Here is a 72,089-nt window from a genome sequence, read left to right as displayed (position 1 = left end):
TGAGAGGATAAACTTAAAAGCCAAAGTGCTTAGATAGAAATACCCAGAGAAATTTGGAGAGAACTTAGAGAAAATGTCACTGAAGGAAAGAGAAAAGCTCAGGAGATGCTAAGAGAGGACCCACAGAAGCTCAGACAGGAGGCGACTGGAACCAGGGACTGAAAGCATTGAGACCCAGGAGTGAAGAACCAGCAGATGCCAGCAACCTTTTGCCTTGCTCTCTGACAAGAACCCCAGATGCCAGAGCCTGTCTTCAGAGAAGCTATCATCCTGTTGATGCCTTAATTTGGACATTTTCACAGCCTTAGAACTGTAAATTTCTAAGCTAATAACCCCCCTTTCTAAAAGCCAGTCCATTTCTGGTATACTGCATTCTGGCAGCTTTAGCAAACTGAAACAAATGCATCTAGGATATTCCTAGCTAGAGGGGGAAAGGCAATGCCTGACTTCAGGTCTTTGAAGGACAGGCTCTTGGTTCTAAAATAGGTGGTGACTTGAAGTTGAAGCCAATGCTCATTTACGATTCTGAAAATCCTAGGGCCCTTAAGATTATTCTAAATCTACTTTGTCTGTGCTCTAAATGGAACGACAAAGCCTGGATTTTAGCGCATCTGTTTACAACATGGTTTATTGAATATTTGACATCCACTGTTGAGAACTACTGCCCTGAAAAAAACATTCCTATCAAAATGTTACTAGTTATTGACAATGTACCTGGTCACCTAAGAGCTCTGATGGAGATGTTTTCCTGTCTGCTAACACAACTTCCATTCTGTAGTCCATGGATCAAGTAGCCATTTTAACTTTCATGTCCTATTTAAGAAATACATTTAGTATGGCTATAGCTGCCACCGGTAGTGATTCCTCTGATAGATCTGGGCAAAATAAATGGAAAACCTCTAGAAAGCGTTCCCTGTTTTTGATGTCATTAGCAACATTTGTGATTCATGGAAGGAGGTCAAAATATCAATATTAACGGGAGTTTGGAAGAAGTTGATTCCAGCCCTCATGGGTGACTTTGAGGGTCTCAAGACTTCAGTGGAGGAAGTAACTGCAGATGCAGATGTGGTAGAAATAGGGAAGAACTAGAATTAGAAATGAAACCTGAAAATATAACTCAATTGTTGAAATTTCATGGTAAAAAGTGAATAGATGAAGAGTTGCTTCTTATGGATGAGCAAATAAAGTTGTCTCTTGAGATGGATTCTACTCCTTGTGAAGATGCTGTGATCATTGTTGAAATGAAAACAAAGGATTTAAACATAAACTTGATGTAAACTTAGTTGGTAAAGCTGTGGCAGTGTTTGAGAAGATTGACTCCACTTTTTAAAGAAGTTCTACTGTGGATAAAATGTTATGAAACAAAAGTGTAACAAATAAGGTATCACTGGCTGAAAGAGTTCAAACAGAGTTGAGAGGCTACACTGAAGGTTACTGTTATGCAAACTTCAGTTACACATTCCTATCTATCCTAACTTGCCAAACCCCAACCAAAATCATTCCTGCCAATCCTAAAGAATACCTAGGGCATTATATAAGATTCTACAAAGATTGCATGCACTGGGGTAACTCTCCAAAACCTATAACCTCCAGATGGGTCCCTGGATCAGATAACTCCTGAAATGCAGTGGAACCAGCCCTTCCAGAACATCAACTAGTTCCATCGCCCTATCCTATATTATTGACAGCCCCTTCCGACATGAAAAAATTAGAATGGCCATGCCCAAATACCCCTAAAAGCTGAGAGGAAGACCAAAGGTGGTGGTGGATTTATACCGAGAAAGTCGGGTTTAACAAATAAGAATGAATGCTGAATCAGTATATTGATATTTCTTTTAGTCTCTAGTACTTTAGAGTAGATAGAAATAAAAACCTAAAATTGTGGAATTGTAATCCATACCAAACTCTGAAATCTGTTCTACAACTAATTGTTGCAATGTATTTTGAAATTTATTGTTTTTTTACATATATGTGTTTTATTTTTTTCACAAATAAAAGAAGGAAATTTTTGTAAAGAGAAACTTGCTAAATAAAAAATTAATAGGAATTTAGGAATTGAAAAGAAAAAAAATGCCAGAAGAGAATTTAAAATGAAATATAAAATAATAGTGACTTATCACAAAAGAAGAAAGGAAAGAAGGAACAAGTGAAAAAGTTTCAAGAAGTTAACCTAAATACAACAATATGAATAATTAAAATAAAGGTCCACACATTCCAACTAAAATGGAAAAACTGTTAGACTTGACAAAAAATCACATTCTAATTGTCTTCTATATATAAAAGACACTCTTTAAATACAAAGACACATATAGGTTCAGAAAAAAAGAGGGGAAAAAAAACCCAACAGAAATGTTACCAAACAGCATTGCATGCTATAGGGAAATCTTTCATGAAAGAGTCAATGTGGCAAACTTCATTGTCTTATTTTAAGAAATTGCCATACCAATCCGAAGTTCAGCAACTACCACCCTGTAAGTCATCAGCCATCAACATGGAGGCAAGACCCTCCCCCACCGAAAAGATGACTACTTGCTGAAGGCTCAGATGGTTGTTAGCTTTTTTTTTTAACAATAGAATATTTCTAAATAAAGGAATATACATTGTTTTTATAGATATAATGCTTTTGCACAGTTAATAGTTACAATAAAGTGTAAACATAACTTATATGCACTGGGAAACCAGTTTGTCTAGTTAATTGCTCTGATCCAAAAGGATAAGAAAATTCTTTTATCTCCCTGAACATGCCAAGTGGGCTATAGCCCAGACTAGGCTCCTAGGTTAAGCTCCCAAGGTGCCAGGAAGATTCTCCTGAGGTATTGACATGGAGGATCCCAGGAGCTTTGAGAGATCCCTAGGTTGCAAAAGTCAGAGAGGCACAAGACTAACATGCACCTTGAGAGATTCTATTTGCATTCCAGAATGTTAGTGTGAGAGCCCAGAATCTTTTCATCATGGCTCCAAGAAGCAAAGACTTTCCCACTCCTTACAGAAGAGGCAGGGGAGGCAGCTACTTCTTTCTACTCTTTATAAGCAGAGAAAATCTTTCCCTGTTTTCTTGCCTATGATACAGACTTCAAAGTTTACATGTATAGGGTATTTATCACCCAGGAGAAAGAATCAGGTAATGGGGGGAACCACAGTCAGTATTTGCTTTAAAAATATATATATATATATACACACACACACACACATACACACATTTTTAAAATTGAGATATCTTCACACATGATTGTATAAAATCAGTGGCCCACAATATCATCACATAGATATGGATTAATCACCATAATAATTTTTAGAACATTTGCATCATTCAAGAAAAAAAATTAAAAGACAAAAGAAAAAGACCATACATCCCATACTCCTTATCCATCCCTCCTTTTGACTACCAATGTTGCAATCTACACAGCTTTTTTTACTGTTTATCCCTTCCCATATTCTTTATTTATTTTTCCTTATTTATTTGCCTTCTTGCAGCCCCTGAGTACTCCATTGTATGTATAGACTACAGTTTCCCCTTCCATTCCTCAGCTGATGTAACCTAACTCATCTGTCCCTACCCTGGATAAAGGGATCATCAGACACAAGGTTTTCACAATCACACGGTAACATTGTAAAAGCTATATAGTTATACAATCATCCTCAAGAATCAAGACTGCTGGAATACTCCAGATGAGTTAATCTGTTGAGTTGGCTTAGAGAGAGAGGCCACATCTGAGCAACAAAAGAGATTCTCTGGTGGTGACACAGAGGCGTAATTATAAGTACGCTTAGCTTCTTCTTTACAGGAAAAAGCTTCATAGGTGTGAGTCCCAAGATCGAGAGCTCAGTCTTTTGAAATGATTGTTCTCAATGCTTGCATGAATATCAGGAATTCCCCAGATGAGGAAGTTTAATGTTTCCTCATTTCTCCCCGGTTCCTCTAGGGTACTTTGCAAATATTTTTTTATTCTCTGCCCAGAGCACTCTGGGATGTATCAGGGCATCATATTAACTTGTAAAAATCAACAAGATTTCACTCCCTATTCAAGTTTCCATGTAATTATGGTGTACAAATAAATGGACCATACAAGTTAAATTAATAATGCACTACTAAAAATATAAATTTGGCACCAATAAACATCTCTTCCTTTGGTCTCACACAGAAGTTGAAGTTTATAATATAGACCATATCATCTTTTACCTTGTATTCTGATTTACCTTAGTCCTATCCAAATCAGCAACATGTATATCTCTAGTTGAAGTCTGTTCACTTTTTCAACTTTTTAAGGAATTTCTGTATGGGGTAATACTGACTTTCATAGATTCAGAGCCCTAATTCTGAGTCTTAGATGTCACAGACATCTTCGGTTCCATGAAACCCGAAGTTCCATGGAACAACCAGGTTCAGCATCTCAGCATCTCAGAATTTAGAAATAACAGTTACAGTTCTGGAATAGATGTGACTGCTGCAAAAGCTCATAATCTAGGAACCTTTACAAAGGCCTTAGCATGGTAATGTATGCTTTTGATTTCTGTTCTAGTTTACTAGCTGCCAGAATGCAATATACCAGAAACAGCATAATGGCTTTTAAAAGGGGGAATTTAATGAGTTGCTAGTTTACAGTTCTAAGGTCGAGAAAATGTCCCAATTACAACAAATCTATAGAAACGTCCAATCTAAGGCATCCAGGGAAAGATACCTTTGTTCAAGAAGGCCGATGAAGTTCAGGGTCTCTCTCTCAAGTGAGAAGGCACACGGCAAACACAGTCACAGTTTCTCTTTCAGCTGGAAGGGCACATGTTCTCCTGGCTTCCTGTTTCATGAAGCTCCCCGGGAGGCATTTTCCTTCTTTATCCCCAAACGTCGCTGGCTTGTGGACTCTGCCTCATGGTGCTGCAGAATTCTCTGCTCTCTCTGAATCTCTCGTTCTCCAAAATATTTCCTCTTTTATAGGACTCCAATAAACCAATCAAGACCCACCCAAATGGGTGGAAACATGTCATCCCCTAATCCAATTTAACAACCACTCTTGACTAAATCACATCATCCAGGGAGATGATCTGATTATAGTTTCAAACACACAGTATTGAGTAGGGATTATTCTATCTTTATGAAATGGGATTTATATTAAAACAGGGCTTTTCTTAGGGGGCATGCTTCCTTTCAAACCAGCACAATTTCAATTCTCTGAGTTTGTATATTATAGATAGTCAATATGAGTGAGGCATGATAATATTTCTCCTTTTTGTTTCTGATATTTCATTCTGCATTCTGTCCCCAAGGTCCACTCAGCTGTTGCATGCCTCACAACTTCATTTCTTTTTGCAGCTCCTCAGTAGTCCATTGTATGTATAGGCCACAGTTCCCTCTTCTATTCCTCAGTTGATATAACCTTAGGCCACCTCTGTCCATTGCAAATCTCAAACACTGTCGCCATAAGCATCAGTGTGCAAATGTCCATTCATATCCTCATTCTCAATTGTTCCAGTTATATACCTAGCAATGGGTTTGAAAGACCATATGACAACCCCAACCCTAGCCTCCTGTGGAATCGCCACACTGCCCTTCAGAGGGGCTGCACCTCTTGGCTTCCCTACCAACAGTAAATAGGTACATCTCTTTCTCTAGCATTTGTTTCTCTCTGTTCATTTTTAAACAATTTTATTCACACATCATACAATCCAACCTAAGTGTATCGACATGGCTTCACCACCATATTCTATATGAAGACATTTCCTTTTACTCCACAAAGAATGCATACCTCTTTCCCAGTCCCCCACCCCCCCACCTGTCAACATTTAGTTTTGGCACAATGCCTTTGCAACTCTCAGTGGAAGCATATTACAATGTTACTTTTGACTATAGACACTAGCTTGCATTGATTGTACCTTTTCCTGTATACCACCATTTTCAACCCCTTGCAATGTTGACATTCATTTGTTCTCCCTCATGCAAAAATATTTTTATATTTTATATTTGCTATTTCTTTTTCAATGATTGTACTTTGGGTGTCTAGAAAACTGCCTCCAATTACAAGTTTTATAAAATATTTCTGTAAATTTTCTTCTAAAAGTTTTATGATCTTTGTTCTAATATTTAGCTGTTTGATCCATTTTGAGTTAATTTTTGTATAGGGTGTGAAATATGGATCCTCTTTCATTCTTTTACATATGGATATCCAGTTCTCCAAGCACCATTTATTGAAGAGGCTGCTCTGTTCCAGGTCAATTGACATGATGCCTTATCAATGATCCACGTCCATAGATAAGAAGGTCTATTTCTGTACAGTCTATTTGATTTCATTGGCAGTATATCAGTCCTTATGCCAGTACCATGCTGTTTTGACCACTGTAGCTTTGTAATATGCTTTAAGTTTAGGTAGTGTGAGATCTCCCACTTCATTTTTCTTTCTCAATATATTTTTAGGTACTCAGGGCACCCTGCCCTTCCAAATGGGTTTGGTTATTGGTTTACTATTCCTGCAAAGTAAGTTGTTGGGATTTTAATTGGTATTGCATTGAATCTATAAATCAATTTGGGTAGAATTGACATCTTTACTATATCTAGTCTTCCAATCCATGAGCATGGTATGCCCTTCCACTTATTTGGGCCTTCCATGATTTCTTTAAGCAATCTCTTACAGTTTCCTGTGTACAGGTCTTTTGCATCCTTAAATGTATTCCTAAATATTTGATCCTTTTTGCTGCTATTGTAAATGGAATTTTTTTTCTTGATTTCCCCTCAGATTGTTCATCACTACTGTATAGAAACACTACTGATTTGGGGGTGTTGATCTTGTACCCTTCCACTTTGCTGTACTCATTTATTTCCACTAATATCTTTACTGTAGATTTTTTTGGGATTTATGACATATAGTATCATGTCATCTGTAAACAGTGAGAGTTTTACTTCTCCCTTTCCAATCTGGATGCCTTTTATTTCTTTTTCTTGTCTAATTGCTCTGGCTATAACTTCCAGCACAATGTTGTCTAACAATGCTGACAGTGTACATCCTTGTCTTGTTCCTTATCTTTCAGTCTTTCCCCACTGAGTCTTTCCCCATTGAGGATGATGTTAGCTGTGGGCTTTTAATATATTCCCTTTATCAAATTGAGGAAATTCCCTTCTATTCCTATCCTATGAAGTGTGTTAATCAAGAAAGGATGTTGAATTTTGTCAGATGCCTTTTGTGCATCAATTGAGATGCTCGTGTGGTTTTTCCACTTTGATTTATTGATATGGTGTATTACATTGAGTTATTTTTTTGTGTTGAACCAGACTTGCACACCTGGAATAAATCCACCTTGGTCATGGTGTATAATTCTTTTAATGTGCTGCTGGATTTGATTTGCAAGTATTTTGTTGAAGATTTTTGCATCTATATTCATTAAAGAGATTGGTCTGTAATTTTCTTTTAGTATCTTTGTCTGGTTTAGTATTAGGGTGATGCTAGCTTCATAGAATAAGTTAGGTAGCTTTCCCTCCTTTTCAATTTTTTTGAAGAATTTGAGCAGGATTGACACTAATTCTTTCTTGAATATTTGGTAGAATTCATATGTGAAGCCATGTGGTTGTGGAGTTTATTTTTTTGGAGCTTCTTGATGATTGATTCAATCTCTTTACATGTAATTGATTTGTTAAGGTCACCTATTTCTTCCCAAGTCAATGTTGGTTTTTCATGCCTTTCTAGGAAGATGTCCATTTCATCTATGTTTTCTAGTTTATTAGTATATAGTTGTTCATAGTATCTTCTCATTACCTCCTTTATTTCTGTGGGGTCCAGGATTATGTCCTCTCTTCCATTTCTGATTTTATTTATTTGCATCCCCCCCATCTCTTTCTCTCTCTTTTGTCAGACTAGCTAAGGGTCTATCAATTTTATTGATTTTCTCAAAGAACTAACTTCTGCTTTTGTTGATTTTCTCAATTGTTTTCATATTCTCAATTTCTTTTGTTTTTGCTCCATTTTTTGTTATTTCTTTCCTTTTGTTTTCTTTGGGGTTAATTTGCTGTTCTTTTCCTAGTTCTTCTAGGTGAACTATTAAATCCTTGATTTTTTCCTCTTTCTTCTTTTTTAATATAGGCATTTAGGCACTGTCTTTTCTGCATCCCATAAATTTTGATATGCTGTGTTTTCATTTGCCTCTAGATAATTACTCATTTCTCTTGTAATTTCTTCCTTGACCTTCTAGTGGTTTAAGAGTGTGTTGTTTAGTTTCCATATATATGTGAATCTTCTGGCCCTTTGCCTGTTATTGATTTCCAACATCAGTCCATTATGATCCAAGAAAGTGTTTTGTATAATTTCAATCTTAAAATTTTTTGAGACTTGCTTTGTGACCCAGCATATGGTGTATCCTTGAGAATGATCCATGGGCACTTGAGAAAAATGTGTATTCTGCTGCTGTGGGGTGTAATGTTCTGTAAATGTCTGTTAAGTCTAGTTAATTTATTTTAATATTCAAAATCATTGCTTCCTTGTTGATACTTTTTCTAGAAGTTCTCTCCATTAATGAGAGCAGTGAATTTAAGTCTCCAACTATTATGGTAGAGGTGTCTACTTCTCCCTTCAGTGTTTTCAGTGTTTGCCTCATTTTGGAGCACTTTGGCTCAGTGCATAAATATTTATTATTGCTATGTCTTCTTGATGAATTATTCTTTTTATTAATACATAAATCCTTCTTTGTCTCTTTAAATTGTTTTACATTTGAAGTCTAATTTGTCAGATGTTAGTATAGTACCCCAGCTCTTTTGTGGTTACTATTTGCATGAAATATCTTTTTCCAGTCTTTCACTTTCAATCTGTTTTTGTCCTTGTGTCTAAAGTGAGCCACTTATAAACAACATATAGGTGGCTCCTGTTTTTAATCCATCCTGCCAGTCTATGTCTTTTGATTGAGAAGTTTAATCTATTAACATTTAATGTTATTACTGTAAAGGCAGTACTTTCCTCTGTCTTTTGGATTTCATATGTCATATCTTATATTTCCCCCCTGTTTTTACCTTACTGATAATCTTCATTTCTAAACTCTTCTCCAGACCTCTCTCTCCTGTCTTTTCCTGCCTCTAGTGCCCTCTTTAGTATTTCTTGCAGAACTGATCTCTTAGTCACAAACTCTCTCAGTGACTGTTTGTCTGAAAATATTTTAAACTCCCCCTTGTTTTGGGAGGATGGTTTTGCTGGGTACAATTCTTGGTTGGCAGTTTTTCTCTTTTGGAATTTTAACTATATCATACCACTGCCTTCTCATCTCTATAGTTTCTGTTGAGAAATATGAACATAACCTTATTGAGCTTCTCTTGTGTGTGATGGATTGCTTTTCTCTTGGTGCTTTCAGAATTTTCTTTTTGTCTTTGACATTTGACAATCTGATTAGTAAATGTCTTGGAGTAGGTCTATTTGGATCTATTTTGTTTGGGGTACACTGTGCTTCATTGATCTGTAATTTTACTGCATAAGAGATGGGAAACTTTCAGTGATTATTTCCTCCATTAGTCTTTCTGCCCCCTTTCCCTTCTCTTCTCCCTCTGGGACACCCTTAACATGTATGTTTGTGCACTTCATGTTGTCAATCAATTCCTGATAGCCTGCTCATATTTCCATTTTTTTGTGTGTAAGATTTCAGGTGTCCTGTCCTGTAGTTCATTAATTCTTTCTTCTGCCTCTTCAAATCTGCTGTTGTAGGTCTCCATTATTTTTTATCATCCCTTCTATTGTGCCTTTCATTCTCATATGTCCTGCCATTTGTTTTTTCAAACTTTTAATTCTTCTTTATATTCTCCCAATGTCTTCTTTATATCCTTCATCTATTTTGCTGAATCTTTCTTCAACTCATTGATTTGATTTTTGATGTGATTTTGCATCTGTTTGAATATCCTTAATTACTTGTTTCGACTCCTCTATCTGATTTGAAATGTTGGTTTGTGCTTTTGACTGGGCCATATCTTCAATTTTCCTAGTATAACTCATTATTTTTTGCTGGCATCTAGGCTTTCGATTTCCTTAAAGAGTTTATTCTGGAGGTCATTTTCACTCTTTCATCTAATGTTGTCTTGTTGGTTGACTTTGTCCTCTATCTGTTCTTTGGCATTTGGCTCAACTTATTCTAGACCTTTGGCATAGGTCCTGTTTAACCAATCAGAATTTTTCAGCTTTTGTTTTTTTTCTGATTCTTGCCCTGCCTATATGGATCATTTTTTTTTTTGAGGAGAGTCTTCTCAGATATAATTGACCCTAGTCGGATTTGCCCAGAGCAAACAGGCCCATGTCTCAGCTGGATGGTATAACCAATATCAAATTTCCCTGAGGGTGAGACATAGCAGGTTGTCAGACTTTTCTATATAGCCTTGAGACTTTGTGCTTTCCTATCCTGTCCAGCTGTGGTGCTTGTCAGCCTGCAGCTTCCCATGAGGATCCTCACTGTTAATACCTAGTGTTCTAAAAATAGCTGTTAATGACTAGAAAATACAAAATATGGATATACCATGATTGATTTAACCAGTTCTCTTGTGGGACTTTTAGATGATTTGCAATTTTTCACTACTATAAATAACTTCCCACCTCACTGACTATCCTTGCAAGAAAATTTCTAGCCACACTTTTTCTTTGCACTAGGTTCTTGAAACAGCATTGTATGTTTTTGTTTTTACTCAGTTATATAGATGATTTTCACAAAAGCTGCAAGAATGCTATAAAAATACAAGGCCTTGGCAAGACAGTTTAAAAAGTGGGAGGAAAAAGCCACAAAAATGCATCTTTTAAAAATTAGTGGAGAGCAAGATTGGAAGCACCTCTAGCAGAAAATATAGATGTTGGGAGGACTGGCTAGATATGAATCTCGTATTTGAAGACTCATTCATTATCCAGTACCTAGAGGCAGGACCAACTACTTGATTTGTGGGGTGCAATGCAAAATGAAAATGCATATCCCCTTGATAAAAATTATTAAGAATTTCAAGATGGCAACAGCATGGTAGTAAATCAAACATGAGACCCTTCTGAACACAAGCCCTGAGCAGACTGCAAAGGTTGCAAGCCCATGAATCTGGACTTGCCCAAAGAGGATGTGACCCACAGAATATCAGCCAATTAAAATACTAGGAGACTTAGGCGGGCACCCAAATGCACTGTTAATTTATTGTACAATAGAACAGTCACCATGAATGGAGTCCCACTTTTCAGGAATTCCCTGTAAGCTCCACTACCCAGGCACTCTGTGCTCTCAGACATACCACTCAGCTCCTGCAAACTCTTCAGAAAAAGCAGGGACTAGTTGATCTTTCAAGGACCTGTACAGCTCTGATTTACCACTGAATCATCTGGGTGCAGGGACAACTCTGTTTTACTATTTTAAAATGTTTTGTTCATAGAAGATGAGCAAATTCATTCATTCCACAAATATTTATTTAAATGGTAAACCAACCAGAACATTCTACTCTTATGTGTCCCTTTCATATACATAGATTTACATTTTGAAATACTTCCACATTCGTCATGATAGTTGATCTTTATAACAGCTTTCACTTCTCTGCTACATCTCATCTGATTGTGGGGCAGCTCCTAGAAAAGGTGTTTTTGGTTTAAAAAAGTATATTGTTTGACTCCCAATATGGGATTGTAGTGCTGCAAAGGTGACTTTCAAGCTTAAATAGTGCAAATACTAACTATAATTGCCTCCTGCCTTAAAAAATTCTATGTGAAGTTGATGTTCTTTTAAAAGAATTGTAGTTGGCAATAAAGTGACTACAAAAAGGTAGTTTTGATAGATAAGAAATAAGAATAATAAGAGAAATTTTCTGGGAAGCACTGCATGTGCTTCTCAGCAGTACTGGCAGAACTGAGCTCCATTGCCTAAAGCAGCAAACTCAGTAACACACCCTAATATTGACTTTTCCTTCTTCTACATTTCGCTTTCCCTGATCCTCTTACTCCTTGTTCTAGTTTGCTAGCTGCTGGAATGCGATATAACAGAAATGGAACAGCTTTTTAAAAGGAGAATTTATTAAGTTGCAAGTTTGCAGTTCTAGGCCATGAAAATGTCCAAATTGAGGCAAGGCTGTGAAAATGTCCAATCTAATGCAACCAGGGAAAAATACCTTGGTTCAAGAAGGCCAATGATGTTCAGGGTCTCTCTCTCTCAACTGGAAAGATAAATGGAGAACAAGGCAACATCTGCTAGCCTCCTCTCTAGGCTTCTTGTTTCATAAAGCTTCCCTTGGGGGCATTCTCCTTCTTCATCTCCAAAGGTCTCTGGCTACATGGGCTCTGATGGCTCTCATGCTTTTTCTAAAATGGTTCCTTCTTAAAGGGCTCCAGTAAGCAAGCCTACCTTGGGTGGAGTGGAGACACATCTTCATGGAAACTACCTAATCAAAGTTACCACCCATGGATATCTACTCCATGGATAATCAAAAAGCTCCCACCCAGCAATATTGAATGAAGATTAAAGGACATGGCTTTTCTGGGGTACATAACAGAGTCAAATTGGCACACTCCTGCTTCCTGGGATCACCTCCCAAGGTAACACCCTGACTCCAGGCCCTTGTCTTAGACTTTGCTTTGGGAGAACCCCAACACTGACACCTAACCGGAAGAGTCTGTTTTCAGACTCTCTAGTAAAAACCAGAATCTCTTACCTTAGCTCATGTAGTGGATCTGAATTGGTAGTTCTGTTAACTTTGGTTAAGGGAGTAAATTTGTAACTTTGGGGTACAGAAAAGATATTTTCTGTGCAAGTTCTATTTATTTAGGTTTTCATATCAATGTTTGTTACAGTATTTAAATATTTAGAGAACCTGATCTACTAAATTTGTATTTGATTTAGTAGGTTACAAAATTTTTTAAAATGTATTCAGGAAAATTCTGTTAAACTTGTACGTTTGCCTTATTGGAGTGTTGCACAATCACACAAATGAGATTTGTTATTGTGTTTTGAAGGGTCTATGGGAATTTGAATAAATATGTAAGTTATATTTAACAATACCTAAAAACCAAGTAAAAAACTGGTGGACTTTCATCAAGTACGTGAAAATAAATAAAGAACAAATTCTATAGATCAAAGGTGTCATAAAAACTAAGAGCATTTAATAACAATTGTGCTGGTTTGAAATGATGTATGTACCCTAGAGAAGCCATGTTTTAATCCTAACCCCATTTGGTAACGGCAGCTGTTTCTTCTAATCCCTATTCAGTATTGTATGTTTGTAACTGTAATTAGATTATCTCCCTGGAGATTTGATTTAATCTAAGAGTGGTTGTTAAACTGGATTAGGTAGAGGTGTGTCTCTACCCATTTGGGTGGGTCTTGATTAGTTTCTGGAGCCCTATAAAAGAAGAAGCATTTTGGAGAAAGAAGGAGATGCAGAGAGTGCAGAGCAGAACAGCATAGCCACGAGAGGCAGAGTCCACCAGCCAGTGACCTTTGGAGATGAAGAAGGAACATGCCTCCCTGGTAGCTTCATAAAACAGGAAGCCAGGAGAAGAAGCTAGCAGATGACACAGTGTTCGCCATGTGCCTTTCCAGATGAGAGAGAAACTCTGACTGTGTTCACCATGTGCCTTCTCACTTGAGAGAGAAACCCTAAACTTCATCTCTTGAACCAAGGTATCTTTACCTGGATACCTTTGATTGGACATTTCTATAGATTTGTTTTAATTGAGATATTTTCTTGGCCTTAGACATGTAAACTTGCAACTTATTAAATTTCCCTTTTTAAAAGCCATTCCAGCAGCTAGCAAACTAGAACAACAATAAAAGAGAAGGTTTTTAAAAAATACTGTCAAGTATTTAAGTCTCTAAATTGCTTCTGGGCTTTCTAATTTATAAGTATGTAAAATCAAGAGCAGTGTAAAATTGGAAAGGAAAAAGTCAGAAGTACCTTCTCTTTGAAAAAAATTTAATTCTGACTTAGTGGTGGAGTAAATATGGGAACCTACATACTATGTTGTTCCAAAGCATGTAGCCTATGAGCTAGTCTATGCATCATTGATAATATTTTTTAAATGATCACTGAAGACATCTATAGTTGAAAACTAGTTACTCATTCCATGACTGCTTAATTTTAGTTTTATTTTGATTTTTATTGCATATAGATATCCAATTTTGCATATTTATCTAATGCAATAAGATGCAATTAAAAACCTGATGGGTATTTATGCTAACTTTGTTGGTAATTAAAATTCTGGTTGGAAGGATAATTAAAAGTCTTATCAACAGTGAGGTGATTCAATAGGTTGATGAGACACATCAGAATTTTAAAAAAAAGAAATATTTTTTCTTTTGTGTAATTGCACAATTACAAAACTGATAAGGCCCGAACACATAATTTGTTACAACAAGACTGGGAAATTCAGATTATCATGTAGATGAAGTGAAGCACAAGGTCCAAACTAAAAGACAATTTTTAGCCTATATGATATGGTGAGTTGCAGAAAATAAATGCATTTCATTGATTAAGCACCAAAGGAAGGGTTTGGGCTAAAAAAGTCTTACTGATGTGACAGACAAGAGTTTACTCTAAGCAAGTTTAAGAAAATCTTAGTATTAATGCATTTAATCTTCATTATTATGTAACAGAGCATATTCTTTTCTTCACATAACAACCTCCAGTTCTTCATACAGCCACACACCACCCCTTCCCCCATTAGTAAAAATTTACTAATGATATTCTTAAAAGATTTTGAAAAGGTAACAGACAATACTTTTTCAGGTTCGAAACATCATTACATTTTTCTGTTTTTTCAAAATCAAAATACCTAAACTATTTTAAATTTGAATGTTCAATTATGTCATAAGGAAACATCTGAGTGGTTTCTTTGCTAAGCCCCAGAATTACAAAGATAATTTAAGATATAGCATCTGTTTCTTATAAGCTTAGAGTCAAGTGAGAAAAATTTATGTATGTTGTTAAAAATGCATCCTAAGTATTGTGAACCATTGATTGTATACTTTGGATGATTACATGGTATGTGAATATATATATATATATATATATATATATATCAAAAAATAAATAATTAAAAATGCATCATAAATGCCATAGTCAATGTACAAAGTGCTATAGGAGTTAAGAAAAATGTTTAAACTTAGTTACATGATGGAGGGAGATAATAAAACTGCTATTTAAGCTGGATCTTAATAAATATGGAAGTTTGCCACATAGAGAGAAGAACTAGGAAAGTCCAGGGTTGAGAACAGAAGGAACAGCACAAAGAGTACAGTAACAAAAAGTTAAAAAAAAAATGTGCAGGTATGCTCAAACTTCTCACTGATCTCTGGAGGAATGTAGGAATTCTAGGCTTATTTTATTGAAATAAAATTCTAGGCTTGTTTTATTGAAAGAATAATTATGCAATATTAAGGTTATAAAAATTACTTTATTTCAAATATGAAAATATAAAAACTACTTATATATAAAATTTGAGGGTACATCCAAGCTTTAAGTTCCAACTTTAGCTAGTTGATGTACTTAAATTTAATTGAGACAATATTCACAATTAAGAGAGGATCATACATCTAGAAATTATGATACAGGGAAAAATAATACATTTTGTCACAAGTAGTGGTCAGTGCCCTAGACTCAGCAACACCCACTCCACTCCAAGGGATTACTCTAAGACAATTATAGCAATCTCATTGGCCATCCCAACGGTTGGGTGAATTTGGCCATGAGACCCATTCCTGACCAATAAGATATGAGAGAGGTTTGCTGGGAAAACCTCTGGGAAAGGGTTCTTCAAAACACACAAAAAATTGCCCATCTTCTTTGGCTGCCGCTACATCTTGGAAGAGTTAACAGCCATTATGTTACCAGCTTGGGAATGAAGTGAGCACTAAAGATGACAGAGCAGAGAGATAGAAAAATGGGTTCTTGGTGACAGACTGAGCTTCTGCAGCCCACCTACTTGAATCTCTTCTTATGGGGAGTTATAAATTTTCTTACAGCTCACAACTTTCCAACTAAAACAAGATCTAATGATAGATTGAAAGTGAACCTTAACAGATGGTTATAGTTTCTTGGTATTGAATATTTTCTAAATTTTCAGCTCTTGGTAAATCTATATAATTTAGTCATTTAAAAATTTCATTTGGAGTTTATATAATCTCTTCCCTCTGAATTTTCAGGAATAGTAGGCATCTAAGTAGATATCTGAGCACTCGAATATTAATGCTGACAAAGACAAACAGAACAGAGGGGAGAGGAGCAGCAGCTGATAATTTCAGTTTCTGTTAAAGTATGAAGAGATAGCCTCTCTTAATATAACCAGTTTGAAGGCTGTGGCAATAAAAATTTTCCAGTAGAGACCACAGAGATATGTATGAAGGAAAGAATGCAACCACCTTCTAATAACTGTTTTTAAAAATAAAAACAACTGAGCACTTTCTTAAAACTAATATTTCCTTCATTTACTTGCCTCCTGGCCATAACTCAAGTAATTGATACTGATGTTCTGTGATTGGGAGTCTTCATACATATTATTAATAACCTTAAATAAAAATAGTGCATGCCAATTACTAAGCATAGTGCTTGGCACAAGGGATTATAAGCTATTATTGTTAGGAGCAGTCTACTTAGAGAGATCAAAATACTGTACCAAATCTAGAGTGTGTCCTAGCATCTTGATTTGCAATGTGTGTGCTTGGCTTTCTATAGCTAGAGTTTTGCTTCACTCTTATCAATACATTTGACAAATTCAATCTCAGGGTAGTGTACACCTTTCACTTTCAAATACACGCAGCAACTTTGGCATTTCTTATCACGAAAAAACCATATGAAAAGGCTGGCAAGCCCAGCGAACTTCCAGGGCGGAGAGGTTTTTCTGTCAAAGCTGGAAGAGTTTGATCATCCACCATCTTCAGAGTTTGGCCATTGAGTTGAACAGATCTGCAAAGGAGAAAGATACACCTGAGTTAGCCAACTTGGGTATGTTCCACTTACCCTACAAGGGTCATGAGATAGTTTGGGAATCCCCCAAAAGTTTTTTTCCATGTCACAGCTTATATTACATAACATCTTGTCTTTCAACATTACATCAGTTAGATATTCAACCTAGATGATCCTTAAGCTATAATGGTGGAGTTGAGTAGTTGTGACAAGCCTACAGACATTTAAAGTCTGAAATATTTTCTCTCTGGCCTTTACAGAAAATGGCATACATAATCTGTATGAGGCAATCTGAGGGAGCTATGAAAAGGATAAGCACGGCATAACTTCCAGAGCTGTAGCAATTTTACTTGATGGTGGATAATTGAAAATGTTTTTGTATAAAGCAAACCAAGGGTATACATGTCATGAAATGTAAGGTTCACAATTTAACACAAAACATGATGTCAATGAAAGTTCTCATTTGTAACTATTCCCATAAAAGCTCTAACCTCCCAGGATGTATGCATTCACTTTCTTATACTACGATATTTTGGTTGAAATTTTTGTTGCTGTAGGAATCAAAAACAATTTTATATGGCTAAACCACAGATTTAAAAAAAAATACTATGTTCCCTTTGCATTCCACTGCAGAAATTCAAAATCAAACTTGAGTCAAAAAATGAAAATAAATTTTTAAAGCGCAAATATTATTTATTATGCATACCCATTATTGTTTAAATCAAATTAATACATGATCATGGCAACCAACCAATATAAATAAGAGTTTATGTAGAAAAGCAATAGTTTGCTTATTGTTCTGTGATAATTTACTTCCATAATCTTAACCAATGCTTATATTTTTATTGACTTTTTGTCAAATGCTTTTTATATTATTAAAAAAATCTGAGCACTTTTATTGATGAAAATTTAATAGAGCTAATGGACTGAAATGCATGTCATATATGTCAAATATTTAAGATAGGTAGAACACTTACTAATAGTGTCTTGCATATAGTTAGCACTAAAAGGTATCATCTATCATTATTATTTTTATGTAAATGAAAATGAATATACTGTTCAAAGTCTTGTAAAATGTGATTTTCTTCCCCCTCGACACATCCAGACATTTTCCTACATCACTAAACATTCATCCTTGACATTCCTTTAATGACTGTGAATTTATTGTGTAAGTGAATTTATTTACTCAATCGTCTTCTAGACTTGGTTATTTCCTACACAGCACTATTATAAAGTTTTCATTTTTAAAGTTGTCTCATCCTCTGTCCTCACTAAGTATCAGTCAGCTGAAAAAATGGTTTCCATTTATCCTTGCTTGCATGTTTGGCTCTTGGTATAACTTATGGCATAGCAACAACATACCTGTGATTGTGCCTGCAATGCAGCTGAATTCTGTCTTATGCACTGTTGTGTTTTTTAGCACTTATATCACATCAGTTTTTAACTGGGTGGGGGAGGAAATGCAATGATCATCTTCAGGAAACCAGAAACAAGAATCGGTCTTGTAAACTTCTCTAAATGACACTAGTAAGAGTCTGTTCTGTGTGAAATTGAGTGTCATTTCTAAGGGTACACACTAAAGTTTCAGAAATATTTTGAAGAAGCATTGTGTTGCAGAGTTTAAAGGTAAACTTCATCATTGTGAGTTAAAATTGCTGTGGGTAAGATGATAAAACATAGCAAGATATTAATACCATCAGATTATATCATTTAATCAGCTATACATTAAGCTAACGGATGCTATAAATATGTTGAACGCCAGCTTAAAGTATGCTGATTATTTCTGCATCAGGCTGAGTGATGAGGGTGGGTAGATGGTAGTTTTATGGGTTGAATTGTATCCCCCCAAAAAGATATGTTGAAGTCCTAGCCCCTAGTACCTTTAATAAGACCTTATTTGGAAATGGGATCATTGAAGATGTGATTAGTAAAGATCAGGCCAAACTGGATTAGAGGGGGTCCTAATCCAATATGACTGGTGTCCTTATAAAGATGAGGGAAATTAGGACATAAAGATGGACACTAGGAGGGTCATGTGAAAACAGAGGAGGCAGAGATTGCAGTGGTAATTCTGCAAGCCAAAGAATGCCAAGAATTGCAGGCAATCACCAGAAGATGGAAGAGGCAAAGAAGGATTCTTCCCCACAGACTTCAAAGAAAGCAAGGCCCTGCTGAAACCTTGAATTTGGACTTTCAGCCTCCAAAACTGTGAGACAATAAATTTCTGTTGTTAAAGCAACCTAGTTTACGATATTTTGTTACTGCAGCCCCAGGAAACTAAGACAGTATCATGTTTCATATCTTGATGCCATTAACATGATGACAAAGAATGATGTCATGATTAAGTTTCAGATGACACTTTTTTTCATCATCATGATCATTTCTTAGAAATGATCTTTTACTGAATTGTCAGTAAAAGAAATAAAAAGAAAACAGAAAAAAATTTATACATACCATACCCCTTACCCCTCTCTTTCATTGATTACTAGCATTTCAATCTACTAAATTTACTTTAACATGTTTCCCCTATTAGTTATTTATTTTTAATTCATATATTTTACACGTCTGTAGATAGGGTAGATAAAAGGAGCATCAGACACAAGGTTTTCACAATCATACAGTCACACTGCGAAAGCTATATCATCTTAGAATCATCTTCAAGAAACATGGCTACTGGAACATAGCTCTACATTTTCAGGCAGTTCCCTCCAGCCTCTCCATTACACCTTAACTAAAAAGGTGATATCTATTTAATGCGTAAGAATAACCTCCGGGATAACCTCTCGACTCTGTTTAGAATCTCTCAGCTATTGACACTTTATTTTGTCTCATTTCACTCTTCCTCTTTTTGGTTGAGAAGGTTTTCTCAATCCTCTGATGCTGAGTCCCAGCTCATTCTAGGATTTCTGTCCCATGTTGCCAGAAAGGTTTTACACCCCTGGGAGTCATGTCCCATCTAGAAGCGGGGAGGGCAGTGAGTTTGCTTGTCGTGCTGGCTGAGAGAGAGAGGCCACATCTGAGCAACAGAAGAGGTTCTCTTGGGAGTGATTCTTAGGCCAATTTTAAGCAGGCTTAGTCTATCCTTTGTGGGGTTAAGTTTCATATGAATAAACCCCAAGATTGGGGCCCAGCTTATTGCTCTGGTTGTCCCCACTGCTTGTGAGAATATCAAGAATTCTTCACTTGGGGAAGTTGAATTCCCCCCCTTTCTTACCATTTCCCCATGGGGACTTTGCGAATACTAAAAAAGAATTTTTTAAGGTTACTTCTGTTTAACCCTCAGAACTCTTTAGTGTAAGCAAGTATACAGCCCATGCACTCATCAAACTTATTTGGGATTCTCTTTGCACTATTTTAAAGAAAGAAAATTATAAATAGTATATACTCATCAAACAGAGTATGAATTTAAAGGAATGAAACATTATCCATGGGTTCATCAATTTCCCAATTATAAACTATGAACTGTATAACCCCAGAATGCAGGGCCATATAACTTGGGCAAAGAGAATATCATTGAAGAACTTGAGCAGTTTTAGTCAGGAGAGAAGACAATCCAAATGTCCTTCAAATACTTGAGAATTGTCCTGGAGAAAATGAGGTATTTAGCACTGCTTCAGATCAGGGGTAGCAAATTCAAATACTCACAAGGGTCCCAGAAGTTGCACATGCAAGTACAGCATCTAGATATAAGATAACAAGACTGAGCTATTGAGAACTAGTAAGCATGCACCCTGTCTAATGTGAATGATTCAAATTCAACTCCAGGTAATTGAGAAAGTGAATTCAGAGTTTTCAGAGCACATTTTTAAAGAAAAGCTAGAAATACAAAGATATTTTAATAATTGTTCATTTTTAAGTGCTGGCAACTAATTTAAATAAAAATTAACAGAGCGCATGCTTCCTCCCATCTCCCACCAAAAAAGGGGAAACCTCCCTCAAAATCAAACCCACTACTGGCATGATGTGTAGTTTGTACCCTCTGCTCTGAAAGTAGAACTAAGTGAGGCTCACTTTAGCCTCACTGTGAGCTAATACAGACAAGGTATCAAATAGAACATGATGGCCTTAGATGGGTGGTTGGGCTAAAAACATCTACTACACATTTCCATCTCTGCTACTCTCATTCAATTACTTCCGAAAAGGTTTATTCCTCGCTGCATCAGGCAAAGATATGCTAAAAATACCCATTTCAAATGGCCAGAATCCAAACAGATAAAAGTATCTGTTACTTAAAAGATTCATTATTTGGAACAGAAAAAAGAGGTACAAACAGTTAGAAAATAGGAAACTAAACCATGATATATCCATTTTATAAGGCATGCAGCCTATTTAAAATGTCTACAAAGACAATGTGTGAAAATTAACTTGGGGAAACGTTTTTTTTTTTCTATTAAGGCTCATATTATTGCGGTTATTGTAAAATAAAGCATAAGATAAAAAAAAAAGGAATCACATTCAGTGTTAATGTAACCAAGAAGTTAGGATTTAATAAATGACTATGATTACTGAATCACTATATAGATATTTCTTTTTACTTTCTGGTAAATTAGAATAGACAGAGAGTGATACCTGAAATTTCTGAACTATAATCCAGCTGCCTTGATCTCTGATAATGTAAAAGTAGCCATGTAAAAGTAGAATGTGGTTTTCTCTCTGTTTAGTCTGCTCTTAGGAAGAGTCTTAAAGTAAACAAAAAAAAGTAGCAAATATTCTGCTATTTTAAGAAAAGAATCTCCTTTATATTGATCTTATTATTATTACTGCTTAAGAGAACAGGTTCTCACTTTGGTAAGAACTAAATTTTTTTTTTATAGTCATGTTAACTCATATTTACCTTTTTTTTTTTTTGCATGGGTTTGCATGGGCAGGCACCGAGAACCAAACCTGGGTCTCCGGCATGGCAGGTGAGAATTCTGCCTGCTGAGCCACCATGGCCCACCCTCATGTTTACTTTTAAAACCTTTTATTTACAGTCACTCATGAACTGTTTTATACAATGTTCAAATCTGGCAACTTTTTGACATTTGCCTTCCCAAAATCTAGCCCCAAATGACGTCTTATGGTTCTCAAACTGTCTTTGGAATTTTCCAGAGGGTCCCTGGAAAATCACAAAGAACTTGTTCTTTCACTTTTATTTATTAAATTAGGGTATTTTGATATGCTATGAGTTGCATGAGAATTATTGTCAAATTAAAAAGGATTTTATAATCTTTTGATTAAATTTTTATGGGTATAATTTTATCAATATAAACATTTCAGAGATCTGTCTATATCCTCACTGTCCATGAGATGTCCTAGTACTGATTTGCTTGATATTAGATAATAGTATAGAGTTATTGGTCATAATTTCAGTTATTCTTTTAAAAAATTTTACATGTCACTGAAATATCTAAATCCCTTCTCAGTTGCATTTTTTTTTGTGATGAAGTTTCATCAGAACTTTCACTTTCGAAAAACAGTAATAAGTTAACTTTGGCCACTTTAAGTCTTTTGTTCTCTGTAGACAATTTTTATTCTGATGCTTCCCTGAAAACTGCAATCAGTAACAGGCCAGGTGCTTCATCTTCAACAAAAAGAGAACTGTTTCAGAAATTCATTGAAAGGACTGTGCCAGCTACTCTGTGGTACAGGCTTTTAATGACAACTTTGACACCATACCACTGCAATGAGTAAAGACTCCAGAATTTTAGTGAAGAAGCTGATGGGTTCATGAGAACTCCATCCCACAACATGGAATGGGACAGGGACTAATTACCTAGGACTGAATGAACTGGCAAAGAATGATTACAGTTTTTGTTTGAATTATTGCTGATGTTTTAATGTTTTATTTTCTAAGTACTCTCTTACTCTTTCCCCTTTAGCTAAAATTCATAAAATATTCATCTTTTTCTCCCTGCCTAGACTCTTCAGAATTTGGAAACTCTTGTTGAATATTCTTATTTTTATGGCAAAATCATTATTTGCATAGGTTCGGTCAGGATCTATCCTCCTAATTAATGGGACATAATTGGAGACATTGGTTATATAACCAACGCTTTGACTGGAATGTCATGTTTCAGCATAATGCTCACTTAAGTGGACATGACCAGAGCCTGTTAAGGAACAAATGTTGACTTTATGAAATCAGAGCTTACAAAATCCTCTTGGAAAAACTGGTCTGGCATCTGGTCCCAGGGATGCCAACTTTACAGGCTAGTGAGTAAAGTGCCTGTAAAGCACTGGCAAGCACAGGAACCATGTGATACTTTGGGGACCTTGAGAAAGAGGAATTCAACCAGTTCTATATGTATTGCAGGTGAAATCTGTTAAGTTCTTGGCTTGGCATCTTAGCCTTGAGAGGCTTTTAAAAGTCCCATCAGAAGTTCCTTATGAAAATTACCAGCAAAGCAAAGTCAAAAGGGCTTATATGGTAAAACATCATTTTTCCTGCACCTATGTAAAATATCAGGCCAACTCTAATGAAATCAGCCTTATTTTAGGATTAAGAATCATCTTTTTGGGTATCTTTGAGCAAAACTAGGGTGACTGCTGAGAAATTTTGAGTTTCAATAGAAAACTATAGTACACTTCTGTGGGTTATCAGATTCTGCTCCTTTTCACCAAGCTATTTTGCATCCCCTCTGTAAACTGCAGTTAACTGCATGATTTTTTTTACCTACCTGTAAATTGGTCTGGATCCTGTGATAGCGCATATATGGTTTCCTTAAATGCCAGCCAGAAAGCTAACTTAGTATCTTTTATACGACCAGCCTCAAACCAACAAAAGGCAGCTAATATCTCCAATCTTTGACATACTGTAATACAGAGTACTCATCTTTCATGCACAACATCTAGATCATACAATCCTAGGGAAAGTATGCATACTTTCCCTAGGATTGTATGATCTAGAGTGAGCAGTTACAAATATATTAAGGTTATGAAACCTTAATACCATACGAAATGCTCTTCGGGACCTCTAGGTTGAAGCTGACAGCTCAGCACCAGTGTTCCTGTAAAACAGACAGGTTCTAGATACCTTGACTCCCCTTGAACAATTTTGCATTTATGTTAATAAGTCTGGCACAGTGATAAATACTCTGAATTTTTTAAAGAACCAAGTTAAGGTGATTCATGACATTAGTTAGGCTCAAATATTTCAATGGACAGACATTTCCTGACCTAGAATCTTGGTTTAATGGAACATAGAGATAAGCTAGTATATTTTAGATCTATGCTTTTAATTGTGATTATCAGTCTGTATGTTTTTATTTCTTGTTGTACAAACTGTTTTCCATGATTCTGTTCAAATTCCTTGTCACCCTAAAGACAGATGGCTGCCCTTAAGATAGTTAATCAAAAGAAAAATGAAATAGAAGTGAGACTGTCTCTAGTGGACTGAGACTAAAAAAAAATTTAAGAATAATAGACACCCTGACTTGTAGAGAGGGGCCATACCTGTAATCCACTCAAAGGAAAAATGGAACAAAGTGATTGTCTGAGCCTACTCAACTGCCTGACAAGAGTGTTTCAGTCAAGTTTCCAATGAGATCATTAGAAAAATGACCAAAAGGGGAGACATTGTTAAGTAAAAGAAAATAGCCACTAGCACTGGGCATTGCTGGGAGACTATCCCTTTCCCAGAAGGCTTTTATAGATGAGAAATACAATTGACTTGCAGGGGTTTTCCAAAAAAGCAGAAGATACCCTACAGGGTCCCTGATAATCAATACCTGCTGATAAAGCTAATTTTGGTACAGTAGAGACAACTTATCAGAATGGACAAGCATATCATAGTAATCAACATAAACCTGCTCTCCGTTTTGTAAGGACTCCCCACCTTACTTAATGACAGCCAGTCAGAACATTTCTTCACTTGCTTCCATGTTCACATATATAAACTTCTTTCAGTCCTCCCTTCTACTTTCTGAATGGGATGCTGGCCAATTCATGAATCACTCAGTAAAGCTGTGAATGAGATCCTAAATTGTATGAAAAGCTTTTCTTTTAGCACTTCAACATTCAAAATTATTCTCTGGGACTCTGTTGAATATGGTTTATTTGTTTTTTTTTTTTTTTTTAGCTTTTTTATTGTATGTATATATACACAAAGCAAAGAAATAAAAAAGCAATAGTTTTCAAAGCATTCTTCACAAGTAGTTACAGGACAGATCCCAGAGTTTGTCATACCATATGATCCTCTCAGATTTTTCCTTCTAGCTGCTCTATAATATAGGAGGCTAGAAGGTTTAAATATTTTTTATCATCACAACTGACTTTTTTCCCTCCTTTTTTTGTGAAAAATAACATATATATGAAATAGCAATAAATTTCAAGGCACAGCATAGCAATTAACTGTAGAACATAATCAGAGTTTGACATGGGTTACATTTCCATAATTGTGGGTTTTTACTTCTAGCTGCTCTAAAATACTAGAGACTAAAAGATTTATCAGTTTAATGATTCAGCATTCATATTCATTTGCTAAATCCTATCTTCACTGTGTAACTCCACCATCACCTTTGATCTTTCCATCCCAATCTTTCGGGGTGTTTGGGCTATGGACATTCTATGTTTTCATGTTGGAAGGGTCTGTCACTAATATGAGGTAGGATGGAACTAGCTGATGTTCTAGAGGCTGTGAATATGTTTTTTTTTTTTTGGCATGGGCAGGCACCGGGAATCAAACCCGAGTCTCTGGCATGGCAGGTGAGAACTCTGCACTGAGCCACCCTTGCATTGCCCTGAATATGGGTTTTTATAAGATATATTCAATGATTGGTTTCTAAAACTAAAATGTATTAGAACCAATTTCAAATAATCCATTTAGAAGGCACATATTTGGCCTTTTTTTTTTTTTTACTCTAAGCAATAAAATAAAATAAAAATTACCTTAATGCTGTAAGAGAATCACACTCAACTCATGTTGTATGGTATTTTACACCAACTCCTACATTCTTAACAGCAACTATATACGGGTATGCTTTGCTTTAGGAGCTATGTTACCAAAAATTATATCTTTCTTTGGAACAAATAATCTAAAAGCATTGAGTAGACTCGTTATATCAAGTTTTGACATGCAAACTATTTCCTAAGATACTGCAAGTTTGTTTTTATATCTTTCTGTTCTGGATTCTCAACGTGAGTTATACCTGAAATATATAAACTTCCTGAACAGTAAGAATTGTTCAAACTTGTAATAGTTGACTTTTTTCCGGCTTCCTATTCTGATAAATACCAACAAATTTGGTGAAAATTAGAAATGAACAAGGAAAATTACTCACTGGGAAAATAATCCACCAGGTCCTGAAGGTTTGACAAGATATTTGTCCACTTGTTTGTCAACTAAATGATACGGTAAGTGCAAGCGCTTGGTGACATTATGCAGGTTTAAGGCGTAAAGAGTTAAATCTCCTCCTTTATACTTTGGACTGAAAGAAAATAGATTAATTCAATAAAAATATCTAATTTAGGCAATTAAAAACTCAACTACAAATATGATCATGGATTACTAATATCTATTCTTAGCATTTTTCCTTTTATGATAATATTAGACCACATCAGTGGTCCTATTTTGAAAATACAATTAAAAATATTGCCCTTCACAGTACCATTTTCAGGGTAGAGCACTCTGCAATCTTTGCTGCTTTGCCAGGCTGATGGCTAGTGAGCCAGTTAGCCAATACATTTTCAAATGCAGGAAGGCCAAATAAAAGTGAATTTTGTAAATTCATGTGAATTCAGATTATAAGCCATATGAGCAGGGGCTTTTTCTAGCCTTATAAAAAGATTGAAATGACTAAGAAAATTAAACCTATTATTACTTTTCATAAATTATCCACCTGAAGCATTCTTTACTGTATTTCCCAATGTGGACCTCATTATCCATAGAGTTTCCACTTACCAAACATGGGAAATAAAAGATGGCTTTTGGGCCAGAATGAGCATCTTCAAATCATCCTATCAGGAGGGACAGATTGAAACTGAGAAGAAGAGGGAAACCTTTGAGATTGAGGTATATTTTTTGCTATTTGAGGCCAGAGCACTGTAACCCAGTGGGCTTACAAGAATCTCCATGGCCTCACAAGTAGAGAAATTGTGATTGAACTTGAAAATAAGGTTGAACTTATTGTTCTTCTATTTCTTCTTTATTATTTAAGTTACCAAGTATGAGGCAAGGGGATAAGTATATTCATTTGATTATTCATTCATAAGACTTACCACTAATATTGACATTCATTCATAATCATTCGATTAATTAATCATTCATATAAAAAGTTACATTGTCTTAGATTAGTATTAATGTCTATTTCTTACTAATTCAGGGCATACTTTCCATTAAATTAATTCAGGGCATACTTTCCATTTAAATGCCTTTAATTCCATTAAATTAAAACCATTATCTAAATCTTTGATGGACTGCAAATGCCTATATTTAAACTATTGGTTGTAGTTAGAATTTGACACTATACCATCATGAATATGAGAAAAAACACTGATACACCTCGGACTCACCATTGATTATGTGACAACAGAAAATAGAGTAGGAAGTTGTGTGCTTACCAATTAATGCTTGTTGATTGGTAAAGGATGAATATAATACTTACTGGTTGATGTTTGTGCAGTGAAGGTAAACTCGAAGTTTGCTTTTATCTGGACCTTTTACACTCGCCATTAACACACTGGTGCCCACAAGTTTTTTGAACAAAAGAGACAGCCAATAATCCTAGTTGGAGGGGGCAAAGACTGGATCTTATTTTTCTTATTTAACAAAAACAGTGGCAAGCAAATAATTATCCTATGAAGAGTGTGACCATTATCCTAGAGATAGTTGAATAGCATTTCTCTTTTTGGTCCATGGTACCACCATGAATCTGAAGGCAATAGCTTGTTTGCTACTTTTATCACTGGGGACCTATGTTTCAAGAATTCAGAGACCACACCTTCTACGAGATATATTTCAAAAATGTTTTCTACTACTCAGAGAGACAGTTTAAATATTCTTGGTTATCTTTCATCCAATAACTCAAAACAAAACTCAAAGTAGAACATTTAGAGTCATACACCCCCACACATGGAGACAAATTTTTAAAATAAAACTTTTGTCTGTTTAAGAGACAAAAACAATTTCTTTTAAAACCCAATAATCCCCCTAAGAAAATGGATCTAGGCAATGATTACCAATAGCCCTTAATGTAAAAAGAGAGAGACACCCATACATTATATGTCTCTTGATACAGGCACACAATATTATCTATAAAGAATATCTGCAAAAACATAAAAATAAATCCTGAATCAGTCTCTAAGTGAAACTGCCAGGTAAAGGAAATACAGGGGACAGAGGGACATGCTAAATGGCACCACAGGAGTACATTTAGCAAAATCCAGAATGTGGGAAAGTCTGTAGGGCAAATTACATGTTTTTCTTTTTAATTAATAAATTGTAAGGGGGAAAACAAGGAGAGAGGGAGAGGAACTTAAAGATTAATAGACTCAAGAGACACAGCAACAAAATGCAAACTATGGACTGTGTATTTTGCTTTGAAAAGCCAATTATTAAAAAATACTTGAGACAATTAGAAAAATATGAAACCCTGACTGAATATTTGATGATACTAAGAAATTACTATTAATATTTTAAGGTATGAAAATGGTATTGTGTTATGTTTTTTTAAAAAGGAGATACACATAGAAATATTTATGGATAAAATGATACATCTGAGATCTGCTTCGAGTAATTTTGAAAATTGGGATGAAGAATGGGTAGATTAAACAAGCTTGGCTATTAGTTGATAATTGGTGAAGCTGGGTGACAGATACCATGGAGTTCACATACTTTTCTCTACCTTTTCATATGATTTGAAATTTCCATATGAAAAAGTATTTAAAAAGCAGTCAATATATACTCCAAACTCTTCCTTCTTGAGCTGAGAGAAAGTAAACTCAACAGGGCAAGCAACTTTTCTTTCTCTGTTTAAATTCAAACTTCTTACTGGAGATGAGGGGAATTAATTAGATCTTTTCAAAAGAGATGTAACATTAGCTGAGTTAGTGAGTGGTAAGGGAGAAAACATGCAAGCCTGTGGGTCAGGATTTGAATGGAATTTTTTAGAACACTGGACACTGTGTGACCTCCAGCAAACACTCAACCTATTGTCGACATGAACTTCCTCACCAGAAAAATGGTTATAAGATACCTCCCTTGCCACCATGAAGGACTGTTATGCAAATCAGATGAGAAAATAACAAATACACAGTGGGTTTAAGGTTGATTCCCTTGGGATCTTGCACATATCAAAAGTATCATTTTCTCTCGTGAGTTTTTCTAGCTAACTGTGAACTTTGTGAGGAGGAAGTATATTTAATGCATGTACAAACCAAAGGGTTATGTTTGGGTACTGGAAAAGTTTGAATTTCGTAATAAAAAGCTGGTAATCTTTATGAAGAATTATAGGATAAGGTGGCTGATTTCTAGACATTGAAGTCAATGTGAATTTTGTAGAAACGATTTACCTTTTTATACAAGGCCCACTTAAGGAAGAGCCAGCAGTAGACTTTGGATGTTTGCCTAATGAAATTATTGCACTTAGTTTAATTCTACAGATGACTCATAATGTACTTGGGGAAAGATAAATTCCACTTTTTGAAAGGTCATTTTTCTAAGAATTAAAAAAAAAATTCTGAACAGTAAGTTCCATGAGCTTGGACCAGTGTAGATACAAAGCAATTTGTCAGGAAATTTAACCACAAACCACAAGAGCCTAACTTACTTGGTGACATGTGCTCTTTTGTAAAATTGCTCAGCTTTCCTACAATACTCAAACAATTTCCTTAGGAATTACTCTTGAAAAATAGATATCTTCAAATGCCATTTTAGACTATAAAAAGCCAAGGTCATATTTCATAGTACTACATCTATATTATCCCAGTTTTCAGACACATATATTCTCCAGTTAGCTTTTTAGATAGAAAAGCTACATTTCCTGATTTAGCACCAGCTGCAATTGAAGGTAGGCTGGAAATGAGATTTTATTCATAATTATTTTGAAGAACATTAACAAAATAACCAATTCTTAGGGTGAGTTTTTTGAAAAAAAGAATACATGGGGTTGTCTGATTTTTTCTTTTTTTTGAGGTACATGGTCCAGGAATACGGTTTTAAAGTTAACTAAATTATGGTTTTATGACCAAAAAGTTTTGAAGTTTCTGATGCTGCAGGTAGTTTTAACTTTGATTTACTTTGCAAATCATTTTTGGATTCAAAGTATGTTACCTTGTAAAATTTGAGTCATAAAATTCAAATTTTCCCTTTTTAAAAAATTACACTCCAAAAGAGCCCACATTAAACAAGTTATTTCTGGGTCTCTATTTTTTCTCTTGAGAAACAAAAACATTAGCACAGATGATCTCTAAGATTGTTTCTAACTCATCATTCTACGGTTTGGCTCTGTATTGAAAGCACTGAATAACTGACTATTTACAGGACATTAACAAGAAATGCTCAACATAGGTTTATCTATACAGAAAAAGGAAAATGATGGTCACTTACAGGTAAAGGTTCAAAGTTTGCATCCACCAAGTGGTAGTTTCCAGCTCCAAATAACACTTGCCTCATCACCACTTCTATGCCCATTCTGGCCGACAGCCCCAGTTTATCCAGCCACCTGGGACAGAGTGAGACTCAGCTTTCTTCAACTTGAGAAAATAAAATAACTCAATTATATTTACACTTTATCCTGATTTATTCAGCTATGTGTGAGGAATTAATAGGCAATCAGAAAAGTGGTATTAATTATGAATAAGTCATTCCAATAAAATGGAGACTACATGTAGCAGCATCAGAAACCTTGCCTTCACATCTTATGGTAGTTCAACATGCTAACAATTCCTAGAAGACTATTAAAATGCCATAAAGAAAACAAGGAGTCCCAGTCAGGGAAGATAAGACACATTCCCATCCCTATAGGTAATTCCTCATCCTGTGGAGTAGTAAAATTCTCTTTCTCCCCTCACTAAATAAGTTCTGAAGAAAAAGTCGCAATGATAACTGCAGTGGTAAAACGTGAAATAAGTAGATTTGCACCTGAAATTTTATGGAACCCACTGAATCTTTGGTTACAGGAAAAGAAACTTGTCTATTCTTTTCTTCCTCTCCTGACATCCCCATCCCAATAGGATTTGTGTTTTATTTGGGGCTTAAAAGAATGAGAATGGAGGGCAAGTAGACTCATTCTCATTTTGAAATTATAGAAATATAAATTGAGAGTGTTTAGCAGAGTTTTTGAATGCATGTAAACCAGTATTTTGTGCATGTAAACCAGTATTTTGTAGCAATCAAGCTTGTGGTGGTTGGATAATTAAGTGATTTAATAAATCTTTAAATTCATTGGTACCCCCTTCTATTGTAACCTCATACTTCAGGCTCAAAACTACTTGGGAATCTATGAATACAGCTACATATAAAAAAGTGTTTTTCTCAGTTTCAAAGCTCTGAGATGGACTCTTACAATGTACTTCCTTGAAGGAAGGAATCCTTGGCATATTTATGGGCCATAATAAAGAACAAAACCTCTAAAACAATTTATTCTTACAGTGATTAATTTGGGACACACATTATAGATATCTAACAAACTTTAGTAAATCATCTTTTTGCAAAATCTTGCAGCAAAACTGGGAATTGGCTGCAGAAGTAATCTTCTGAGCTGCTTTTTGGCTGACGACCTCTTTGAGCTGAATAGAAGGAGAGGGGAATGGCTATACTCTGATCCTCGAGGCAAGGGTTGCTTTACTCACATAAAGCCAGCTGCAAAGGTATTGGACAGCAAGGGTGCTCCACCACCATATGCTGAGCTTGTTTCTCCTAACCAAATCTTCTTGAGGGGTCTGGTTTCCTCAACAACCTATGGAACAAGGAAAGTCTCCAAGGTAATTGCAAATAAACTGACCAACCACCTTGATGAAGATTAACAACATCTGAAACCTTGTATTCATTGTGATCTGCATCTATCATCCAATAGAGTTATATGCTCAGCCACTCAGGTCTTGGTTAATATATGTTTATTGGAACACTAAGGTATGGAAGGAATGTAAATACACCTATTCTTATGGTCTATGATAGTTAACTCTATTAAAAGGCTACTGAAGGTATTTCTCACTTCTACTCAACATCCACGGATAAGGCCCCATGTTAAGTGGGAACCAAAAGCGAAGACCTTGTGCCAATCCTCAGTAAGATTTATACGCTAAGATTAGAAAAGCATGTAAATGTATATACCTTTAGAATTCAGAATTGGCTAGACTATAAAATAAGGACTCTGCTTTTATGTTAGAAAGAAAACAAAACGAAACAAAACTATTACCTGGAAAATTTTTTGCACGGATAAAATAAAAGTGTCCAGTACATCAGGGTTTAGAAAATCTTCTTTGGTAGCAATACGTCCATTCAAATAGTAGCTATGTTATTCAGGAAAAAATAACGAATTTTACTTTCTGCTTTTAAGTAAACTGACCCATCTAGTTCTCTTTCTTACCTGTCCCACTCCCCTGCAATAAAGGAAAAAGCAGATGTTCAACTTGGGACACAAGAAGCTGGAAGGGAGGTAAAGAAGAGCCCATTCTATTCAAATAACTAGAAATGAGTTCCTTTTCTCTGTCTTGAGAAGACAGAGTCACATATGCAGGTACATGCTTTAGTTCCCTATATTTCTCATACGTCAAGCAACAAAATGCCTTCATCTTATAAAAACTACCACATTATTTAAAATAACTTTTATTTTTGTTTTATTAATAATAAGATTCTAGCATTGTGCTGCTGGAGACACTATTTGCTTCTTATTTGAATTATAAATTCAATTAGCAGTTAAATGGAAAAGGTTTTAGAAAAATAGGCACTAAGAAAAGTTGGCATTACTTTCCTAGTATTAAAAATAGGAGACACTTACTGATGCCACGTAACTGAATCAATCACTCCTCCTCCGACCTGCAGAAAACTAGAGGAAAAAATCCATTATGTCATCACTTAGTCCCCCTATGCACAGTAAATGCACAAGCATTTTATTCCCTGGAAATGGGCTGGTTCCTACTTTAAGATCAGGTAAATAAATACTAACTCCCTAATTCTAATACATATTTTATCATAGGTGCCATTCACTCCAGAACCCTTGTCATTCTAAGCCACGTATGGCTTCCTCTTTTGATAAATCATATCGTCATTTAATCGTACAGTTAATTAAGCCACAGTTAATAACGTGGATTATTGAAGATTCTCTACCAGAGAGGAATGTTTACTTTTAAGAAAAGTAGTTCTGTCTCCTTTAGCTCCTACCTCCTCAGCATCTTAACAGTCTTTCCTCGAGGCTGACCAACATCAGGACCATAGAGTTTAGAATTTTTGAAGGTAGACTTTCGTAGAAGTTGATGCAACTCAATAAAATCGTCTCCTAACTGGAATCCATCAATGTAAATCTCAGCCTTCTTCTTGAAACTGTTAGGTTCTGAAAGACAGCAATTCTCAAAATAATCATCTGAGAGACAACTTTTTTTTATTTAAAAGCAAAAGTACAACAGCATTTAAAAGTAATAAAACATTTTCCAAATCACAAAAAAATTATCATTTAAAGGCAAGAAAAGTAAAACCCCTAGTTATAAAGAAAATATTCCAAAAAACAAAAATTGAAATTCTATAACTACAGTGTGAAAGGGTATTAAAATAACTAGAAATGAGTAGTAAGGATATTAAACCAATATATATTTGGAAAGTAGTCTGTATCCAGTATTTAACAACCTAATTTTCTTTTGCTTGCTTGTTTTTGGGAAGGACACAGGCGGGGAAACCCAGGTCTCCCGACTCATAGGCGAGAATTCTACCACTGAACTACCCTTGTATTCCCCCTAATTTTCTTTTAATAAAAAAAGGTGGGTGGGAGGAAGACATTGAAAAGCAATCCTCTATAAGAGAATTAAGAGCCTTACTGAGAATGTTTACTCCAAAAATTTATATGCAAATATGTAGAAGTAACAAAGCTGAAGAGTTGGGAGAGAGGTGGAAAAAGGGAGGTAAGGGAGTGGCCACTCTACTTCTCAAATATTGCTTCCCTCTCACCGTTTGCAAAATGTGGCTCAAAGAAGAGGGGAAACATAATGACATCACTCTTTTAACTTGTTCTGAAGAGCAGGTGTTGGGGGAAGGGTAGAAAGTAAGGGAAGGAAGATGTATAGAGATGGATAAGGATGGATGATGTATTATTCATACAGTTGCCGTAATAAAATTAAGATATGATTGCCTCTACCCTTCTATTCTGTTTTCTGTGCTGTGCTTCAATTTGCCAGTCTTCCTCAGCAACCCCAGGCAAAAGTCTGTTGCTAGATATAACACATAACACTATAGATACGTATCTTACTTTTTTTTTTTTTTTTTTCTTTTTATGTTTTCTTTTTGGTCTGGCTCCTTACCTCTAGAAAGGAAGCTCCTGGAGAGCAGGGACCTTGCTTTGGAGCCAGACAGCCTGGGTTCAAATCCTGATTTCCTATACATAGCTGCCAGAAGTCACATGGCTATTTATGTAACTTTGTGCCTCTTTCCTCTTCTATAAAGTGAGAGCCACGATTGTATCTACCTCAGGGACAGTTATAAAGGTAAAAGTAAGTTAATACTTGTGAAATGCTCAGAACAATGTTTGGCATATAGTATGTGCTTATCATATTACATCCCATTTCCTATTTCATCTTTGGTTCCATTGACTGGGGTGTGGAGAAAGCACCCCAAATATACTTTGAATGAATGTAACTAATTTTTAACAATTTAGTTCCCTGCAAAAAAGCGTGAAAGAGACAATCAGGAATTTAAAGTGGGAATCTCTAGACAGCTTGAGAATATCATGAGGGTTGGGATGGGTTGCTGAGGTTAAGTGACAAGTTAAGAAACAGGAAAAGGAATGGAAAAATCTCAAGGGAACCTGGGAGCTGCAGGGAGGTTTTTGGCTCCAGCTAAGTGAAATCAACTTGAATATAACATACATTGGATTCAGTTCTGGGATATGTAAAGGAGTTTTCTGCCATAAGCAGTTCCAAAAGTTGCATAGTTGAGCACCTTTAAGGATGTGGCTAGATAGTAAATATTCACTAATATTTAAGAGAATATCATAAATAACAACAAATAATACCAAAAGGGAATCTCCTTATTAATGAAATGTTCCTGGAAGACCTTACCATTGCCTAATTCCCAGGAAATGTTATACCTCCTGGAAGAACAGTAGTCCAGGAGCAATTGAGCATTAGAACTGTTCCACTGCATATCTGCCGTTCTTAGTAATGCATTTAGGCCGAAGATCAGGTCCAGTCCTGAGCAATTTGCAAAAGTATACAGCATATCCACTGAGCTTCCTAAAAAAAAAAGTTCCAGTTCAATAATTATTAGCTGCTACTGGAGTGAAGAAAGCCTCCAGAGTTACTCTTCATAATGACTACTTCTCATTAATTCCAGTCCTACTGAGTGACTATAATTTTGTCTGAGATAATAAAATTTACTAGCTGATTAAAAAGGGTGGTTGAGTCAAATCCCACAGAAGTTACCAGAAGCTTTGGTCTGGCACTCAGGTTTTGTTCAAATAACTTCAGGTGAATTTGGGAAACCACATTTTATGACTCAGTGCTCAACATGAACTGGCCAGACCTTCATTAGTCAACATAAGTCCTACTCTTCATAATTTAAATATCTCCATGCACAAAATTAGCTATGAACTATTTTGATAAATTTAATTATATTTAAAATAATTTTCTGAAAATTTCCTATACTTGACTTATTACTTAGAAATGAATAGAATTTTACATTAAAAAATTGGCCATGAGTAGGTCTGTGGTTTCCAAACTATGTATGTGCCCAGACACCCTGGGGAGCTCAGTGAATTCCTGGGTATGGTCATCAGATTTAACAAACAAAAAACAGCACACCTAATGAAATTTGAACTTCGGACAAATAAAGAATAATTTTTAGTACAAGCATGTCTTATGCAGTATTTATATGTACTTACACTGAAATTTATTGTTTTTATCTGAAATTTAAATTTCACTGAGCACCCTGCATTTTATCTGGCAATTCTACTCACTTCACAAAAGCATGCAGGATTATTTACAATTTCAAGGGAAACATAACATCTGTTGGACATGATGTGAACTATTATATTATATTGTTTGGGCTCAACAACTTAGTAATCTAAACCGTTAGGAATTTCTCTTGTAATAGGTGCACAGTGTAAAACATGACTGAATTACTAAGAAGCCACAAAAGTTTGGGAACTTATGTACTTGCCATTTTTTCTTTTTCTTTTTAACAATTAGCTAGCCTACGATCTCTATGAGTGTGCAGCAATATTAGTTTGAATGTTGCTTTAAATCAATTATCATCTACATAAGACCTTGTGATTTTCATGTATATTTAAAGTTGTTGGATTCCTGAACTCTCCTAGGTTTTAAAAAATTTCTATCTACGTATCTATTTGGCAAACTCACACCCTTCTTCCTTAACAGTAGTTTTGATTTTTTTCTAAGTTTTCAGTCTGAATTATTTGTATACTCATAAACATGAAACGCTGGACTTAATGAACGATAAAGTAGGAGGTGCAGAAAAGACTCCAGCAATCTGCTTTAAGTATTTTTGATACTTTCTGTGACAACCACTTCCACAAAACCATTGCTTCTCAAGGAGTGATGGGGTTGGGAATGTTCTCCTGAGTCTGTGGCCCAGGCCTTGACTTTGGAACCAGAACAGTATGGAGCCTTTGGGATCACCGAATCCTTCTCCACCCTCCACCCCCATTTTCAAATGAGGAAACTGAGACTCAAAGAAATGAAATGATTTGCCCAATATCACATAGCTATTTGGTGACAGTGCCATCGCTAGAACTTGTTATGAAGAGTGGACTCAACTGTCTGAGTGATAATTATATTTTAGGTCTATATATTGCAAAATTACACTGTAGAAAGTGCCCTGCATGTGGAATTTTAAGGCCTGGGTTCTAGGTGTAGTTCTCCCATTGTTAGGCTGTGTGGTCAGGGGTGTGTCCTACACCTGCTTCATTAAACTGCTCACACTCCTGGAACAAGCACCATCATTCTGCCCACCTCACATATGTGAAAACTGTAAACCATAAAAAGATCTTACAATTTAAAGTATGTCATTGCCTAACTCCTTTATAAAGTATTTATCCAGCACATTATTTACCCTTCTCTATTTCTTTATTCTTCCAAATGCACTTGGAAACTTACACAGCTTGAAATTCTATCATACGCTCCCAATAACATAATAAACAATAAAATCTTCTGGAAAAAGAACTATATAATACTGAGTTCAAATCCACTCCTAAAAAACTGGATGAACCACCAAGACTCCCTCCTTCACTCCCCAAAATGAGCATAATAAAAAACACTGACAAGTAAACATCCTGTCCCTAATTACTTTCCAAACTCTTATCTCTTCCTGCATGAGAGAGTGGGACGATCTCTGGGATGAAGATAATCTAGATAACACGTTAAAAATTGGTGCTGACTCTTTCCCTTGTATTACCCCCAGCTAAGTTTACATGAATGCGTCCACCATGCTGTGTGAGAGTGGATGCTGGGGAAAGAGGGATAAGGTGAGGAGGAAGAGAGGCGGAGAAGGACAGCAAAGAATTAGCTCACCAACTATGATTATTTTAATAAGGGAGTCCTCCTTTTTACTGTCACACCCAGAATTACATCAATAATAAAGCTTCCTTTTCCTGCCCAAACAGGTTTGCAGCCTGAGTTCATATTCTCATGACAAATGTTTTTGTCATCTTCTCTTTAGTGGAACACAGCATGCAATAGGATCAGTACTAGAAATTTTACCTTTATCTTCCAGGACACTTGTTTTATGGGTGCAGGCCACAGAGTAAGCAATTAATATGTTTTGGCCACAGAAGACTTATCCCAAATTTTGCTCAATTGTGTATCATGTTCATTAAAGCATAAGAGCAGTTCCTCCCCTCTTCAAAATGCAAAAAATAATTTAGGGGACTACATTATCTATTAGCATATAATCTATTTTGTGATTTATCGTGTCATTTTTTTCTAGCAATAAAAATATAAATTTTTTTAAAAATCCACATGTTAAACTGAAATCCAGGCAAAGTACGGTAAAATCTTACAAAGTTAAATAATTTACTTTAAATAATGTGCTTTAAAAATGGCACCTAACCCAAATAAAATTAATTTCAAAATTATCTACCATCTTCAAATATTATTATTCGAAAAGTCAAAATGATGACGGTTCTAGAACATCTGAGTATTCAGATTATTTGCTTAACTGAGATCGGAGTCAATGACAGCCCTTAGTTAGACATAAAATATCAACTTTTAGATAAAACCATATTTCATAGTTAGTAAGGATTGCTCATAACAGTGTCAACCCAATTTGAAGACTTGAAAACTGTTTCAGTGAACAGAAATAAATTCCCAGCTAATTGAGCTAGTGCTGTGTTGGTAAAACCATGGAGAAAAGGAAAGGAGGTGTGACTCAGGATTGCCTTGTGTGATAATATACCCAACTCATAACAGAGATTTCCTCCAGGGACACATCGGGTGGGCAAGGAGATGTGAAGGATTTTTGCACTTTTACCTTTCTACTTTTGTATTTGACTTTTACATGAAGAATATATTAATGTTTTTCTTAACTCTCTAGTTCTTAGAGCATGAAGGTCATTCATTATCAGCTTGTGAACAATTGGTTTCTACATTTCATTCCATGGCCAGTAGGCAAAACCAGATGAAGAAAAGAAAAAAAAAAGGCAGAGGTTTTAGCCTCAAGATTTCCCATATGCTCTATATGGCATTTGAGTATTATACAGTTTTATAAAGCTGCTGTATTTAGGGATTGTTGGAGTCAAGCCCAGGCCCAAGCTATCCAGATATTCGGAGGGCTGGTACATTGCCAGGCGCTTTTCATTTCTTACTAGTGTACGTGCTGTTCTTGAACTTCTTCTGATACTGTTCTCTGAGTAGTAATTGCTCCTGGAAGGGCCATTCCAACCACAACCTCTTCTCCACTTGAGAAGGGATGGATCCAGATTTGCAGATATCTGCACGGGAAAAAGAATTTAGAGAATCTCTTTCCACAGGGATAAGCGTGAAATATATATATTTACATAGCTATTTTTTTATGTGCCTAAGGCAGGATAATTAAGTTTCTACTTATCAGGTCAGAGAAAAATGCATTCTGTTGTACATGTCAAATTCTTGCTGGCTAATCACCAAAAAAACCCAACTAGATGGTAGGTTTCCAAAGAATCACAATATAATAAAATAAGCACATGATTAAAAATACATCAGAAAAAATTCACATTATTTAACAATTCAGAAGGTGCCTCAGAAGAATTACCAGAGAACCCTACTGAAGGAAATAAGGTTCACTTCTTTTAAGATTTGCCTTCAAAATAGATGGCCATTGGCTGTACTTGGACTACAGCTGATCTGTGGCGATCTTCTCTCACCATAATAGAAGATGGGAAATACTGACTCAAACTTGGTACCATCAAAGCTGGCTATAGCATGTGCACTTAGGAAAGTAAACCACCATCCTGTCAGGCCAACTGTGCTGCTTTATCAAGAGCCAGCAGGATCAGCAGTTGCTGCTGCCAGGGCCGGCTGACGGGTGACAACCTCCTTCCTGGGCAGCTGTGCATTCTGGATTTCCGGCAGTTGGTGCCCGATCCATCCCAGTACTCACAAAGACTGTTTCAGAGGGACTTGGATAATTCCAGTGACCCCCATACAGGATGAAGAACGCTGGTCAGTAAAGGACAGTTTCCTGTCTAAACTTATGAGACCTTTTGAAAGTATGTAACTAGAAAAAGAAAGAGCCAAGTCTTAACACAAACTCTTCTGACTTCTTATTCAAAGTGAACCCTACTGCCTTTTTTCTATTTTTTCCAACTGTTAGTCTATCTACTTTGTTCAAATTTCTGATTTGCTGTTTCTAAACAATTCCTAACTGAAATTAAATAGAAGGAAAACACTTAATCTATGAAAAAATTAAACATTATTCACTAATATAGTATTATTCGAAGTCTTGCAATTCAATAATGTGTATAATATTTTAAATAGTTGGTAACGATAATAAATTAACTTCCATTTGCTGTCTGAATAGCACTAATGAAATATACTGGGCAAATCCTTGAGGCACCCTAGGGCAGGCTTTTCCAGTGAAGCCCATAGACTTCCAGTATCAGAAGCACCATAGGAGAACTGGAATCTAAAGGTGGAGCCCAGGAATCCAAATATTCTAAAGTACCTCAGGTAACTGTGTAGAGTCAATAAAGCTGGAGAACCAAGGATCAATAAATCAAGTTTTCATATCCATTCTTAGATGCAGAGTCTATCGCCACATCCCTTTGATATACCTTTTATTCAAACACTATTTCCAGAATAAAGAGGCTTCAATCCATTGTTGTGTTTTCAGGTGGAAATATTCTTTTTAGTTTGCCCCATTTTTACCCACAACCTCCCACTGAGAAGATCCTCCTTTAGCTACAGTCCCTGTATTTACGGCAAAATTAACTTTCAGTTATGCTCAGCACACCTTTTCTGCGTGCGATTTCTCACATTCATGAACACATCTTGGACACCTGGCCCCTGCTTCCTCCTTCTGTTCAGGTGCCTCCACAGCCTAGTTGGTGGGGAAAGGGCTCTTAATCTCTTTAATTGTTAGGTGTGAGTAATGACACTTTTCTCTAAGTATCCCCATGACTGACTCAAGTGTGTTAAAATATATAGTTAATTTTTTTAAAGATTCACCCTGGTTGACTTGAGATTGCCAGTAACTTCTCTCTTCAAAGGTTGGCTCCTTCTTTGGGTCAAAGATTAGGAAGTCCGTCTTGGTACCACCAAATCTCAGGTATGCAGGAGACAAGCCTCTGGCCAAAGTACGAAGCTTTGGAGAACTGTTGTGAAGATAAGTGAGAAATTAACATTCTTTCCACTAAAATAATCCAGTCAAACATTTTTGCACCCTTCTTCCTTGGTGGACCTAATTCTTAATATCTAGCTGGGTGAAGAAGATAAGCAGAAGAAAAATAATATATTTGGTACACTGGGAGAATCATCTCAATTTGAGTCTTTCTAATTGCAAGGTTATTCTTCCAGGCACTTAAAGGCAACCTAGGGCCTGAATTTGGGCAAGAGCCCAAATTTATATTTGATGAGTAGAATTATGTTCAGTACTCTTAAAAAAGACCCATAGCCTTTTACGCTTGATAAAGACAAAGAGGTGAGAGGATGAAAACTAAGCAAGAGATGACACTCTCTCTTTGAAAAACAGTCTTCAAAAATTTATATTTTATATTTTTGATTCCTCCCCTTCCTCCTACAGCCTGACCCAAAGAAAGATTATTCTTTTGAATTTAAGTCAAATGACATGTAATTAAATAATATTAGATTCTAATTCCTAACACTGACAACTCTAACAGGCAATTCTAAATATATATCTCATTAAGCTGCAATCCTTCTAAGAAGTCCTATTATGCGCTCATAATTTCATTCTACAGCATTCTATACCAAATACTATACACTGGAATGAAGATGATCTATGACTCCCTCCCTCAGAAAGCCAAGAGTATACATGAATATGTAAGTGACCAAAACCAAAAAGACAGAAGAGCCAGGTAACTGGAACACCTCCATACATTTCCTAAGTCTCACAAGTGGCTCTGGCCAAAGGTTCCTTGTTACTTCCTGTGATGCTCTTAAAACAGTTATAACCAATGTGCATGGTTCAGTGTGCATGGTTCTTGGAATGGTCCAATTAATTAATTAATTGATTTATATGAGGGTTTATTTCAAATCATAAAATTCTTCCAGGAGGACTACCCAATTGCCAATACTTAACATCCTGAGAATCCAAGACCCGACCTAAAATTAACATTTTTAAGGTGTGCTCCTGCTTGGCTACATAGAGTATCTTATAAAATTTTCAGAAGATTTCTTTATTCATGCTCAAGATAGAGAAATTTAAAGATGGATATTGACCAAAGCATAGGCTTCTTGCATTAAAAACATCAGCGATTCCTCTTTTTTTTTTTATTCCAGTGAAGAGGAGCAGGGGGCTAATTTCAGAGTATTTTCATGCATTAGGTAGGGCCACATTAGGAGTCTCATAGACTCTGGGCACTTTTGTTTTCATGGGGCCCCTTCACCCATTAAAAAAATATTTTTTTATGACTACATTGATATGAAGACAAGTGTGTTAATACTACATATCAAGACATTTTCCTCAACCCAAAATTCTTCTTTTTATTCTGATGTTAAAAAAAATAAAATATTTGTGTGGGCCCCTAAAAGAATTATTTTCCCAGCACCAGGAAATGGAGCACAAAGTGAAGCTTCAGAAGTGTTCATCAACCTGGAATTTACTCTGGTTGAAATCCTGACAACAATGTTGACCCCTAGGAAGGATAGTATCTCCTGTGGAATCCTCAAAAACACTCAAAAAATAAATGGAAATGCTAACTCAGACTAGGTAAGGCAGAAGAAGGCTACTGCTACTCTGCTACAAACCTACATACAAATAAACTGTAAACATAGTGTGATTGCAATGATGAAAATAACATATCTAGAAGGAAGAGAAACACCAGAATAATAACAGGGGTCATTATCATGTGGTGAGATGAGTGGTAGACTCTTTTCTATATTTTAAAGTTTTCCATAGTGAGCACACAATACTTTAAATTATATGGGTTTTTGTTTTATTTCCGAATAGGTGAAGAAACCAAGTTACATTTGAAAGTGAAATTGCCATCCATTAATTTATTCAACAAACATTTATTGCAGGCCCCTTCTGTGTCAGGGTTTTCCTTAGTTGCTGGGGACAAAATGGTAAATAAGACAGACACAAGGCTTGCTCTCATGTAGCTTACTGTCTAGTGACATATACAAACATGTGAGTTCCAAAATGGTGTGGGGATAGCTATGGGAACACACAGAAGGGGTTCCTAACCCAGGCTTTGGACTGGGATTGAGGGGGTGGTTAGAGAAGGTTTTCCAAGGGAAGTGGCTTCACTTGGTAGACATGCAAGAATAATAAGCCTTAGCCGGATCAAAGGTGGTAGGGTGGGGTTCAAGGAAGTACTTCAGGTGGAGGAACAGTCTGTGCAAAGAGATGAGGTAGGAAAGAATATAGTACTACTTATGAACTGAGGGGTGTGGCCCAAGCCTAGTGAGGGGGGTAGGGAGAAGCAGGGAGAGTAGAGTAGGCTGGTGAAGCAAACAGGGCTTTATCTAGAGGTCCATGAAAGGTTTAGGAGGGGAAAGGGTGAGAAAGAAGAACAATAGGCTGGGAAGTTTAAAGTGGACGGATGTATTTCTATGCTCCCGGGCTGAGCTAACCGAACCCAACATGGAGGGAGATGAGTCAGCGCCTGGGTGATGGTGTGGGCAGTTGTTAAGCAAGGGGATCAGGTGACGTCCAGAAGGGGCGGTTCCGGAAGGGGCGATTCTAGAAGCCATGTTGGGAGGGGCGACACAACCTCCGCAGCTCCAGTTGCAGTGCCCCTTCCCAGTTTCCCCGACCTAACAGTCCATAGCCATGTGTAGGAGTTCCAACTGTATGTGAGGGCAGTGGGGAGCCATGGAAGGTGTTATAGCAGTGGAATGACCTGACCAAATTTTTATTTTATTAGAAAAAAATTTCAGGCTGCAGTGTAGATAACAGATTAGAAGGCTTAAGCCTGGGGGCCAGAGAAGAATTAGGGAACAATTATGCTCATATTAATGTAGACAGAAAACAATGGGTTGAATTAAAGTAACAGTAATGGGGATTAAGAGAGATGGATGAATTCAACAGATACTTAAAGGCAGAAATAATAGATTTGGTGACTGATTTGGTGTTGGGGGAGGAGTCAAGGATTCCTCCTGGGAAGTATCTTAGACATTCATCACTCTCAGAAATTAGCTTCTCATCAATTTCCTTGATTTACTCTCCACCCTTGCTTCAGATGTAAGTTCCATGAGCACAGGGACCTTCTCTGTCTGCCTCATCAGTGTCCCCAGCACCTAGGTAAGTGCCTGGCACAAAGTTGGTGCTTAAAAAAATATTTGTTAAGTGAATGAGCAAGAGTTCAGCCTGACAAAAGGACAGGTAGGGCAAGACAAAGGCTGTTTTCTGAACAAAATGAAAATCCAATCCATGGCTGCTGCCAAGTTAAGGAAATGACATGTTAGGAGTATTGGTATTAAGGACCTTTTTGTTTCTCTCTTTTGCAATAGAACATTGTTTTGTTTTGAGAATACAGTATTGGTGCCTTTTGAGAAAAACCAGATTTAAGACAGCTGCAAAACATGTCTTAAAAACCAAATTGATCGAAGGTGTAGTATTTCAATCACACACAAGAAAAAGAAAGGAAAAGAGAACCCCAAAATACAATCACGACATGAAAATAACAAAAGAAAGCATAAAAGCAGCTGCAGATATTCCATTTCTAGAGCAGTTTGTTGGGGGGAAAAGAGTCTGCAGTTATTTTTATTTCACTTTTTGTGCAAAAGACAGTTGCTTAAGTGTTCTAAAAGATGATCATGGTGATGAATACACAGCTATGTGGAGACATTGTGAGCCACTGATTGTACAACACGTATGGAATGTGTATGTGTGGAGATGTGTCAATTAAAATATATACTTTTTAATCTGCTGCTTATCTCTGACTTGAAAGCAGAGGTGTGCTTGAGCCCACTTGGACTGATTTATACAGTTTCTGAAAGCCAATCGTTAAATTTTGAGAAAGTTTGTGAGCTGTTTGTTAAACTGCTGGCCATTTAAAATTGGCCATGATGGGAGTATTCATACCATGGAAATCAGCAGAACACAAAGCAGTTCCTCTTACTCCCAAAGAACCAGTTGTTAAACATTTCCCAGCACACCAAAGCATGAAGAGTGATTCAAACCATGGAAGTGGGTAAGACTACCCAGGAAAATAAGTGAAATGAAAAGAAGACCTAGGTCAGATGTCTGAGGAAAACCAATATTTAAGACAAGCCAGAGAAAGAGATACAGAAGGCCAGTCAGTGGGGTGGAAGAAAACCCAGCAATCTGTAGTGACACAGACCAAATGATGCTGCCAGGAGATGAAATGAGTTAGGCATTTCGAGGTGTTCATTGGGTTTAGCGACAAAAAGTAGTTCATCGATGGTGGCGGAGAGAACGCATTTAGTGACACAATTATGGTGACACTATGAAAGTGAAGCAAGGAAGAAACGGGCAGTGAGGGAGGAGAGAGGAAGGGCAGCCACTGCAGAGACAGGAATGCAAGGAAGTGGCTGAGATGAGAAAGCCTTGAGTGTGTTTACGTGTCAAGGGCAAGGAGCCAATAAAAAGGGAAGTGCTCAAGATAAAGGAGAGAGAGGAGGTGATGGAGAGAGCAAAGCCCTTGAGGAGGCAGGAGGGGACAGGATGCAGAGCAGAGCTGGAAGGACTGGCCTGAGATAAGAGGAGAGAAGAAAGATGGACAAAGACACTGCATGTCTGCAAGTTTGATTCTGTCTACTGACTTCATTTTCTTTGGGAAGCAGAAATGTGGTCACATGCTAAGAGTGAAGGGATCAGCATTTTGAAGACAATGGAGAATGAAAGAGACAAGGAAATGAATATTTAAGGGGTAACAAGTAAGGTCAAGTAAGTATGGAGTCTAAGAATTTACAGTGTAACATGAATTGATATGATTGAGAGGTTTTCCCCACCATGAGTTCAATAGCTGAGCTACACAGGATGACAACCAAGACCGGAAACACAGGCAAGTACATAAATGTGGTTTGTTAATATGCATTATAGTTCATGATTAAATATCTTCTGTTTCCAGACTTCATGGTTACCCACAGATTCCAACAGTAGAACAGACTGACTAAGCCATGCTTGGAGTTTTAGCAGGAAGAACAATGGAGGAAGGGATGGGGGGTATTATTATATGAGTAGTTCATGCAATGAATCAAGAAATCCAAATTGGATAGGGCAGTAAATTGAGTACGAGACTGATAGAATGTTGAGTGGAGACACTTTAAAAACAGTTGTGGTGCGAGGCCTGGAGTGAAAGAGCTGGGAGGGTAGGGAACTATTGTCCAGGAATGGGGTGTTTGAATTTAAGGTTTTAGTTGTTGTAAGGTTCTTAATGATGAAAAGAGTCAAGGTGTGACCATGGCATTAGGTGGCTGAAATGGAGTGAAGCAGTGTGTGTTGAGCCAACTCTAAGATACTAGTATGATGTCACTAAATGCAAAGTTGGGAAGAGGTGCATACATCTTACTTCTGGGTACAAGCTATGAAGTCACCAAAAAACTGTGGAGGTAAAGAAATGCAGAGACAGTTTATCCTTTGGACTTGGAGTGATCTAGGACAATGGTGAGACTAAGGGGTTCGAGAGGAAATTTTGAAATCTGTGCCAGTTCAGTCCATAAGGAGAAGTGAGTAAGTGGGGAGCAAAGCACAGTGACAAGGAACATAGGAAGGGAGCCAGACACGGATGCAGAAAACTTTACATTGAAGTCATGACAGTTGCCTTTAAATATGCACCAGTCTAGTCTGAACTAAATGTTTTAGGCATTTTGTGTATGGTATTTCACTTAATCCTCACAACAATCCAATGAAGTGTCAGTATTACCCTCATTGTATAAACAAGGAACCAGAACAAAGGGATGCCCAAGTGATTTACTTAACATAGCACAGCAGAAAGGGATCTGAGGGATTAGCAGTCTGGAGTACAAACTATTGGGCAGTGTAGACTACGGTTAGCAGGAAAGGGCTCCAAGGAGCCCAGCAGAAAGTGTTGGGGGTGTGGGAGAAAGGGGATGGGGAGGGAGGTGCACAGGAACAAAAACAGCTCAATCAGGGGAGAGCACATCTTGGAGATGGGGAGTGTTGGAATATGTGAATGTGGGGCTTGCGATTGTTCACAGTTCCTAGTCTGTCTTTGGCCGGCATGCCGAAGGCCTGCGACTCTTCCCACATCGGTTATCACGCTACGCATTGGACACTATAAAAAGTGCTTTTCCAAATATGAAAAGCATCTTTATCAGTGAAGATGCAGGGATCTGATTATGAAAAGTTATTATGGATATTTATTGCATTGGCAAAAAGAGATTAATTTTCCTGTAGAAAAATAAGCAAGTTATTGTGAGAAGCCAATACAACTGCATTGTTATGCCACTTTGCTCCGTTGTGCTTCTGATCTCTGGCACTTAGTACTTCTACTTGTGTTTTTAACTGTGCTTGCAGATGTGTCTTGATTGAAATCTAAAGCTGCACTTTCTAATACCGTAGCCACTGGCCATATGTGGCTATGAGCACTTGAAACATGGTCTCTTTGAATTGAGATTCCTCCGTATAACACATACACAAGACTTTGAAGACTTGGTTTGAAAGAAAGAATGCAAAATATCTCATTAATATTTTATACTGATTACATGCTGAAATGATAATATTTTGGATATATTGAGTTAAACAAATAATTCTTAAAATTAATTTCACTTGTCTTTTTTTGTATGCTGTGTGGTGGGATCACATTTCATTATTTTTCCATGTGAATATCCCATTATTGCAGTATCATTTGTTGAATTTTTGTTTGTTTTGCTTGTTTTGGGGGAAGTACAGGGATTGGGAATCGAACCTGGGGTCTCCCGCATGGCAGGCGAGAATTCTACCACTGAACTACTCTTGCACCCCTCAACTCGTCTCTTTTTACTTTTTAAGAACATGACTGTTGGAAAATTTAAACTTACATATGTGGGTTGCATATGAGTCTCATACTATTGGACAGTGCTGGGTCTAGAGTTTCCCATCACTGAGGGCCGGGATCTCTTCGGGGCTCTGTACAGTCAGGCTGAGGAAGGAATTTGATTGGTTTGCTGATTAACTACCTCAGGGAAGAGGGCAAACTGAAGATATTTTTAACTCTAGGTGATTTTATCATTGGCATTTAAGTTTTCTGTGCTCTCAGTTGCAAAAAAAAAAACTTGCTTGCTGTTGTTCTGACTTTCTAAGTCAGAACCAGGCCATTTGATTAAATTCACTTAGACCTCCTCTGAAGAACTTTAGAGGTTTGGGCCTTGATTCTCTACTTTTGTGTCTACGGCTCTTTTTATTGTATCAATCTTCTCAGTCTGTTTCCAGACATCCTTTTTCTCCCAGACTCTGTGCCCTGTTTCCTTTAACAGGTATAGACTGGCTTACTTTTTGTGTGTATACTGTTATCTCTGGGATCAGAGTGAGTTCAAACCCTGGCTTCTTCACCCATGGATGACCATGGATGAGTTATTTAATCTTCCTGGGACTTGATATCTTCCTGTTTAAAATGGGGATAACAATAGTACTCACCGCAGAGTTTTGTAGCAAGGATTAAGTGAATTGATACCTATAAGGTGCCTCAAGCAGGGCCTGGCATATGACAAGTCCTCAGCAAGTGTCAGCCATTTTTATTACCCTCTCCTTCCATATGATTTTAGCTTTCACCTGCTCAGCTCTTGTCATCCTTGCCCAAGTATCTTCACCTTTGAGAAACTGTAACACAACAACACTCATCTCGCCTTTCACTACTGTGAACTGATATCGAGTTTAGTGTTGTTTTCTGAGATGGAAGCTGACTGTGATGTCTTCTGGGATGGCTGGGCCACTGGGGACCCAGGACTAGCCACGCTGGGGAGCTGGACCCTAAGGCCCTAATTTAGAAGGTAGGAAGTGCGGATGTGCTTAAGGATGTTCCTGGGAGGCAGGCATGGAAGATGGCCTTTGCATGGGAAGGGCTCTGGAGCGGTCAGCAGCCAGTCCTGAAGAGAAGTTTGTATGAACAGCAATAGACTGTGTTTTGTAAACCACATTACCCACTTGCATGATGATCTTTTGGTTTTCTATTATCTTGTGGTCTTAAAGAAAATGAAAAAAGGAAGGAGAAAAAGAAAGAAAGAAGTGCTGTGGAAAATTAAGAGAGGTGTCTAAGAACAAAAGTGTTACCCTCACTAAAATGAAGACTGGAAGTCCTTTGTCTATGTGTGGAGGGTGTGAGAGAGGGGGAGGGTGGTGCTAGTCAATTGGTGAGCTCGCTGCAGGGCGATCAGGCCTGGACCCCAAAAGTCATACCTGTGGGATTTTCTTCTGACCTGTTTCTCTAATGGAAGAATCCCCAAATGTCCTTATTTGGGGATGGAGAGGGGCATATGGTAGCTGCAGCAGCAGAAGAGGACTTGAGTTTTTAAATCTCTGTAGTCACCTACTTAATCCCTCTGTTTTCAGTAAGGCTTGAAGCACCCTCGCCAACCACCCATCCCCACCCCTTCACCCCCCATTCCTCTCCCAACCCCCCAGCTAGGCCAGAGGTCCTCAGATCTGGAACTCTAGAGTTCAGCATCTCCCCAGGAGCAGCTGCCACCTGTATCATCTTTCCATCCCTAAGAAGGGCAAAGAAGTGAATACTCCTCCCTATCAGGAAATTCTCCTTTCTCTGGGAAAAGATGGAGGTTAACCATGATCAAGAGACACACATAGAGAAATGATGAATGGTTAGCAACTACTCCCCATTTCCCAAGAAGAAAGAACCAAGCAAGTAGTTTACATTTCAGGTGTGTCAAACACTATGCTAAGTACTTAGCTCATCAATCCTCAATGGTATGTTTTAGAAATTCCATTCTATAGATGAAGAAATCAAGACCAAGCAACCTGTAAAAACCACATCACTCCTCTCTGGTAGAGTAGGGAATCAAGATAAAGTGGTCTGACCTCCAGGCTCTTAATCACAAGGCCACCCACTTTATTTGCAGAATAAACGACTGCTATTAGCAATGGAAGCCAACATTGTCAGCACGGGAGGAACTGACTGTTTCTAGGTCTATGACAAGGATGAGATTCCCATCTGTCCTGACTAGTTGTGATGTGGCCTCTCTGGCGGCGCCTGAAGCCTAGATGACCGGGAAGGTCTCTCCATCACCCCCCACTCCCTCCCTGCACACTTCTCCTTCCCCCCTTCCCACCCCTTGGGGTCCGCCCACACTCTTCCGGGCGGGATGGTGAACTTGCACCAGGTTCATTCTTCCCCAAGTGAGAAAAAAAATAGGCAGTGCCCCATAAAGGCAGCACCACGTTTTGCGGCTTCATTTTGGAGAAATAACTTTTTATTAGCGATCCATAACTCACTGCAGTAGTCTCCTAGGTCTCATTTGTTTAATATTTAGAAATTAAAAATGAGAGGTAATGGCAGGAAGCCTTCTTCTGACTCAGGTGCGGTCGGCGGGGTTCCACCAACACTTGATGAGCGAAAGAAAAAACAAATTGGGCGGGGGTGGGGGAAGGAGAAAGAGAGAGAGAGAAAGAAAGGAGAGAGAGAGAGAGGAGAGAGAGAGAGACATGGTGGTCCAGGATGTTGTCAGAAGTTGCTTCAGCGCAGAGAGCCGAGTGGCTGGCGGGACGGGCGCGGGCGACAGGAGGACAGGAGAGGGGGACCCGGCTCAGGAGGCCGGTGCTTACCCCAGGAAGGTGAGGAACCGCGGGTCGGTGGCCAGGTTGGCGTCGATGGTGAAGGAAAGGAACGCGGGGCTGACCAGGTGCACCGGCTGCTCCGTGGAGAAGTCCAGCTCCACTACGTCTTCGGCCAGCGCTGGTCCCCCCAGGACGCTCGGGGACAGGCGACCGAGCGGCCCCAGGAGAAGCAGCAGCGGCGGCAGAAAGGGCACCCGCGGCTTCAGCATCTCGGACTCACCTGGCTGCCCCGCCCGCTAGCGGCCGCGCAAGGAGAGCCGAGACCTCGCGCACTTCCTCCCGCCAGGCCGCTGCGCCCTTTTCTCCTTTCCTCCACCCTCGCACTCCACACACCCCTCCCACTGCGCCGTCCACCCTTCCCACTCCTCCCCTGCATCCCTCCCACCGCTCCCTCTCCTTCCCGCCCCGCCCTCCCCCAGCAGCCACTCATTTCCTTGCGCGCTTTCTTTTCCGTGGCGATCATGTCCACTTATGAAATCACCCACACCCATTTGAAGGGTGTGGAGATAGATGGACCGGATCCAAGTGGGGAGGAGGCGCCCGCGGAGGAGCGCTGGCTATCCCGGACTGGGCGTCCCCACGCACCAGGTCCTCTGCGCGCTGTGGGGAACGTCGGAGTTTCTCCAGGTCGCACCCAGGTGGCGCCAGGTCTCCTTCTTCTAGCCCTCCACTAAAGCCTCGGTTGGGCATTCATTCCTTCCCCTCCCACATGGCTTATAAACACATGCTTGTCACTTGAGCTTGCCAATGGCTGACCTGAGGGCTTTCCTAGGCATCAAATCTAACCTGGGCTAGGTACAGCTAGAATGAGATAACCGCCCAGAATTCCTTATCAATGTCTCACGAAGACAGTATTCAGCAGTGCCTGAAAGTGTCAGGTGTTCCAACATCTAAAATTCACTAAATGAAGACCCCATGCAACTATGGGGTAGTGACTGTCCCTTGGATTCAGAGCTTTTGTCAAATTACCTTTCTGTACATTTATCTTTAGCTGTTGTTCAAACTTTTCCTGTTTTCCTTTGATGCTTATGTGATACACATACAACAAGCACCATGCAGTTAGCGCCTACTGTGTACCTGATACCATGAGGGGCGTTCTGTCTGCATTATCTCAAATTCTCACAACAACCCTGCCAAATATTCTCCTCACTTTGCATGGGAGAACTTAAACTCTGGGACATAAACTTGCCATACTGTCAGAAATGAGATGGGAATGCAGTTTCACAATTCTGAACAGATGGCAGCCTGTCTCAGCCAGAATGTAAGTTCCTCAAAGAAGCTTTCATGAACCTCCAGGCAGCTGAAGTCCCTCATGACACACTGTCATAAAACCCTGAACTTTTTAGAACTCACATTGTTATTATCACGAATGTTTGTCCAATGTTGGCCTCACCTGCTAGACTATACGCGCCACAAGAGCAGAGATGGGGTCTGCCTGGCACCACTGCTCAACCTACAACTCATGACAGAGTATTTGCTCATGCTTGGTACGTAATAGAATATTTGCTCAGTAAGTGAATAACACCACAACTCTTAGACTTTTTTCTACTTAGATTGCACCACCAATAAGACCATAGGCAATAAAAATGGATTATTTGGAATTTGTATCTAATTTGCATAAATCTGTCTGTGCTTAAGCAACTTAAAAATAAACATTGAGTTAAGGGAGGAAAGCTACAGTTTGGGTATTTTGTGTGCATATCTATCAGTTACTATTTTGCAAACTATTTTGGAATCAGGCATATATGCTACAATTATACATAAGAAATATACATATGCATATGCATACATATGCACACCAAGCCACCTGAAGAATTTAATCATGCAGGGACAGAAATGGAGGTGGAAGAGCAAAGAACTAGATTCTTTTTTTCTACCCTTATCGTGACGTTGAACCGACATCACCACAACCCATCCCATGCCCTGCCTCCTGTTGTGATGGGGCAAAAATCACACCCATTTCTTTGGAATATTTGGGTGGTAGGGAATGTGGGCTATTAGCAATTTTCCTAAATTGTGAATCTTCTGACATCTTGAGATGTGGGCCAATACTGTCCACATGTGAATTACTAATAACGAAACTGGGAAAAACATAAATGAAGAAGGAAACAGAAGCAGCTTGATCACATGAGGGTCTGTGGGCTGAGATCTGTGGGTCTCTGGCTCCTGACCCTAAGCTGGTTTGGCCCACTATGCCTAGCAGGAAGAATAAATGGGCCAGAAAGGCGAGGAATGTATGGGGATAGTAACAGAAATGGTCCTTTCTGCTACACATTATAATAGCATAGCCCATATTTTTATGGCATGTTACAGCTTACATATGTCCTAGCCTTGTAACTTGGTCAGATGGAATCTTGGTGCAGTTTTTCAACTTCCTAGAGCCTCATTTTCTTATGTGGAAGGTGAAGGAAATAAAACATATTCCATATATCTCTTTAGAGAACCAATTAATTTAATGTATATCATGTACTTAGCTCCATATACAGTACCATATAGTTGCTCAACAGCTGACAGTTTTTTAAAGACAGGATTAAACTGTATGTTTAATATAATATTATGTATATATATTATATATATATGTAATATATGAGTAAAGTATGATCCCAATATTAAATTTTCAGCATGGACAGTTATAATCCAGCTCCGTGTTTCCCTCCTCAAAATATATAGGTACAGTTGATCCACCCTGGCATACCACCACAGCCAGTTGAGGTCCAAAGCTTGACCCCAAGATTTCTGTAGCTTTCCATGGGCTTCTGTGCTGCTCATGGAGTCCTGTGCTCGGGACGCAAGGATGTGTTTATGCTGCTTTTGTTGACTTACACATGAAATTAAAATATCCATTAACACATTACAACAAATGCTCTCCCCCCCCTGCAGGCAGCTTACCCTCTCTCTCTGAAACCATTTTCTCAGAGGACACTGAGCGCCACCCCACACTCATTTCTCTCCTTCCTATACAAAGTGACAAGGCATTGCCCAGCTCTGAAAGCAGAAGTTGCATCAGCTTATTTTTCTCACAAATAAATTTAAAAAGAGAATTTTCCCCAAAGAATAATTTGAATGAAAGCTGTTAATTTATAATATTCAGACAGTGTTTATATTTTTCTAATTATCTCATAAATGTGACATTGTTTTAACAGTTTTTCAAATCAAGATCCAAATAAAGTTCATATATTGCTATAGATTTATTTGGCTTTTTTTTTTCATCTCAACTCCCTTTGCACAGAGAACTTTATTATGCAATATAGTATACTGTTATGTGGAGTCTTTATTTATACTCCCCATTCCATAAATTTTTTTTTACTTTTTAATTTTTTTGTGAAAAATACGTATATACAGAAAAGCTGTAAATTTCATGCACATCAAAACAATTAGTTGTAGAACAGATTTCAGAGTTTGGTATGGGTTACAATTCCACAAATTTAAGTTTTTACTATAGTTGCTCCAAGATACTGGGAACTGAAAGAAATAGCAATATAACAATAAAAAAGAATAAAGAAAAAATAAATATAAATAAATAAAAGAAATATGTATATAATGATTCAGCACTCATACTTGTTTGTTAAACCCTATCTTCTCTGTATAACTCCACCATCACCATTGATCTTTCTATCGCACTCTTTAGGGGTATTTGGGCTACGTCCATTCTAACTTTTTCATGTTGGAAAGGGCTGTTGATATAGAGGACAAGGGTATGGAACTAGTTCTTGTTCTCCAGAGGCTGGTCCCTCTGCATTTGAGGACTTTTCTGGTCCACGGCCCCATCTGGAGGTTGTAGGTTTCTGGAAGGTTACCCTAGTGCATGGAATCTTTGTAGAATCTTATATATTGCCCTAAGTGTTCTTTAGGATTGGTTGGAATGATTATGGTTGGGGTTTGGCAAATTATGGTAGGTAGCAATGTCTAGCTGAAGCTTGTATAAGAGTGACCGTGTGAGTAGCCTCTCAATTCTGTTTAAACTCTCTCAGCCACTGATACCTCATTTGTTACACTTCCTTTCCCACTTTTGGTCAGGATGGCATTGCTGATCCCATGGTGGTAGGGCCAGACTCATCCCTGGGAGTCCTCTCGCATGCCTCCAGGGAGACTTTCACTGCTGAATGAGATGGCAGGTTTTTAAAAAACAATTATTATTACTTCATTTAATCTTCACAGTTACCTGGTAAAATAGGTTTAGACCCAGTTCTCTGATTTCAAGTAAGAGTTTTTGCACTCTATCACCCAGATTTGGTGACTCACAAACTACCTGAAAGCAAATGATTTAAAAATAAAAACTTTCAAATGAACTAAGATAGTTGATTTGAATCAGCTAAAAATTATAATGTGGTATTATTTCCATGAGGCTTTTGGTTTGATTTTCAGTTGTGGCATTGGGTTTTTTAGGGATTCATTGGCTTTTTTATAATTTACACTGTGAACAACTCCACACACTTATAAGATTTGATTCCAGAGCTTCTTCAGAAGATAATCATCTTCTCACTTCTCTGCCTAAAAAATTAACATATTCCTAGTGTAGAAACCTTAATAGAGGTAGCTCTCTAAGACATTTACAGTTATCTCCAGCTCTGTAAATGGTACACATATGGTACTGTTTTGAGGTATTGGGATATGACTTAGTGAAGTTTTAGTTTGAATTCTTTGGTGATTAAACTATACACACATGCCTCACTTCATTGTGCTTTGCAGATGTTGCATTTTTTACAGATTGAAAGTTTGTGGCAACCTTGCCTCCAGCAAGTCTATTAAAACAATTTTTTTCCAACAGTATGTGCTCACTTCACATCTCTGTGTCATATTTTGGTAATTCCTGCAATATCTCCAACCTTTTCATTATTATTGTGAGCCATGATCTGTGATCTTTGATGTTACTATTGCAATTGTGTGGAGGACACTACGAGTCCCGCCCATGTAAGGCAGTAAATTTAATAGATAAATGTGTGTTCTGACTGCTCCACCAGCCAGCTGTTCCCCCATCTCTCTCCCTCACCCCAGGCCTCCCTATTCCTTGACACACAATAATATTGAAGTTAGGCCAATTAATTATCCTACAATGGTCTCTAAGTGTTCAGGTAAAAAAAAAAAAGTTGCATACCTCTCACTTTCAATCAAAAGCTAGAAAAGATTAAGTTTAGTGAGGAAGGCAGGTCTAAAGCTGAGAGGAAGTCAAGTTGTGAATGCAAAGGAAAAGTTCTTGAAGGAAATTAAATGTGCTACTCCAGCGAACACACTAACAATAAGAAAGTGGAACAGCATTGTTGCTGATATGGAGAATGCTATAGTGGTCTGGATTGAAGATTAAACCAGCCACAACAGTCCCTTAAAGCAAAGACTAACTCTCTTCCATTCTAGGAAGGCTGAGTATAGAGGAAGCTGCAGAAGAAAAGTTTGAAGATAGCAGAGGTTGGCTTGTGAGGTTCAAGGAAAGATGTTTCAATAACATAAAAGTGCAAAGTAAAGCAGCAAGGGCTGATGTAGAAGCTTCAGCAAGTTATCCAGAAGATCTAGTTAAGATCATTGATGAAGGTGGCCATATTAAACAACAGATTTTCAATGGAAACGAAACAACCTTCTGTTGGAAGATGATGCCATCTAGGACTGTCATAGCTAGAGAGGAGAAGTTAATGCCTGGCTTCAAAGCTTCAAAAGACAACTTGAGGGCCATGGTGGCTCAGCAGGCAAGAATGCTTGCCTGCCATGCCAGAGGACCTGGGTTCGATTCCCGGTGCCTGCCCATGTAAAAAAAAAAAAAGAAAGAAAGAAAGAAAGACAACTTGACTCTCTTGTTAGGGTGACTAAGTTGAAGTCAATGCTCATTTACCATTCTGAAAATCCTAAGGCCCTTAAGAATTATACTAAATCTACTCAGTCTGTGCTCTGTAAATGAAACAACAAAGCCTGGATGACAGCACATCTGTTTACAACATGGTTAACATAGTTTATTGAATATTTGAAGGCCACGATTGAGACTTACTGCTCCGAAAAAAAATTCCTTTCAAAAGATTACTGCCCATTCACAATGAACCTGGTTACATGAGAGCTCTGATAGAGATGTACAATGAGATGGATCAGAGTGTCATTCTGAGTTTCAGGTCTTGTTATTTAAGAAATACATTTCATAAACTGCAGCTGCAATACATAGTGATTCCTCTGATGAATGTGGACAAGGTAAACTGAAAGCCTTCCAGAAAGGATTCTCCACTTTAGATGCCATTAAGAACTGTGATTCATGGGAGGGGGTCAAAATATCAACCTTCACAGGAGTTTGGAAGAAGGTGATTACAACTCTTGTGGGTGACTATAAGGGTACAAGACTTCAGTGGAAGAGGAAACCGCAGAGGTAACGGAAATAGCAAAAGAATTAGAATATGAATTGAAGTCTGAAGATGTAGCTCAATTTCTGCAATCTTGTGATAAAACTTTAACAGATGAGGAGCTGCTTCTTATATATGAGCGAAGTGGTTTCTTGAGATGGAAGCTACTCTTGGTGAAAATGCTGTGAACACTGTTGAAATGACAGGGATTTAGAATATTAAACCAACTTAGTTGATAAAGCAATAGCAGGGTTTGAGAGGATTGACTCCAATTTTAAAAGAAGTTCTACTTTAGGTAAAATGCTATCAAATAGCATCACATACTACAGAGAAGCCTTTCATGAAAGGAATAGTTGATCGATGCAGCAAACTTCATTGTTGTCTTATTTTTAAGAAACTTCCGCAGCCACCCCAACCTTCAGCAACCACCACCCTGATCAGTCAGCACCATAAGCATTGAGGAAAGACCCCCAACTAGCAAAAAGATTATGACTTTCTTGAGAGTCAGATGATGGTTGGCATTTTTTTTTAGCAATAAAGTATTTTTAAATTAAGCCATATACATTTAAAAAGACATAATGATATTGCACACTTCATAGACTACAGTATAGTATAAACATAACATTTATATGCACTGGAAAACCAGAACGTCATTTTACTACCTTCATTGCAATCTTCGCTTTACTGCAGTGGTCTGGAACTGAATCCACAATATCTCCAAGGCATGCCTATACTCTAAAACAAGAAGAAACTAAAAACAAATATGTGCTAGGAGTTGGAAAGAAGGAAGCTAATATTAATTGAGTGCATGCTGTTCTTCAAGGTGTTTTAACATATTCACCTACTGATTCACTTGTTCATGTATTTATTGGGTGCCTAGTATGTGCCAATCACTAAGCCAGATAATTAAGCAGCAAGCAGACATGACCCCAGTTTTACTAGGGGAAGCAAACATGCCTCTTTAAAAAATCACACAAAAGGAAAATTGCAAGTGTGGTAGGTGCTTCAAAGATATTCATGACCCCCCCCCCCCCCTTTTTTAAATGTCAATAGCTATTCTGGGGGGAGTTTGTTTTTCAGTAATGGAATGGTCTTTTGAGCTACACCAAAATGTTCTAATCATTGAAAAATTCCAGACTGGCACTTTGGTAGAAATAACCAATTAAACTTTTTTCATAGAAGCAACTGAATTGTGTATTGACATGCTTAGTTTTACAGAAAACATTAAAATAACTCATAGTGCTATAGAATAAAACATAGGGCAGGCAAATTTACAGGACTTCCTGGAAGATGGCGGCTTAGTAAGACGCGTGGATCTTAGTTTCTTCTCCAGGACACCTACTAGGGGAGTAGAAACGATACAGAAAGCGCCCAAAGCCACAACAGAGATAAAAAAGACAGCGTACCCCATCCTGGAACGGCTGGCTGGCTGAGAGAAGCAGCTCGGGTGAGATCGCCGAGGCGCGCGGGCCTTACCGGGCGGGGTGGCAAGCGGCCGGAGTTACTCCCTTCCCCCTTCCCGGGCCGGCTGGGAGAATTGGAGAGGCGGTCCCCTGAAACAAAGACGGCTGGCGCCCACACCACGCGCAGCCCCCGGACCAACTGAGAGAATTGGATCGGAAACCCCCAGGCCGCGGAGAACGGTGATGGGTGGGGGAGGCCCCTTCCAAACCCGTGACTCCCGGGGAACGTGCACTCTCTCGGGTGGGCCGCTGCCGCTGGCGCCCTCCCACCACGCTTGTTGCCCAGGGCCGACTAGGAAATTCGGACGGGCTCTTTCCCTGGCTGCGGCGACCAGCAACCCTCCCTGCATTCAGACCCCGGGCCGGCTCAAGCCGTTTCGGCTAGCGAACCCCCAGGACGGCGAGAGTTTTCCAAAGTTTAAGGTCCCACAGCACCTTTTACTGGTGGGACCCGCAGACAAACGGGTGCCACGAGCACCACCTACTGGGCAGGATAAGAAAAACAGAACCCAGAGATTTCACAGAAAAATATTACAACCTTGCTGGGTCCAACACCAAGAGAAATCTGAATAAATGCCCAGACGCCAGCAGCAGAAGATAACTGTCCACGCTCAAAAGATTGAGAATATGGCTCAGTCAAAGGAACAAACCAATAGCTCAAATGAGACACAAGAGCTGAGACAACTAATGCTGAATATACGAACAGAAATGGAAAACCTCTTCAAAAATGAAATCGATAAATTGAGGGAGGACATGAAGAGGACATGGGCTGAACATAAAGAAGAAATAGAAAAACTGAAAAAACAAATCGCAGAACTTATGGAAGTGAAGGATAAAGTAGCAAACATAGAAAAAATAATGGATAGCTACAATGATAGATTTAAAGAGACAGAAGATAGAATTAGTGATTTGGAGGATGGAACATCTGAATTCCAAAAACAAACAGAAACTATAGGGAAAAGAATGGAAAAATTTGAACAGGGTATCAGGGAACTCAAGGACAATATGAACCGCACAAATATACGTGTTGTGGGTGTCCCAGAAGGAGAAGAGAAGGGAAAAGGAGGAGAAAAACTAATGGAAGAAATTATCACTGAAAATTTCCCAACTCTTATGAAAGACCTAAAATTACAGATCCAAGAAGTGCAGCGCACCCCAAAGAGATTAGACCCAAATAGGCGTTCTCCAAGACACTTACTAGTTAGAATATCAGAGGTCAAAGAGAAAGAGAAGATTTTGAAAGCAGCAAGAGAAAAACAATCCATTACATACAAGGGAAACCCAATAAGATTTTGTGTAGATTTCTCAGCAGAAACCATGGAAGCTAGAAGACAGTGGGATGATATATTTAAAATACTAAAAGAGAAAAACTGCCAACCAAGACTCCTATATCCAGCAAAATTATCCTTCAAAAATGAGGGAGAAATTAAAACATTCTCAGACAAAAAGTCACTGAAAGAATTCGTGACCAAGAGACCAGCTCTGCAAGAAATACTAAAGGGAGCACTAGAGTCAGATACAAAAAGACAGAAGAGAGAGATATGGAAAAGAGTGTAGAAAGAAGGAAAATCAGATATGATATATATAATACAAAAGGCAAAATGTTAGAGGAAAATATTATCCAAACAGTAATAACACTAAATGTCAATGGACTGAATTCCCCAATCAAAAGACATAGATTGGCAGAATGGATTAAAAAACAGGATCCTTCTATATGCTGTCTACAGGAAACACATCTTAGACCCAAAGATAAACATAGGTTGAAAGTGAAAGGTTGGGAAAAGATATTTCATGCAAATAACAACCAGAAAAGAGCAGGAGTGGCTATACTAATATCCAACAAATTAGACTTCAAATGTAAAACAGTTAAAAGAGACAAAGAAGGACACTATATACTAATAAAAGGAACAATTAAACAAGAAGACATAACAATCATAAATATTTATGCACCGAATCAGAATGCCCCAAAATACGTGAGGAATATACTGCAAACACTGAAAAGGGAAATAGACTCATATACCATAATAGTTGGAGACTTCAACTCACCACTCTCATCAAGGGACAGAACATCTAGACAGAGGATCAACAAAGAAATAGAGAATCTGAATATTACTATAAATGAACTAGACTTAATAGACATTTATAGGACATTACATCCCACAACAACAGGATACACCTTTTTCTCAAGTGCTCATGGATCATTCTCAAAGATAGACCATATGCTGGGTCACAAAGCAAGTCTTAACAAATTTAAAAAGATTGAAATCTTACACAACACTTTCTCGGACCATAAAGGAATGATGTTGGAAATCAATAATAGGCAGAGTGCCAGAAAATTCACAAATACGTGGAGGCTCAACAACACACTCCTAAACAACGACTGGGTCAAAGAAGAAATTGCAAGGGAAATTAGCAAATACCTCGAGGCGAATGAAAATGAAAACACAACATATCAAAACTTATGGGAGGCAGCAAAGGCAGTGCTAAGAGGGAAATTTATTGCTCTAAATGCCTATATCAGAAAAGAAGAAAAGGCAAAAATTCAGGAATTAACTATCCATTTGGAAGAACTGGAGAAAGAACAGCAAGCTAACCCCAAAGCAAGCAAAAGGAAAGAAATAACAAAGATTAGAGCACAAATAAATGAAATTGAAAACATGAAAACAATAGAGAAAATCAATAAGGCCAGAAGTTGGTTCTATGAGAAAATCAATAAGATTGATGGGCCCTTAGCAAGATTGACAAAAAGAAGAAGAGAGAGGATGCAAATAAATAAGATCAGAAATGGAAGAGGAGACATAACTACTGACCTCACAGAAATAAAGGAGGTAATAACAGGATACTATGAACAACTTTACGCTAATAAATACAACAATTTAGAGGAAATGGACGGGTTCCTGGAAAGACATGAACAACCAACTTTGACTCAAGAAGACATAGATGACCTCAACAAACCAATCACAAGTAAAGAAATTGAATTAGTCATTCAAAAGCTTCCTAAAAAGAAAAGTCCAGGACCAGATGGCTTCACATGTGAATTCTACCAAACGTTCCAGAAAGAATTAGTACCAATTCTCTTCAAACTCTTCAAAAAAATCGAAGTGGAGGGAAAACTACCTAATTCATTCTATGAAGCCAACATCACCCTCATACCAAAACCAGGCAAAGATATTACAAAAAAAGAAAACTACAGACCAATCTCTCTAATGAATACAGATGCAAAAATCCTCAATAAAATTCTAGCAAATCGTATCCAACAGCACATTAAAAGAATTATACATCATGACCAAGTAGGATTCATCCCAGGTATGCAAGGATGGTTCAACATAAGAAAATCAATTAATGTAATACACCATATCAACAAATCAAAGCAGAAAAATCACATGATCATCTCAATTGATGCAGAGAAGGCATTCGACAAGATTCAACATCCTTTCCTGTTGAAAACACTTCAAAAGATAGGAATACAAGGGAACTTCCTTAAAATAATAGAGGGAATATATGAAAAACCCACAGCTAATATCATCCTCAATGGGGAAAAATTGAAAACTTTCCCCCTAAGATCAGGAACAAGACAAGGATGTCCACTATCACCACTATTATTCAACATTGTGTTGGAGGTTCTAGCCAGAGCAATTAGACAAGAAAAAGAAATACAAGGCATCAAAATTGGAAAGGAAGAAGTAAAACTATCACTGTTTGCAGACGATATGATACTATACGTCGAAAACCCAGAAAAATCCACAACAAAACTACTAGAGCTAATAAATGAGTACAGCAAAGTAGCAGGTTACAAGATCAACATTCAAAAATCTGTAGCATTTCTATACACTAGTAATGAACAAGCTGAGGGGGAAATCAAGAAACGAATCCCATTTACAATTGCAACTAAAAGAATAAAATACCTAGGAATAAATTTAACTAAAGAGACAAAAAACCTCTATAAAGAAAACTACAAAAAACTGCTAAAAGAAATCACAGAAGACCTAAATAGATGGAAGGGCATACCGTGTTCATGGATTGGAAGACTAAATATAGTTAAGATGTCAATCCTACCTAAATTGATTTACAGATTCAATGCAATACCAATCAAAATCCCAACAACTTATTTTTCAGAAATAGAAAAACCAATAAGCAAATTTATCTGGAAGGGCAGGGTGCCCCGAATTGCTAAAAACATCTTGAGGAAAAAAAACGAAGCTGGAGGTCTCGCGCTGCCTGACTTTAAGGCATACTATGAAGCCACAGTGGTCAAAACAGCATGGTATTGGCATAAAGATAGATATATCGACCAATGGAATCGAATAGAGTGCTCAGATATAGACCCTCTCATCTATGGACATTTGATCTTTGATAAGGCAGTCAAGCCAACTCACCTGGGACAGAGCAGTCTCTTCAATAAATGGTGCCTAGAGAACTGGATATCCATATGCAAAAGAATGAAAGAAGACCCATCTCTCACACCCTATACAAAAGTTAACTCAAAATGGATCAAAGATCTAAACATTAGGTCTAAGACCATAAAACAGTTAGAGGAAAATGTTGGGAGATATCTTATGGATCTTACAACTGGAGGCGGTTTTATGGACCTTAAACCTAAAGCAAGAGCACTGAAGAAGGAAATAAATAAATGGGAACTCCTCAAAATTAAACACTTTTGTGCATCAAAGAACTTCATCAAGAAAGTAGAAAGACAGCCTTCACAATGGGAGACAATATTTGGAAATGATATATCAGATAAAGGTCTAGTATCCAGAATTTATAAAGAGATTGTTCATCTCAACAACAAAAAGACAGCCAACCCAATTACAAAATGGGAAAAAGACTTGAACAGACACCTCTCAGAAGAGGAAATACGGATGGCCAAGGGGCACATGAAGAGATGCTCAATGTCCCTGGCCATTAGAGAAATGCAAATCAAAACCACAATGAGATATCATCTCACACCCACCAGAATGGCCATTATCAACAAAACAGAAAATGACAAGTGCTGGAGAGGATGCGGAGAAAGAGGCACACTTATCCACTGTTGGTGGGAATGTCAAAGGGTGCAACCACTGTGGAAGGCAGTTTGGCGGTTCCTCAAAAAGCTGAATATAGAACTGCCATACGACCCAGCAATACCATTGCTAGGTATCTACTCAAAGGACTTAAGGGCAAAGACACAAACGGACATTTGCACACCAATGTTTATAGCAGCATTATTTACAATTGCAAAGAGATGGAAACAGCCAAAATCTCCATCAACAGAAGAGTGGCTAAACAAACTGTGGTATATACATACGATGGAATATTATGCAGCTTTAAGACAAGATAAACTTATGAACCATGTAATAACATGGATGGACCTAGAGAATATTATGCTGAGTGAATCCAGCCAAAAACTAAAGGACAAATACTGTATGGTCCCACTGATGTGAACGGACATTCGAGAATAAACTTGAAATATGTCATTGGTAACAGAGTTCAGCAGGAGTTAGAAACAGGGTAAGACAATGGGTAATTGAAGCTGAAGGGATACAGACTGTGCAACAGGACTAGATACAAAAACTCAAAAATGGACAGCACAATAATACCTAATTGTAAAGTAATCATGTTAAAACACTGAATGAAGCTGCATCTGAGCTATAGGTTTTTGTTTTGTTTTGTGTTGTTTTGTTTTGATTTTACTATTATTACTTTTATTTTTTTCTCTATATTAACATTCTATATCTCTTTCGGTTATGTTGCTAGTTCTTCTAAACCAATGCAAATGTACTAAGAAATGATGATCATGCATCTATGTGATGATGTTAAGAATTAATGATTGCATGTGTAGAATGGTATGATCTCTAAATGTTGGGTTAATTTCTTTTTTTCCGTTAATCAAAAAAAAAAAAAAAGAGAAGGGATAATTGGAGATGAAGGGATACAGACTGTACAAAGGGACTGGATATAAAAACTCAGAAATGGACAGCACAATACTACCCAATTGTAATGCAATTATGTTAAAACACTGAATGAAGCTGCATGTGAGGTATAGGTTTTTTGTTTTTGTTTTTTTTGTTTTTTTTCTTTCTATTATTGTTTTAATTCTTATTCTGTTGTCTTTTTATTTCTTTTTCTAAATCGATGCAAATGTACTAAGAAATGATGAATATGCAACTATGTGATGTTATTAAGAATTACTGATTGTACATGTAGATTGGAATGATTTCTAATTGTTTTGTTAATTCTTTTTTTAATTAATAAAAAAAAAAGCAAAAAAAAAACATAGGGCAATTAAATATTGTTTTAATATCAGCATGGAGCTAAGATAATGTTGCAACAAATTCCTCTCAAAGGATTTAAAAAAATTTTTTTATTGTAAAATGTAATATACATATAAAAAAGCAGTAAATTTCAATGTACATTGTAACAAGTAAATAGAACAGATTTCAGAGTTTGGTATGTGTTATATTTCCACTATTTCAGGTGTTTCCTTCCAGCTGCTTTAAGACACTGGAGACTAAAAAGAAATATCAGTCTAGTGACTCAATAATCATATTAATTTATTAAATCATATCTTCTCTGATACAACCCTCTTTCAATCGTTTTCCCACTCTTTAGGGGTATTTGGATAATGGCCATTCTAACTTCTTCATATTGAAAAGGGGTGTTGACATTATAAGGTAGGAGGATTCAACTGGTTGATGCTCTTGGAGAGACTGGTAACTCTTGATTTCAGGGCTTATCTGGCCTAGGAACCATTTGGAAGCTATAGGTTTCTGAAAAATAAACTTAGTGAGTGAAATTTTTATAGGGTCTCAGATAGAGCCCTGAGTATTCTTTAGGGTTTATAGAAATCCTGTGGTTGGGGCTTGGCATACGATGGCAATTAGCAATATATTGCTGAAGCTTGTATAAGAGTAACCTTCAGAATAGCTTCTTGACTCTATTTGAAATCTCTTAGCCACTGTTACCTTATTTTGTTACATTTCTTTTCCCCCTTTTTCTCAGGTAGGCATCGTCAATCCTAAAGTGCCAGGGCCAGGCTCATCCCTGTGAGTTATGTCTCACATTGCCAGGGAGACTTACATCCTTGGACATCATGTCCCATGTAGGGGGTAGGTTAATGATTTGGGCTTAGAGAGAGGGAAGCCATATCTGAGCAACAAAAGAGGTCCTCCCCCCCATAAGTATTTAAGAAAATGGCTGCCTTAATATGATGATGGGCATGATTTTTAATATTTTAATGAGGTAAAAGTGACTTATAGGTTAATTCTGTGCTGGTTTGAAAGGATTATGTACCCTAGAAAAGACACATTTTAATCCTGATACAATCTTGTGGGAGCAACCATTTCTTTTAATCCCTATTCAATACTGTAGTTTTGGGAACTTGATTAGATTTTATCCATGGAGACATGGCTCCACCCATTCCAGGTGGGTCTTGATTAGTTTCCTGAAATCCTTTAAAAGAGGAAGCATTTTGGAGAGAGAAACTGAATGATGAAAGAACCACGAGAACCATGAGAGCACATGCAGCCAGGAACCTTTGGAGATGAAGAAAGAAATTGCCGCTGAGGGAGCTTCATGAAAGAAGAAGTCTGGAGAGAAGGCTAGCAGATGTCAACATGTTCACCACGTGCTTTCCAGTTGAGAGAAAAACCCTGAACGTCATCGACCTTCTTGAACCAAGGTATCTTTCCCTGGATGTCTTAGATCGGACACTTTTATAGACTTGCTTTAATATTGGATGTTTTCATGATTTTAGAACTATAGTTTAGAACTATAAACTTGCAACTTAATACATTCTCCCTTTTAAAAGTCATTCTGTTCCTGATATATTGCGTTCCAGCAACTAGGAAACTAGAACAATGTCTAAGCTACTACACATGTCAGGTGGGCTTATTTTGGTCAGATCTAGTCTCGGTTATCAAGATAACTTTGGACTTGGGGTGGGTTAGTTCTGGGTTGACACAAAGCCCTACATTAATAAACCTTAGGGGATATCTTCAGTGATTACAAGTCTCTAAAGTTGAAAAACTGGATAAATGGGTACAAATGAAGGTTAGTCACAAGGTTTTTACAATTACAGGGGAAAAAAATAAAGGCTAAACAATCATTATCAGAAATCAATGCAGCTGAATTACAGTTTAGAGATTTCAGATATTTTCCTCTATCTACTCCAACATACCAGAAAGCAAAAAGGAATATCTATATCATGATTCAGTATTCAAAATAATTCCTTAAATCCTATTTCTCAGTTACAATTTCTCCCTCCATTTGATAATTATCTCTCAATCTTGAGGAATAACTGGGCAATTACTCTTCTAACTGCTTCAAGGTTGAAAAGGGGCATTGTCATTAAGGGGCAAAGGGATGATACTGATGAAACTAGTTCTTGGAGAATCTGGTATTTGTGGGTTTCAGATCTTATTCACCACTGGAACAATCTGGAGGATTTAAGTCTCTGAAGAACAAACTTAATAAGAAAAATTTTATTTTACCCAGGATATCTTTCAGAGTTTCCAGGAACATTGTTGGTTGGGGTTTGCCATATTGTGGTAGTTTGCAATATCTGTCTGAAACTTGTATAACAGTAATCTCCAGAATGAGCTCTTGACTCTATTTGAAATCTTTAAGCCACTGAAATTCTATTTATTTTCCCCCTTTTGGTTAGCTAATCCACAATGCCAGTGCCAGGCTCATCCTTGGGATGTATGTTTCATGATGCCAGGCTTACATCCCTGGAAATCATGTCCCATGTAGGGGGGAGGGTCAGAGTTTGGCTTAAAGAGCCCACATTTGAGTAACTGCAGAAGTTCTCTGGAGATTATTCTTAGGTGTTAATTACAAGTAAATTTAGTTTGCTATTATAGAAATAAATTTCATAAGGGAAAGTGTCAAGATTGAGGCCTTGACATTAAATTTGGAACTTGCTTGCTTAAGAAAAATGTCAGGAAGTCTCCAGGTGGGAAAGTTTAATAGTTCTATTCTTCCCAGTCCTTTAAGGAACTTTGTAAATACTTTTAGCAGTTGCTATTTGGAGTTATACTGACTTTCAGAGATGGAGAACTAAATCTAAGTCTCAGGTATCACACAGATTCTTAAAGTTCCGGGGCACTACTGGATTATACAAAGAGCAAAATGTTTCAGAATTTAAAGCTGACAGTTAAATCTTAAAATCTAAACTCTAATTTTTTTCTAAGTTCTAATTTTTATAAGCATTTTAAACAAAGCTGCTTCCAGAAATAAAAACATTAGACAGTTGCTTTATTTTAACAAGCAATAGTAGAGGTTTGGTTCTGTTTCACCTTCACGTGTTTCCCAGAATTATGTTAATTAACAGATAAAATATAATTTATTTATTTGTCTTGCCTCTTTTCTAAAGTCTTTCCTTGTTACAGATGGAGCTCTGACATATAACTGACCACATATACTTTTAGAGAAGTATTAGAACAAAGCAGTGCAACTGACAAGTAAATTTGGCTGTTTCTATAATTTGTACTTTTTTTTTTTTAAAGAATAACTAAAGCCAGGCTAACCACACCATGCCATTATTTAACATCATACAGATTACTGTCAAGATATAACCTGGACAGTGAGAACACTGTCAAATTTTGGGGAAATTTATATAGTCTCAAAATATATGAGTAATATTTTACCTATACAAATTTAACCAGCAATAGGATAGAAAATTCTTTTTATGATACTTCCCAAACACCTTTTATGTAATAAGTTAAACTATTTTAGCACCTTACTTTTATGAGGTGAAAGAAAAAAATTATTTATAGCAATTTTCCCTGAATAGTGAGACTTGTTTTCTGGAATAAAGTATGATAAGGCCAATATAAACATTAACAAGGATATTGCTATGATGTTCAGTCTTTGTTTTCTAAGCAGAGTACTTAGATGATTAAGAAAAACTCTTTAAAAACTTTGCATTAGGAGCAGACTAACAATTCACATTCATTTAAAAGGGAGAAAATTGAATTTAGTTTTGTATGACTAGCTGGTGTGACACAAAAGCTTTCTTTTTTAAAAAAATATTTTTATTGGGCAGGCAGTGGTGGCTCAGTGGCAGAGTTCTTGCCTGCCATGCCAGAGACCTGGATTCGCTTCCCAGTACATGCCCATGCAAAAAAAAAAAAAGAAAAAATATATTGACAAATCTTCACACATGCAGTCCATACATGCTGTATAGTCAATGGCTTACAATATCATCACATAGTAGTGTATTCACCATCATGATCATTTTTAGAAATTTTGTATCACTCCAGAAAAAGAAATAAAAATAAAAAAATAAAAAATCTCATACATCCCATATCCCTTACCTTCCCTCTCATTAACCACTAGTATTTCAATCTACCCAATTTATTTTACCCTTTATCCCCCCTGTGGTAGTTAGATTCAGTTTTCAACTTGGCCAGGTGAACGTGCCTCATTCTGTTGCTGTGGACATGAGCCAGTGGTACGTGACCCTCATCTGTTGCCGATTACATCTGCAGTCAGCTAGGAGGCGTGCCTGCTGCAATGAATGACATTTGAGTTAATTGGCTGGTGATTAAATGAGAGAGCTCAATGTAGCACAGCCCAAGCAGCTCAGCATACCTCATCTCAGCACTCACAGCTCAGCCCAGGCCTTTGGAGATGCAGAAAGGAATCACCCCAGGGAAAGACAATTGGAACCCAAAGGCCTGGAGAGAAGGCCAGCAGAGACCATCCTGTGCCTTCCCATGTAAGAAAGAACCTCAGTGGAAAGTTAGCTGCCTTTCCTCTGAAGAACTAACAAAATAAATCCCCTTTTATTAAAAGCCAATCCATCTCTGGTGTGTTGCGTTCCGGCAGCTAGCAAACTAGAACACCCCCTATTACTTATTTATTTATTATCCATATTTTTTTACTCATTTGCTCACACCCTGGATAAAAGGAGCATCAAAGACAAGGTTTTCACAATCATGCAGTCACATTGTAAAAGCTATATCATTATACAATCATCTTCATGAATAAAGGCAACTGGAACACAGCTCAAAAATTTCAGATGCTTCCTTCCAACCACTCCAATACACTATAAACTAAAAAGGGACATCTATATAATGCATAAGAATAAACCCCCAGGGGGACTTTGTAAATACTACTTTGTTCACTACCCAGATTGCTCTGGGATATATAGGGGCATCACACTAACCTGGACAAACCAACATGATTTCATGCTTTATAAAACTTTTCTTTCTTTTTTTCTTTAATGTATGATAAACAGACATTACATTTTGTCAATACTTACTATGACAGACAAAATTCACTTTTGTCTAACTATATTCATTCAGGGTTTATAGTCAACAATGAATACAACACACAAAATTCACTTCCTCCAACTCTCTACCACTTTCTATATCCATTCAGGGCTTTAGTCAACAATGTTTATGACAAAATTCATTTTTAAAATTTTCTGCCACTTTGCATATCCTTTCTACCTATAGTTTATTTATCCAGGCTACCCATAATCAGAAATAAATTTGGCAATAAATTCACAAAGCTTTTTGAACATGCATACTTTCTTTCAATAACAGTATTCATGAAGGAGAGAAGAGACAGAGATATTACAAAATAATGGAACATGGAGGAAATTTATGCTTGGGTTTAGAACACAGCCAAGCATTTATATACTTTATGGTTACAACACACAAATGATTACCTTGCAATAAAATCTCTCAGTCTAATTCAGCACTACCCTCAAAGGTCAGAAAAGCCCCACATTAGAAATATAATCAGTTTTTCAATATTTAAGGGACTTGTATCCAGAAAAAAAATTAAACTCAAAATTTTCACATTATTCCCAAGTGCTAAATAATGCCAGAATATGTTTAGTTCACAAAACTAAGTTATAGTTTTTAGGAAAAAACTAGTGCAGAGCTCTATTTGTTTAAATGCTACTTTCTTATTAAAGGTCTTACAAGTGCCATCTCTTCTGTGAGGTCATTCTTTATCTATCTGATTTTTAAATTCTTCAAACACTTTTATTTCTTTATTACTTATATTGTATCCTAGTACATGTATATTTTAACTAGAATATAAACTCTTCGAAACTAAGAATGATGTCTTCTTTATTCATGACAGCATTTGCTAACAAAAATATACTGATTGACATTAACAAAACTATTACAAATTCAAATTCTTCCACATATTGAAGTAACAGATGGCCAAGTTAACCAAACCCAGATTCTTTGAAATCCAGGTAATAAAGGTTATTAAAAAATCTATTTATATTTTTTACTAAACTTAACTGATTTCTTAAATAGAATATGTTTGAAGCATCAGCATGTTCTTATTTTATTATATTTTATGAGTGTCACCATTTGCCTGGTATATTGCTCAGTTTATGTAACCTAACCTGTCTAGTTAGGCTATTTTTAAAAGGAATATTGAGAATGTACTTATAATACTAGCTTATTTTATTAGTAAGCTTGTATAAATTTAGGAAGAGCATATCCAAACAGAATAAAATCTCATTTGCTTATTCAAAATTTATCGAAGAGTCCTTTTATTGGAGGTTGAAAAAAATCTCTTTATTTTCATAATATTAAAACTACAAACAATTTTAAAAAGTACATTGACTATCAAGTTTGGAAAATATACTGCAATTGTTTAATTTGTCCCAAGCCTAAGAAAACTTTCCCACACCTTTCATAGATCTTTCATTTTATTTACTGAAATTTGGTAATTAGATTTTATTCAGTTACTCCTATTCCAAAGCTGTATATATTTTGATAATGCTCTGATTTCTACAGTTACCATTGCCAAGGCATTATTGGGAAAAATAATATTAACAAATATAGCTTATCTGTTGCTTTTTTTATGCTTGCCATTTCCAGTCTCCAGGCCAAGTTACAAAAGAATTCTAGATCAAACTTCCCCCATCCTTCTGTGCTTAGCCCATCTCCCTTAACTGATTTAGATGATTAGGGCTGGGGCAGAATGAAGTCTGGCTTGTTGAAAGTTTTAGGTGAGGGCCAGGTGGTATTTGAGAGTTCCTATGCCCTTCTTTAACTATTTCCAATTATTAGATAAATTTTACTAAAAGCTGTGACCAGGAGAATTGAAAAAGGATTTTGCCTTTTCCAGAAGCAGCCCTTTGGCTGTTTTCTGCTGCCTTAGGGAAATTCCAGGGGCAGTGTCTTTCTAATGTTCAGGTTTTTTACAGTAATTGCAAAATTAAGGTTTTGAATCTTGTGATTCAGAAAGTTTTCTCTCCCCATCTGTTTTTTTTTACTTCAGAAGTACCAGTTTTATATAAAATGTATAAAACCACCTATTTATTTCTTAAGCAATTCCAATAGAGCATTTTGGAAAAAATGTTACTTTGTTACTACCATCTGGAGCTGTGAAAATATACATTGAACAGGTAGACAGACACAAATAGAAAGTTAGTTACTCAAGAGACAGAAACAGAAATACTTTTGAGAAGGACAAATAAAGGATTGAATATATTATCTCATAACATTTTTACCTTTATGCAGAACAGTTTTAACTGTAATATCGTTCATTTTTTTTTTAACTTTTTGAATCATATAATATAAATATATACAAAGCAAAGAAAGAAAAAAGCAATGGTTTTCAAGGCACTCTTCGACAAGTAGTTCCAGGACAGATCGCAAAGTGTGTCATAGGTTGACACACCTTCCTCTCAGATTTTTCCTTCTAGTTGCTCCAGAACATAGGAGGCTAGAAGGAATAATATATTTTTTTTTATCACAGCAATCAACTTTTTTTCTTTTCTTTTTTTGTGAAAAATAACATATGTACAAAAAGTAATAAATTGGAAAGCACAGCACAACAATTAGTTGTAGAACATATTTTAGAGTTTGGCATGGGTTACAATTCCACAATTTTAGGTTTTTACTTCTAGCTGCTCTAAGATATTGGAGACTAAAAGAAATATCGATGTAATGGGTCAGCAATCATATTTGTTTGTTAAACCCTACCTTCACTGTATAACT

At 37.2% G+C, this 72,089-nt stretch overlaps 1 protein-coding gene across 2 annotated transcripts; it reads right to left on the bottom strand.

Moving 5' to 3' along the window:
• Window positions 1-15,336: 15,336 nt before the first annotated feature.
• On the bottom strand, window positions 15,337-50,682 carry HPSE (heparanase). Of its 2 annotated transcripts, none has more exons than XM_077142971.1 (12): window positions 50,343-50,682; window positions 40,649-40,794; window positions 38,809-38,934; window positions 35,048-35,221; window positions 33,165-33,333; window positions 32,782-32,829; window positions 32,200-32,293; window positions 31,634-31,740; window positions 30,390-30,504; window positions 27,448-27,566; window positions 26,125-26,271; window positions 15,337-16,864 (listed from the first exon to the last, which is right to left on the bottom strand). In XM_077142971.1, exons 1-12 carry the CDS (start codon window positions 50,561-50,563, stop codon window positions 16,705-16,707), a joined length of 1,626 nt encoding a protein of 541 aa, XP_076999086.1. In that variant the 5' UTR covers window positions 50,564-50,682; the 3' UTR covers window positions 15,337-16,704. The 2 variants fall into 2 exon arrangements, with proteins under 2 accessions (XP_076999086.1, XP_076999087.1); XM_077142972.1 differs by having other exon boundaries at window positions 30,390-30,474.
• Window positions 50,683-72,089: the final 21,407 nt, after the last annotated feature.

The sequence above is a fragment of the Tamandua tetradactyla genome, chromosome 24 (assembly GCF_023851605.1).
Source record: "Tamandua tetradactyla isolate mTamTet1 chromosome 24, mTamTet1.pri, whole genome shotgun sequence".
Taxonomy (NCBI): domain Eukaryota; kingdom Metazoa; phylum Chordata; class Mammalia; order Pilosa; family Myrmecophagidae; genus Tamandua; species Tamandua tetradactyla.
The sequence above is the reverse complement of the archived record's forward strand: the minus strand, read 5'-3'. Positions and strand labels throughout refer to the sequence as shown.

Coding starts and splice junctions, on each gene's coding strand:
- HPSE (XM_077142971.1), bottom strand. CDS start 50,563: ATGCTGAAGCCGCGGGTGCCCTTTCTGCCGCCGCTGCTGCTTCTCCTG. Junction 38,935..40,648: donor GCAATCTCAAGTCAACCAGG/GTGAATCTTTAA, acceptor TTTCCCGTGCAG/ATATCTGCAAATCTGGATCC. Junction 32,830..33,164: donor ACTGTTAAGATGCTGAGGAG/GTAGGAGCTAAA, acceptor TTTTTCCTCTAG/TTTTCTGCAGGTCGGAGGAG.